Raw genomic sequence first — 72,089 nt, forward strand, 5'->3', positions numbered from 1 at the left:
TCGCATCTGTAGTACGTCATCTTCGTGGTGTTGTAATTTTAATGGCCAGTATTGTAGATATCTGCCTGTTCTGTCTTTACACTGTTTATTTCTATCGTTTCTTGGATAGACCTATTTCTTTTCTATCGGACTGTAGTTGAGGATTTTCTCCCGTTCTTTTCACACGTTGTTTCCTCATGTCTTTGTGGTCAGCTATTTTCTCGTTAATGATAGACACATCCCACTTATTCCGAATATCTGTCTTGTTTATTATCTTTCCGTGCATGCCTTAACAATCCTCAAGAATTACATCCCTACTGTCTGCATTGTGCTATGATCTTTCTTTTTAACTGTTTGGTGTTGTGATCTACAGTCAAGAGACAGGATTGACACAGCTCTTCACGCTACTCTATCCTGTGCGATACTCCCCTGAGTAACTACTGCAAATCTACATTCTTCTGAATTTGCTTACTGTATTCATCTCTTGGTCTCCCTCTAAGATTTTTGTCTTCCACGCTTCCCTCCAGTGCTAAATTGGCGATCCCTTGAAGTTTCAGAACGTGACTTACCAACCTATCCCTCCTTCCAGCCAAGTTGTGCCACAAATTCCTCTCCTCCCCAATTCTACTCCGTACCTCCTCATTAGTTACGAGATCTACCAACCTAATCTTCAGAATTCTTCTGTAGCACAACATTTGGAAACCATCTGTTCTCCTCTTGTGTAAACAATTTTTCGTCCATGTTTCACTTCCATACATGGCTACACTCCATACACAAACTTTCAGAAAAGACTTCCTGACACTTAAATACATACTCGATGTTAACAAACTTCGCTTCTTCAAAAACGCTTGCCTTGCCATAGCCAGACTACATTTTATATCATCCCTACTTTGACACTCATCAGTTACTTTGCTTCCCAAACGGCAAACCTCATTTACTGCTTTAAGTGTCTCACTTCCTAATCTAATTTCCTTAGAATCACCTGATTTAATTTGACTAAAATCCATTATCCTTGTTTTGCCTTTGTTGATGTTCATCTTTTATCTTCCCGTCAAGACACTGTCCATTCAGTTCAGCAGCTCTTCCAGGTCCTTTTCTGTCTCTAAAAGAATTACAATATAACTGGCAAACTTCAAAGTTTTTATTTCTTCTCCATGGATTTCAATTAGTACTCCAAATTTTTCTTTTATTTCCTTTACTGCCTGCTCAACAAACAGATTAAATAACATCAGGGATAGTCTACAACCCTTTTTCACTCCCTTGCCATCCACTGTTTCTCTTTCATGCCCCTCGACTCTTGTAACTGCTATCTGGTTTCTGCACAAATTGTAAATAGCCTTTCGCTCTCTGTATTTTACCCCTGGCACCTTCAGAATTTGAGGGAGAGTATTCCAGTCAACATTGTCAAAAGCATTCTCTAAATCTACCAATGCTAGAAATGTAGGTTTGCCTTTTCTTAGCCTATCTTCTAAGAAAAATCGTAGGGTCAGTACGGCCTTGCGTGTTCCACCATTTCTACGGAATCCAAACTGATCTTCCCCGAGGTCAGCTTCTACCAGTTTTCCATTCGTCTGTAAAGAATAGTGTTAGTATTTTACAACCGCGACTTATTAAACTGATTTTTCACAGCTGTGAGCACTTGTTTTCTTTGGGATTGGAATTATTATATACTTTCAGGAGTCTGAAGATACTTCGCCTGTCTCATATATCTTGCTCACTAGATGGAAGGGTTTTGTCATGGCTGGCTCTCCCAAGGCTATCAGTAGTTCTAATCTGTCAAATTCTTCACGCAATTTCATATCACCCTTGTCATCTTTAATTAGGCCCTCTTCCTATTCCATAACATTGCCTTCAAGTACATTGCCCTTGTAGAGACCCTCTATAAGACCCTCTATAAATTCCCTCCACCTTTCTGCTTTCCCTTCTTTGCTTAGAACTGGTTTTCCTTCTGAACTCTTGATATTCATACAGGCGGTTCTCTTTTCTCCAAAGTTCGTTTTAATTTTGCTGTATGCATTAACTATCTGACCCATAGTGATACATGATACATATATCCTCACATTTCTCCTCTAGCCATGACTGCTTAGCCATTTTGTGATCTCATTTTTGAGACGTTTGTATTCCTATTCTCTTGCCGCATTTGCTACATCTTTATATTTTCTCCTTTCATCAATTAAATTCAGTATCTCTTCCGTTACGCATGGATTTCTACTTGCCCTCGTCTGTCTATCTATTTGATTCTCTGTTGCTTCCATTATATCATCTCTCAAAGCTACCCCTACTTCTTCTACTGTATCTTGTTCTCCTCTTCTTGTCAATCGTTTTCTAATGCTCTCTCTGAAACTCTCTACAGCTTCTGGTTTTTTCAGTTTGTACTGGTCCTATCTCTTTAAATTCTTACCTTTTTGCAGTTTCTTCTGTTTTAGTCTACAGTTCATAACCAATAAATTATAGTCAAAGTCGACATATGCCCCTGGAAATATCTTACAATGTTGAACGTGGTTTCTAAATCTCTGTCTTACCATTATATAATCTATGTGAAACCTTCCAGTGTGTCCAGGCCTCTTCCACGTATACAAACGTCTTTCATGATTCTCAAATCACGTGTCAGCGATGATTAAGTTATGCTCCGAGCAAAATTCTACCAGGCGGCTTCCTCTTTGATTCCTTACCCCCAGTTCATATTCATATACTACTTTTCCTTCTCTTCCAACTATGGAATTCCATTTCCCCATGACTATTAAATTTTCGTCTCCCTTCACTTTCTGAATAATTTCTTTTATAGCATCTTGCATTTCTTCAGTCTCTTCATCATCTGTGGAACTAGTTGAAATATAAACTTTCACTACTGTGGTAGGCGTGGGCTTCGTGTCCATCTTGGCTACAATAATGCGTTCACCATGCTGTTTTCAGTAGCTTATCCATGTTCCTATTTCTTTATTCATTATTAAACCTACTCTTGCATTACTCTTGTTTGATTTTGTATTTATAACCCGTTATTTACCTGACCGGAAATCTGACCCTGTATTCACCAGACCAGAAGTTTTGTTCTTCCTGCCACCGAACTTCATTAGTTCCCACTATAATTAACTTTATCCTATTCATTTCCCTTTTTAAATTTTCTAACCTACCTGCCCAATTAAGGGATCTGGCATTCCACGCTCCGATCCGTAGAACGACAGTTTTGTTTCTCCTGATAACGATGTCCTTCTGAGAAGTCCCCATCCGGAGATCCGAATGGGGGACTATTTTACCTCCGGAGTATTTTACCCAAGAGGACGCAATTATCATTTAACCATACAGTAAAGTTGCATGCCCTCGGGTAAAAGTACGGCTGTAGTTTCACCTTGCTTTCAGCCGTTCGCAGAACCAGCTCAGCAAGGCCGTTTTGGTTGATGTTACAAGACCAATTCAGTCAGTCATCCAAATTGTTGCTCCTGAAAGTACTGAAAAGTCTGCTGTCCCTCTTCAGGAACCACACGTTTGTGTGGCCACTCAAGGGACACCCCTCCATTGTGGTTGCACCGACGGTACTCCTAACTGTATCGCAGAGGCACGCAAGCCTCCCCACCAACGGTAATGCCCATGGTTCATCATCTAACTCGTATTTCCACACAACAGTAAAAGTCTCGCAAAATTTAATTTTTTTGTGTTTTCAGGTTTGGAGGTAAGTGTTGTTTTATATTTCATATATTCTTTGAGGTTTTGCATACATCACTATCATAATTATACCTTTTATCACAACCCAGTTTTTAAAATGTGATACCTGTTCGATTACTTAGTTGTTAATAACTATTTTGGACGGTACCTTGTATTTTCTTTGAAAAGATGGAACACTGGTATTACGTAAGGAAATTATGTGTTCTGTACTTATCTGGTTTAGTCGATGTACTGCTCATTCAACATCCTCTTCAATTTCTTGTCGTACTCCTCCATCATCTGTAAATATTGATGTTCTGAGATTGGTGTGTTTGTCCTACTGAAATCGTAGATATAACCTGATCCCCGAATTTTTAAGGATTACCAATATAAATGCTGAAAAGAGTGAATGAAAGATAGGAGCCCTTTTCCACTGCTTCATTGACTTTTTAATTTGTCCTTTTCTCTTCCGCCTTTATTATTTTCACTTGTGATGTAACTCTTCGGTTACCATTATGAAGTGTGGTACTGGCATGCGTTATCAACCATGAGTTATTTCAACCAACTCGATATAAAAATATGTTCAGATTTATAGCAGAGATGAGAGTTTGACGAATGTATACTTTTGATTTCCTATGTGTCTTTTGTTTGTGGAAATACAGTCAATACAAGAGCGGCACGCTTCATTTAGAGATTCTGGGAGATTGTAGAACTGTTATTCTGTTGTCGTCCTCTTACACAAATTTTTATTATATCGCTTTCTTATCTGCCTGTCAGTTCAGTACAAATATTGCAGTTGATTTTAAAATAAGTTCCCGATGACCTAAAGACTTGAAATCCTAAACATCGCTCAGAACAGGATGCCAGAGCATCGCTTTATTGACGGCCTGTTTGGTATGGTGTGAAAAATATTGGCCATGCATGACTATTGTGTTTTGTGGGTAGCGTTGTATTTCAGAAATTAGTTATTTAAGTAAAATTTTAATACAGCACAGTTTTAAAATAGACTGAAAAGTATAGAATAATTTTTGCAACACTATAACTGCTTCCTACCCAATACAGACAGTCCTGAAAATATGGTGAATTTTTGATAGCTATACAGTAATTGGAAGACTTCTAAGGAAAATTTCGGCACATACATTATGTAATAGTTGGAGGCTTATCACTTGCGCTTTACATGCGCCCCACGTCTTTCTTTATGAATCTTAGTAGTAATATGGTTCTATTAATAACTCAGAAGCATAAACTATCAGGATTATCTGTAACGGTTTAGGAATCTGTATGAGGTTAAGAGAAATTATTTTGTACTTTTTTGTTGGCCTTAATACGTGTTATATTGAACATTTATTTCCATTGACATAAGTATTGAATAGATAGATAATAAATAGTCGTCATATTCCACTAATCTGGGATTTTGCACCTTTATCAGCAGTTACTGGTAAGATGTCAGAGTCTGTGATGAATGGAAGCTCATGCATATTTGATCAATTCTGTATTTCTTCTACCTGTTTCAGCAGCTTTCCTACTTAACTTTTTTGTTGTTATCGTGTGATTCATGCATTTTTATATTCACAATATTTACAAATTCTTATACTGATCAAAGCGGAATTCATTCCCAACACCATTGTACTATAACTCTTGATAGTGTCTGTTCTGTAGAACTCTTATAATTATATTTAGTTGTACTCTGTCAAGTTTTGGAGAATAAATATAGATCGGAATATGACGCTGCTTAGTCACCCAGAATATTTGTATTATAATTTAATGATATGATACTCAAAATTAAAGGATGACACATTAATAATTAGATCTTTCAGCTATTCATGATACTCAGGCATTAACATGAATAATTTACAGTCAACTCTCTGTGGAATGGAAAAGCTGTTTGACGGTCAAGATAGGCGCAATAAATGAAATAGTCCTAAACTCTCATAGTTTCTGAGACACACTAGTAGACTTTTCGCCGACTGGCACTGATAAATTTTAATAAAGGAAAGAGCAAATGGAGCACTGACTGTTAGAGTACTCCAAAGCCTTCTGCTGCTTAAACTTATTTTATATATTTCACAGTCATCGTACCATTTGTTTACTGCTGCTGAAAGTGAGCTGATCCGCAAGTAAAATATAATTTCAACAGTACTACTGCGAGCATTTGTTAAAAAAAATTAGGAACACTATTAATGAGGCTACACAACAATTGTGAAAATCACAGAGGTAATTTGTGTTCAGCGTTGTAAAACGTATGTCTCTCTGCGTCTTGTTATCTTAGATTATGTTCTACGATAAAGAACTTGAAAAATTAGAAATATGATTTTCATCGAAAAATGGTACTCCTGAAAGAAAAAAAATTAATTGATTTTGATATGAAGCTAAACGGATAAGAGCATAAGCTAATGGGGGGGGGGGGGGGGGTCGTCATTTGAAAGAGAGGAAATTGACAGAGAAAATAAGTTGGTAATTGGAAACTAGTAACGACGTTAATGTTTCCAGAATGCAACAATCTATAGTCAACTACAACTGTCTGAATGATATTTCCGTCGTTTGACTGCACAGATTTCTTTATTTTACATTCCTGTCATTATGTCGGTCTCAACTTCAACTCTTTAAGCCAGTTCGTACGTTTGAAGTTAATGGTGAGAGATGGTAAAATAGACTGGATCCAAAAGACGAGCTTATATAGAATTAAAACATAAAAAATAAAAAATAGAGCACTGAAAGCGAAATCCGTGTGGATATTCAGGAGAGAGAAATTAGAAATGCACATTTTTCTTCGGATTTCTGTGAGGTGTAGACGAGTTTAACATGTAACTGAAGGAAATGACTTTGAAAATAATAGCGATTTGATATCATCTCAGCTATGGTACATCATCATTATTTTTCATGTTTCGTAATCGATGGCTGAAGGAAGCATATTGAGATAAAGTAATAAATGTGAATCATAGTGCTCAATGTTGAAGTGTAATCAAAATTCAAAACAACGAGTGGAAAAAAGAAGAACCAGGACCTTATAATTGCCGATGGAGATGAAAGAGGATGTAGATGAAGATGAAATGGGATAAATGATACTGCGTGAAGAATTTGTCAGGGCACTCAAAAACGTAAGTCGAAACAAGGCCGCGGGAGTAGACAACATTCCATTAGAACTTCTGGTAGCCTTATGAGAGCCAGTCATGAAAAAACTCTACTATCTGGTAAGCAAGATGTATGAGATAGGCGAAACACCCTCTGACTTCAAGAAGAATATAATATTTAAAATCCAAAAGACAGCAGGTATTAACAGGTGTGAAAATTACCAAATTATCGGTTTAATAAGCCACGGCTGCAATATACTAACACATATTCTTTACAGACAAATGGAAAATGGTAGAAGCCGACCTCGGGGAAGATCAGTTTGGATTCCGTAGAAATGTTGGAACACTTCAGGCAATACTGACCCTATGACTTGTCGTAGAAGATAGTTTAAGGAAAGACAAACCTACGTTTCCAGCATTTGTAGACTTAGAGAAAGCTTTTCACAATGTTGACTGGAGTACTCTCCTTCAAATCTTGAAGGTGACAGTGGTAAAACACAGGGAGCAAAAGGCTATTTACAATTTGTACAGAAACCAGCTAGCAGTTACAAGAGTCGAAGGGCATGAAAGAGGAACAGTGGTTGGCAAGTGAGTGAAAAAGGGTTGTAGCCTATCCCCGATGTTATTCAATATGTTTATTGAGCAAGCAGTAAAGGAAACAAAAGAAAAATCAGGAGTACTAATTAAAATCCACGGAGAGGAAATAAAAACTTTGAAGTTTGCCGATGATACTGTAATTCATTCAGAGACATCAAAGGACCTGGAAGAGCAGCTGAAAGGAATGGACACTGTCTTGAAAGAAGGATATAAGATGAACATCAACAAAAGCAAAACTAAGGTAATGGAATGTAGTTGAATAACATCAGGTAATGCTGAGGGAATTAGGTTAGGAAATGAGACGCTTAAAGTAGTAGATGATTTTTGCTATTTGAGGAGCTAACTGATGGCTGTCGAAATAGAGAGGATATAAAATGTAGACTGGTTATAGCAAAGAAATCATTCCTGAAGAAGAGCAGTTTGATAACATCGAGTATAAATTTGTCGGTAAGTCTTTTCTGAAAGAATATGTATGGAGTGTAACCGTGGATGGGAGTGAAACATGGACGATAAATAGTTTAGACAAGAAGAGAATAGAAGCTTTCCAAATGTGGTGCTACAGAAGAATGCTGAAGATTAGATGGGTAGATCACGCAAATAATGAGGAGGTACTGAAAAGAACTGGCAGAAGTGGAGTGTGTGGCACAACTTGGTTAGAAGAAGGGATCGGTTGGTAAGACACGCTCTGAAACATTAAGGGATCGGTAATTTGGCACTGGAGGGAAGCGTGGAAGACCAATATCTTAGAGGGAGACCAAGAGATGTACACACAAAGCAGATTCTGGAGTATGTAGATTGCGGTAGTTACTGGGAGATGAAGAAGCTTGCACAGGATAGAGTAGAAGGACAACTGCATCAAACCAGTCTCTGGACTGAAGAGCACAACAGAAATTGTCCACAACCACGGATAGCTAGCTATAGTAAATCGTAGATGAGAATTTAAAACGGAAAGACTCGCATAGGATAAGGGACAGCGTGTTTGACAAACAAGAACAATAAATATTATCGAAAGGAAAAACAACATTATATGCCTATAACAAATAAACCGTATGGATCGGGTAAAGAAAGAAACCATTTTAGAGACAGAACTGTAATGGAATTAAAATAAAAAAGGTTATCGTTTAATGGGAAGAAGTGGTCCTATGTGGCGGAAAATTATGCGCAATAAGAGAAAGAAATAGACTGATGTACAACACGCAGATGGAAGACATATCTTAAGAATAAGAGAGATGATTCATACGAGACGCTTGTCGATAGGCTGTAATAAAGAGGAGTAACTGTCGAACAGCATAGTAAGATAAAGGGAGGAGATCGATGCAGAAAAATTATGTGATAGGAATTTTGTATTAAATACCGGAATGTTCTAAGCAAAGACATATCGAAAAGAAACGCCTGGTAGCTAGTGTGGGAGTAAGGTGGCCGGAAATAAGAGTAAACTAACACATTTCTGTTGTGATAAATTATGCGCCATAGTTAGTCCAAAGACCTAAAGGGAAAGGGACTGGAATTTCAGTCAATTTTTTTTTGTGAATGTCTAGAAATTTTGTTTGAAATTGTGTTTAATTGTAATTTACAGCATCACTAAAAGTATTTTCTTTAATTTTTTAAATACTTGCTTCCACAATAATTTGTCGTTTAGACGTCAGTGTTGCCGAAACCTTAGCTGTCAAACTGGTGGAAACTTTAGTCATCGTAAAAGTCTTCGTATTCTGTATCTACATCTCCATAGATACTCCGCGAGCCACCGAACGACGCGTGGTGGATGATACCCTGTACAACGTCTTGTCATTTCGTTTCCTGTTCCACTCGCAAACAGAGCGAGGAAAAAACGACTGTGTCTTGCCTCGCTATGAGCCCTAATTTCTCGTATCTTATCTTCGTGCTTCTTACGCGGAGTATATGTTGGCGCTGGTAGATATGATCAGCAGTCTTCTTCAAATGCCGGTTCTCTAAATTTTCTCAATAGTGTTTCTCGAAAAGAACGTCGCCTTCGCTCCAGTGATTCACATTTGAAATCCCGAAGCATCTCCGTAACACGTGTTATTCGAACCAGCCGGCAACAAATCTATTGCAGTTATGGACTCAGTAAAGCCACCATGCAAAGACCTGGCAATTGCTGATCTGCTTGAAAAGTGTTAGCGAGTGGTATCGAAGATGAATGTGTGTGGTGTGTTTTGGTGGATGAACTCATATTGAAAAATTAACTGGCAGAAGTAATTAAAAGCGTGACAGGAATCGTCCGCGATATGACGGTTGAATCCGCATGCCTAAATGCTGTTTATTTTAAATGTTAGGCAACTGGAGATTTAGCTCTCAGCAGTTACTGTGAGACAGGTAAACGAGTATTTGCGACGGGTTCCGGACGGAGAAGTGAAACCAACAGAGTGAATTTCAAGAAAAAATATTAATCAATTATTCCGACGATGGGTTATCGAACAACTGCATATTTATGAAAGTGGACTTGTACTGATTGAACGTCACAGCTACACAATGAAGTATCCTACACTTGGTGACGAAAGGGCGAAAGCTGGACAGGGGCAGCTATTTTAAAATTAATAAGCCTTGGTCTGTTCTATTCTTCTCTCTATCTCTGTCTCTCTCTCTCTCTCGCTCTCTCTCTCTCTCTCTCTCTCTCTCTCTCTCTCTCTCTCTCTCTCACACACACACACACACACACACACACACGCACACACTCACTCCAAATCTGTCTCTCACTCACTCACTCCGAATCTCTCTCTCTCTCTTTCTCTGCCTGGTAAACATACGCACCGAAGATCTAACTTCCTGTTGACGAAGCTCTGACTTCCTGTTTGAAACGTAGTGGTTACCGGCAGCATTTGAAATCGTGGGCTAGTGGTAACATAATTGTCATTAAGCAACTAAAGACATCAGCAGCATGATTACACTCGAATTTATACGTCTATTTAGGTTTGGAGATTTGTAACACACTTACAACACATGTTAGAATGACCACAGTGAGATTAATATACTTAATGTTATCCCAGATGGAAAGCTCCTTCACTGTAAGTTTTGCAAAAAGTGAATTACAATCATACCACAAATAAAATGATTATTTTTTTAGTGCTAATCAAAAAAGGATGCAGATACAAATCAATACTTACTCATACGAAAGGTATTATAATTACCTAATTTTGGCATTTTTAAAAGTAATGTACTAGCGCGCGTAATTCTATGACACAAATTTCAGTATCAACTTTCTACAATCCATACCTCCCACAGTTTATCATATGCTCATATGCATTGGCTGTGTGTTTAATATAGTGGTAGTGAAACATAATGACATCTCACTGACGGATAAGTAAGAGTGGAACAGAAATCTCAAAGTAGTGTAGTAAGTTTGATTTTCCGGCATAAGAAGTCACCTCTCATTCTGCCAACGGCCTTGTCAAAGAGGCCGGAGAAGCGGACGGAGGTTCAGGGCAGTCTCTTGTCCCAGGGGAGGGAAACTGCCCCTAAAGGCGGAACAGTGAGCAATGATCAACGACATGAGGATGCAGAAGGCAGTGGAAACCACTGCATTAAAGAGACGTAATGTGTATCTACAGGACATGTGGCCTTTAGTTGAAGAAGTGTCATGATGATCTCTCCACTGGCAAGAGATTCCGGAATAGTTTCCCATTCAGATCTCCGGGAAGGGGACTGCCAAGGGGGAGGTTCGCAAGAGAAAAAGATTGAATAATCAATGAAAGGATAACGTTCCACGAGTCGAGATGTCAAATGTCAGAAGCTTGAAGGTGGTACGGAAACTAGAAACTCTGTAAAGGGAAAAGCAAAGGCTCAAGCTAGATATAGTAATGATCAGTGATGTGAAGTAGAAAGAAGACCAGGATATCTTGTCAGACGGGTATACAGTAATATCAACAGGTGTAGAAAATTGTATAAGAGGAGTAGGATTCGTTATGTATAGGAAAGCAGGGCAGAGAGTGTGCTATTGTGAACTGTTCAGTGACAGGGTTGCTCTTATGAGAGACGACAGCAAACCAACATGGGCGATGATAGTTCGGGTATACATGCCGATGTCACAAGCTGAAGATGAAGAAATAGAGAAAGTGTATAAGGATACTGAAAGGGTAAAACAATAGGTAAATGGAGATGAAAATCTAATAGTGATGGGGCCTGGAATGGAGCTATAGGGGAAGGAGTAGAGGAAAAGGTTACAGGAGAATCTGGGATTGGGGCAAGGAATGAGAGAGGAGAAGGACTTATTGTATTCTTTAACAATTTTCAGCTAATAATAGCAAATATTCTGTTCAAGAATCATAAGAGGAGGTGATATACTCAGAAAAGGCTGGGTGATATGGGTAGATTTCATTTAGATTACATCATGATCAGATAGAGATTTCGAAATCAGATACTTGATTGTAAGGTTTACCCAAGAGCAGACACAGACTCAGATCACAGTATAGTAGTGATGAAGAGTAGGCTGAACTTTAAGACATTAGTCAGGAAGAATCAATACGCAAAGAAGTGGGATACGGAAGTACGAAGTAACGACGAGATACGGTTGAAGATCTCTAAGGCCCCACCATGACTAACCTGATGCGTGCCTACCTACCAAACATGTTTTCAAACGGCTGTAGCACGGGAACGGTACGCTGCCGGACATTGATTCCAGTTCAGAATATTGTCCACTGAGTTCCCTATACAGGTGATACAAGTATGTAAGGGGAATTTTGGAGCATTCTGTATTACAAGCCAAGTGTGTTACGGAGGGAGTATTAGAATGTTCTGTTGTACTTTCGTTCATGAGTCAGAACATCACGATCACTGCCCTCCGCAACATTGATGCAACACGTGACGCGGTGATGAAAGTATGTAAGGGAAACAGAGACCAATGAGAAACCATTCCAGCGACCATACCGTGCGAAAACGGGGCAATACACAGACATAAACGAATTTGAAAAACTACAGATATTTATGGCCCGGCGGCTGGGAACCGACATCCCGGAGACGCGGAGATGGCCAGTTGGTCTCTTATTACTGTAGTGAGCAACGTGGAAAGTGTTGGAGTGAAACCACAAGATGGCGACAGGCGTTGGACGACCACGTTTCATCACAGAACGAGGTGGTCGTAGTCTTTCACGGTCTGTAAAGCGGGATAGGCGGCGATATGTAGCTCATCTGACGATAGCATTCAATACTCTTGCAAGCACACAAAGCCACACTGTTGAACGCGGGTGATTTACGATAACAGTGGGGACGGTATCATCGGGATTGCACAGTGGCTCAATGGAAATACGTCACCTAGTCGGAAGAACATCGTTTCCTGCTACACCAGATCGATAGCCGTGTTCTGATGTGACGCAATCCAGACGGAATGTTGGTATTGGACTACGGGGGGCCTTCTACGTCTACATCTAAATACCTACTCCGCAAGTCATCGCACAGTGCTTGAGTGAGGGTATCCTGTACCACAACCAGTCATTCCTTTTTCTGTTTCACTCGCAAACAGAGCGAGGGAAGAATGACCGTCTGTGTTTCTCAGCATGAGGCCATATTTCTCGTGCCTTATCTTCGTGGTCCTTTCACTGTTTGTCGCAGGCAGCAGAATTGTTCTGCTCTCAGCTTCAATTGCCGGCTCTGTAAATTTTCTCAGTTCTATTTCTCGGAATGAAAGTCGCCTTCCCTCCATGGTTTCAAATTTGAGTCCCGGAAGCGTCTCTGTAACACTTGCGAGCTGTTTGAACCTACCGGTAACGTATCTAGCAGCCTGCCTCTGTATCGCTGAATCTACAGCTACATCTACTGACACAACACTGTATGCCACTGTACGCTGCGTGTCAGAGTATACCATGTACCACAAATAGTCGTTTCATGTCCTGTTCCACTCACAGATAAAGCGAGGGAAAAAAGACTGTCGTATCATATTTTCGTGATTCCTAGGCGAAATGTATGTTGGTGGCAGTAGAATCTTTCCGCAGTCAGCTTCAAAATCCGGTTCTCTAAACTTTCTCAGTACTGCTCTTCGAAGGACATGTCTTCTTTCATCCAGGGATTCCCACTCGAGCTCCAGAAGAATATCAGTAACACATGCATGCTGATCAAATATCCCGACAATAAATCTAGTCGCTCACCTCTGAACTATTTCGATGTCTTCTTTCAGTCCGACCTCGTGCGTATCCCAAACACTCGAGCAGTAATCAAGAATATGTCTCACTAGCATCGTATCTGCGGTTTCCTTTATAGATGAATCAAGCGTCCTAAAATTCTCCCAATAAACCGAAGTCGACCATTCGCCTTTCCTACCACAATCCCCACATGCTCTATCCATTTCATATCGCTTCGCAACGTAATTCCCAGGTATTTAAACGACGTGACTGTGTCAAGCAGGCCACTACTAATGCTTTGTGCATACGTCTTCCTTTAATCCAACTTGCTGTTGTTGTTGTTGTGGTCTTCAGTCCTGAGACTGGTTTGATGCAGCTCTCCATGCTACTCTATCCTGTGCAAGCTTCTTCATCTCCCAGTACCTACTGCAACCTACATCCTTCTGAATCTGCTTAGTGTATTCATCTCTTGGTCTCCCTCTACGATTTTTACCCCCCCACGCTGCCCTCCAATACTAAATTGGTGATCCCCTGATGCCTCAGAACTTGTCCTACCAACCGATCCCTTCTTCTGGTCAAGTTGTGCCACAAACTACTCTTCTCCCCAACCCTATTCAATACTTCCTCATTAGTTATGTGATCTACCCATCTAATCTTCAGCATTCTTCTGCTACGGAACCCAAATATTCGATCGGTACTGAAGAATAGGTCACACCACCGTCTTACATGCAGTCTCCTTTACAGGTGAAACATACTTTTCCAAAATTCACTCAATAAATCGAAGTCGACCATTCGCCTTTCCTACCACAGTTTCCAAGTGTTCGTTCCATTTCACGTCGCTTCGCAACTTTAGGCCCAGATACTCAAACGATGTGTCACTGTCAAGCAGGACACTAATAATGCTGTATCCGAACATAGTGGTTTTTTTCCTACTCAGCCGTATTTACTTACATTTTTGCACATTAGGTGCTAGCTATCATTGGTTACGCGAACTGTAATTTTTTCCTACGTCACCTTGTACCCTCATACAGCCACTCAACTCAAACGCCGTCAGGTACACCACAGTAACCACAGATTGCTGCCCATCTTGTCCACCAGATAGTTTATGCCTTGGGGCAGTCCGGACGATTCCTGATACGTTGTTTCCTTAATCGCACCAGACTTACACACCATATCTTAAATACCATAAAAGTGGAAGCGGGACGAAATCATGGTTGGTAGTCACTATTTATAATTAAGACAGTTTATTGACATTACCTCCTTAAAAAAACTGACAATTACAAATTGTGGACGAGCCACTAGATAAAACTTTGCAAATATAGTTAGAAACCCAACGCACTCAGTACTCTAACAAACAATTCCAAATTTAAAAAATGGCTACTGACAAATCTGAAAACTTCAAACTCCCCAAATCGGACTTCCCTAAACATAGATATAATGAAAACAATTACAGGTAAAGACTGACTTAATAACACTTGAACACTAGCGCCAAGAAAAGATGCCATTACATAACATGATAGGAATATTTAAATAAATAAATACAACTATAACAGAAACAGTGATCTTTAAAAAATAAATGTTCACTTTCTCAGGCCTGTAAATAAGAAATTACTAGAAAAACCGGCACAAGGAACTCAGCAGATGCTATGCAGTTTAAGGTTTAGCCAGTTGCCACTCCCTAATATTTAAGAAAACAAGTTCATATACAGACAGGTTTCATACAGTATATATATATACCAGCTTAACCCGCCTTGACGGAAGGAAGATAAATACTAAACCTTGGAAGGCGACATGTGAACAGCTCCGTTAGTGGCCTGGTTGTGAAACACTGCCAGGCCTAGACCTCGGATGAAATTTCACTCCCCGCCAAGGCGCTGGCACAATCAAAGTTTCTGCCCGAATCACAAAGACATTCCAGTTACTCTGAAACCTAGAAACACTCGGCAGAACCTTTGACCCACTTACACATGGACAACTGTATTAATAGAGTGCAGGCTTTAAAAACGGCAACATAAAATCGTTTAATTGCAAGAGACACAAAGCACTAGTAAAACTCCTGAGAAAATTTACAAATAACGGTCACCATTTAACTAGGCCAATTGAACTATTCCACACCGTCTTAAGGCTCGACTATAAAAGTCTCACCATAATAATAAAGTTTAAAATCTCTGAGTGTGTCGGTGAACAAACAATTACGACGACTTACTCCATATCAGGTACACAATACGACGGAGAGGATTTCACAGCTTCACAGCTTCACCGCTTCCCTTCAAATGTTTTTCCCAGCTGCCCATGTCGATAAAACGCCCAACCAATTTTACACCACAACGTGTAACGGTCATCACGCTCCTTCGGTAGCAGTTGATACTCGTCTCCCCAAATGGGACGAGATATCGAGGGTTACCAGTCGAAGGCTAACAACCGACTCGCTTCGCCTGCCAAGCTGCAAGATAAGACACGAGAAAAGCAAAGATAGCTTACGCAACCACAATCGATCTCAAAAGTACACGAAGAAAATAAGACTGGCGCCAGCTCGCCACTAGTCAATACCCTTGTCTCAGTTGAACACTCGCTGCCGAGAACAGCAAACTGATCTCCATCACTTAAGAAGAATTCGAGCCACTCACATATCCGGGAAACAGTTCCATATGCTCGCACCTTCATAAATAATCTGCAGTGGGGCACCATGCCAAATATGTTTCGGAAATCTAGAAATATGGAATCTGCCCGTTGCCCTTGTTCGCAGTGTACCATGTGGAAAAAGGGCGAGCTGGGTTCGCACGAGAGATGTTTTCTAAAACCTAGCTGAGTCACGGACATCGGTCTCAAGAAAATCTGTTGTTTTCGAACTGAGAAAATGTTCAAGGATTCTGCAGCAGAAGGATGTTAGGGATATTGGTCAGCAATTTCGTGGGTCCAATCTTTTGCCCTTATTTTATACAGTAGTCACATGCGTTGTTTTTTGTTTTTTTTTTTTCAGTCGCGTGGGGCTTTGAACTGCGCAAGAGATTCGCCGTAAATGCAAGCTAGGTAAGAGTCCAGTGCAGTAGAGAACTGTTTGTGAAACCGAAATGGGATTCCATCCTTCACGGGGACTGCCATGGGAACATGACAGCTGTGGACTTAGTGAACATTATTGAGGACGACCTGTATCACTTCATATTGGAGGTATTCCCCTACGACGATAATATTTTCCAGTGTGATAACACTCCTATTCAAAAGTCTAAAACTGTTCTACAGAGGTTCGCGTAGAATGACAGTGAAGAGATATTTCAGCCACCAAGGTCGCCTGATCTGAATCCTGTGGAACACATATGGAACCCAGTCGTGCACCAGTTTCGAGAGCACAGATCGCCAGCCCGTAAGTTATGGAACTTCCGTACCCATCTGTTGCGACATAACTTGAAAGAATTTGTAGAATTCATGCCACGGTGTATTTCTGCTGCACCACATTTCATAAATGAACGAATACGCTCCTAAGGAAGTGGCAATAAGCTTTCAGTCAACAGTATATCCTGTAGTTTTCTCCTTCTCTTTCATTCTTGGAGCGAAAGATAGTCATGACAGTGCTGTTCAACAGGTTTCAACATGCTTTAAATGTAATGAAAGAAGTGACCACATGTTTAGCAGTTTTGACAAAATTTTGGAAATAGTGTCCAATCCAGCTGTAAAACATCTGTTATGAATAGCTTTTTAGTCCCTATTCTTCTTTGCCATATCTTTCGCGATCTGACTGGTGTCAAAATACAAATCATAACGAAAATACTGATACTGGACGAGACCAACCACAATGCGATGGTAATGATGTTTGAATAATTATGTAAGTCCTGTATGGCAGTGAAAACCTGACAGTCCACATAAAAGGTGACCTAACAAAATTATTAAAGGAAGAACGTAAAATGATCAGGAACAAACAAGGGCCAAAGAAAACAGAAGAGGGCTAAGACCACAATCTCTTGAAACAAAACAAAAAATGGCTCTGAGCACTATTGGACTTAACATCTATGGTCATCAGTCCCCTAGAACTTAGAACTACTTAAACCTAACTAACCTAAGGACACCATACAACACCCAGTCATCACGAGGCAGAGAAAATCCCTGACCCCGCCGGGAATCGAACCCGGGAACCCGGGTGCGGGAAGCGAGAACGCTACCGCGCGACCACGAGCTGCGGACAAAGGGACATTCCTGGCCGAGGAAAATCTACCAGTATCAAACACAGGCCTTAATATCAGGACGAAATTTCTGAGAATGGACTTTTAGAGAAAAGCATTGTATGGTAGTGAAACATGGATTGTGGGAAAATTGCAACAGAAGAGAATCCAAGCATCTGAAATATGGTTGCTGCAGAAGAATGTTGCAAAGTAAGTGGACTGATAAGGTAGGGAATGAGGAAAGCTATCCGCAGAACGGCAGGGAAAGGAATTAATGGAAAACTTTATCAACAAGACTGGACGGTATAACAGGAGTTTTGTTAAGACATCAGTGAATGACTTCCGTGGTAGTAGAGGGAGCTGGAAAGGATACAAACTAGACGAAGAGCCGGCTGGGGTGGCCGAGCGTTTCTAGGCGCTGGAACCACGCGACCTCTGCGGTCGCAGGTTCGAATCCTGCCTCGGGCATGGATGTGTGTAAAGTCCTTAGGTTAGTTAGGTTTAAGTAGTTCTATGTTCTAGGTGACTGATGACCTCAGATGTTAAGTCCCATAGTGCTCAGAGCCATTTGAACCATCTAGAGGAGGACAGACACTGGAATACATGCAGCAAATAATTGTAAACATACACTCATCAGCCATAACATTATGACCACCTACCTAATCACCAGTATGTCGACCTTTGTCACTGATAACAATTGCGACGCGTCGTGGCATGGAAGCAATGAGGGCTTGGTAGGTAGCTGGATGGAAACGGCAACACATCCGCACACGCAAGTCACCTCTGACGCCACTCATCCCAGACGTTTTCCACCGGGTTCAGATCTGGCGCGTTTAGGGGGCCAGTGCTTCAACTGGAACTCGCCAATGTGTTCCTTGAACCACTCCATCAAACACCTGGCCTTGTGACGTGATGCACTATCTTACCAAGATATGCCACAACCTTCGGGAAACATGATCATCATGAAGGGGTGTACCTGGTCTACAACAAGTGTCCGATATTCCTTGGCCGTCGTGGTGCCTTGCGCTGTACCCATGGATGCCCCACTTGAATGTTCCCCAGAGCGTAATGGGACCGTCGTCCCCCAGTGCAGGTGTCATGTGGCTGTTACACTGAAATACGACGCACTCACGCCCTCGCATCGGCATGATGAAGAAGCTATCGGGATTTATTAGACCATTTCCATTGTTGTGGTGTTAATATTGGCAAATGCGTGGTTCATCGGCTGCGGAGGCCCATCGTTAGGACTGTTCAGTGCACTGTGTGATCAGACATACTTGTTCTCTGCACAGCACTGAAGCCGAAAGTTAGTTTCGCCACAGTTCGTCACCTGCCCTGTTGTACAATTCTGCCCAACGTACGACGTCCGACACCTGTAATGAGGGGAAGTCACCCAATCCACGACGACTGGACGTGGCTTCACCACGGCTTCGCCACGTGTTGAAAACACTCACCGCTGCACTCCTCCAACACCGTCAAGTCGTCCAGTTTCCGAAGCACTTGTGCAGTGCCTCTGGGGCATCACAATCTGCTCTCGATCAAACTCAGATCAAACTCCTTCCCCATTCTACACACGGACAGCCCACTCACAGATGCTTCATGCACCGTGCGTGTGTGTGACTAGCAGTCATTCGCCGTCAGGTGATGCTGCTATCGTCTGGACGAGTTTGTATCGATAGTACGTTGGTGATCATAGTTCTGGATGGCGTAGGTTGCAACTGCTACTCTGAGATGAGAATGAGAGAGTCAGAGAACTGACGGCTGATAAAAACTATATTAATGTCTTTTCTGTAAGTAGTCTGGCTCAGTTTCAATTGAATTTAAACTTATTTAATACCTATGCTGGCCACTCATTTCAGCCATGTTGGTTAACCTTTCCATGTCTTCCGCCAACGCACAGACGCATTTGATGCGGCCCGCCACGAATTCCTTTCCTGTGCTAACCTCTTCATCTCAGAGTACCACTTGCAACCTACGTCCTCAATTATTTGCTTGACGTATTCCAATCTCTGTCTTCCTCTACAGTTTTTGCCCTCTACAGCTCCCTCTAGTACCATGGAAGTCATTCCCTCATGTCTTAGCAGATGTCCTGTCATCCTGTCCCTTCTCCTTATCAGTGTTTTCCACATATTCCTTTCCCCTCCGATTCTGCGTAGGACCTCCTCATTCCTTACCTTATCAGTCCACCTAATTTTCAACATTCGTTTATAGCACCACATCTCAAATGCTTCGATTCTCTTCTGCTCCGGTTTTCCCACAGTCCATGTTTCACTACCATACAATGCTGTACCCCAGACGTACATCCTCTGAAATTTCTACCTCAAATTAAGACCGGTATTTGATATTACTAGACTTCTGTTGGCCAGAAAGGCCTTTTTTGCCATAGCGAGTCTGCTTTTGATGTCCTCCTTGCTCCGTCCGTCATTGGTTATTTTACTGCCTGGGTAGCAGAATTCCTTACCTTCATTGACTTCGTGACCATCAACCCTGATGTTAAGTTTCTCGCTGTTCTCATTTCTACTACTTCTCATTACCTTCGTCTTTCTCCGATTTACTCTCAAACCATACAGTGTACTCATTAGACTGTTCATTCCGTTCAGCAGATCATTTAATTATTCTTCACTTTCACTCAGAATAGCAATGTCATCAGCGAATCGTATCATTGATATCCTTTCACCTTGTATTTTAATTCCACTCCTGAACCTTTCTTTTATTTCCATCATTGCTTCCTCGATGTACAGATTGAAGAGTAGGGGCGAAAGGCTACAGCCTTGTAATACACCCTTCTTAATACGAGCACTTCGTTCTTGATCGTGCACTCTTATTATTCCCTCTTGGTTGTTGTACATATTGTATATGACCCGTCTCTCCCTATAGCTTACCCCTACTTTTTTCAGAATCTCGAACAGCTTGCACCATTTTATATTGTCGAACGCTTTTTCCAGGTCGACAAATCCTATGAAAGTGTCTTGATTTTTCTTTAGCCTTCCTTCCATTATTAACCGTAACGTCGTAATTGCCTCTCTCGTCCCTTTACTTTTCCTAAAGCCAAACTGATCGTCACCTAGCGCATTCTCAATTTTCTTTTCCATTCTTCTGTATATTATTCTTGTAAGCAGTTTCGATGCATGAGCTCTTAAGCTGATTGGGCGATAATTCTCGCACTTGTCAGCTCTTGCCGTCTTCGGAATTGTGTGGATGATGCTTTTCCGAAAGTCAGATGGTATATCGCTACACTCATATATTCGACACACCAACGTGAATAGTCGTTTTGTTGCCACTTCCCCCACGCGTTATTTACATCAAACATAGCTATATAACTTCAGTGCGAAGACACAAGATATTTATCATGTCAGATCTTAAGGAAATGGTTTCCAGCAGCTGACAGTCGAGGATAATGAAAGCGGCCCTATAAGAAAAACTTATGGGAAACCTAAGTGAGACTCAAAGCTGCAGCAATCCACAGACGACGAAGCGACATTCGCGCGGCCAATCTGAGCTCAACTCAGTAAGGAAGGATGAGCGGGAGGAAGATTAGGATTTAACGTCCGGTGGAGAACGAGGTCATTACAGCCGGAGCAGGACTGTTTTCAGGATGAGGAAGGAAATCGGCCGTGCCTTTCCTTGATTTGCGTCGAGGGATTTAGGGAAATCACGGAAAACCTAAATCCGGATGGACGGACGCCTATTTCAGACGACACTCTTCCGAATGCGAATTCAGTTTGCTGAGCACCCCCAGCGTTTTTAGCTGTTAAGACACCCGAGTAGACCAGCCGCCTGCATCTCACGTCACAGCAACACGCGCGCACATAGCCATATCTGCTTTTTAAAGTTTCTAGTCGTCCTCATAGGGGAGAAACTTTACAAATTGCATGTGTGAAAGGAGTTTTTGCTCAAGAAAAGGTGAGCAATGGAAATTTGATTGCAATGTGGGCATTGTGCTGGATATGATACGTGTTTTCCCCGTAGGGTCAGTACAGTCTATGTCAACACGACGAACCACAGTAATTTGAGAGATGTAGCAGATGTTTCTCCAGACATATTTCTTCACATGATATCTTGCGAACCATGTATGAAGGGTATCAGACGTATCCCACATTCCTTGACTTCCGAAAAGCGTTGGACTCGGTGCCCCACTGCAGACTCCTAACTAAGGTACGAGCATATGGGATTGGTTCCCAAATATGTGAGTGGCTCGAAGACTTCTTGAGTAATAGAACCCAGTACGTTGTCCTCGATGGTGAGTGTACATCGGAGGTGAGGGTATCATCTGGAGTGCCCCAGGGAAGTGTGGTAGGTCCGCTGTTGTTTTCTATCTACATAAATGACCTTTTGGATAGGGTGGATAGCAATGTACGGCTGTTTGCTGATGATACTGTGGTGTAGGGGAAGGTGTCGTCGTTGAGTGACTGTAGGACGATAGAAGATGACTTGGACAGGATTTGTGATTGGTTTAAAGAATGGCAGCTAACTCTAAATATAGATAAATGTAAGATAATGCAGATGAATAGGAAAAAGAATCCAGTAATGTTTGAATACTCCATTAGTAGTGTAGCGCTTGACACAATCACGTCGATTAAATATTTGGGCGTAACATTGCAGAGCGATATGAAGTGGGACAAGCATGTAATGGCAGTTGTGGGGAAGGCGGATAGTCGTCTTTGGTTCATTGGTAGAATTTTGGAAAGATATGGCTCATCAGTAAAGGAGACCGCTTATAAAACACCAATACGACCTATTCTTGAGTACTGCTCGAGTTTTTGGGGTCCCTATAAGGTCGGATTGAGGGAGGACGTAGAAGCAATTCAGAGGCGGGCTGCTAGATTTGTTACTGGTAGGTTTTATCATCACGCGAGTGTTGCGGAAATGCTTCAGGAACTCGGGTGGGAGTCTGTGGAGGAAAGGAGGCGTTCTTTTCGTGAATCGCTACTGAGGAAATTTAGAGAACCAGCATTTGAGGCTGACTGCAGTACAATTTTACTGCCGCCAACTTATATTTCGCGGAAAGACCACAAAGATAAGATAAGAGAGATTAGGGCTCGTACAGAGGCATATAGGCAGTCATTTTTTCCTCGTACTGTTTGGGAGTGGAACAGGGAGAGAAGATGCTAGTTGTGGTACGAGGTACCCTCCGCCACGCACCGTATGGTGGATTGCGGAGTATGCATGTAGATGTAGACACTTGTCGAATCTTTCTGTTGGATGTTAGTTACTAATAACAGCGTTTTCTATCAAATGACTGCAGCACCGCAACTAACTACCTTACATATTCGGCTCTACAGTTGTTAAACATCCTAAAACGTGCATCTATGTATTGTAATAGCGATGTCATCCTATTTGTGCAAGATGAAGGTCGTTTACATGTTCCTTGTTCAAATGAAAGTAGGCGTTTCACGATGTTATCTATTTCCCCAGTGAAAATCCTTTTCGGGTTTTTTTTTTTTAATAGCATCGTTTTATTTTTTGCCTGGCAAGCCTTCAAATTAAAGAAATAGTATTGACAGCACTTGAGAGATGCATAACAAATAATTTAACAAACGACGTAGCTTATCCCTTAGAGTACAAAAATACAGGTTACTAAGCTGTTGCTGAAACAACCTAGGAATTACAGATACAAACAAATTAAATTCTCAAGAACATACAAAAAATATTGAGAAAAAGGCACACAAAAAACTGCGATTCATTGGCCGAACACTTGGAAAACACAACAGATCTGCTAAAGAGACTGCCTACATTACTCTTGTCAGTCCTGTTTTGGAGTACTGCTGCGCGTTATGGGATCCTTCCACCCAAGCTGATAGGGTCTGCTGCTTGGCGATGGATCTTGGAGGACAATCATTGTGTACTGGATTTTAACCACGATGTACGTGTTAACATAGTAATCCTCTTGCAGCTCGTTTTCTATCATCGAGAAATAGGGGAGAAAATGTCAAGAACATGATACGAGATTTGGTGTGGAAATCAAAAAAACAAAATGGTTTTTCGTTGCGTCGGGATCTTCTCAGAAAATTCAATCACCAACTTATTTCTTTCAATACGAAAATATTTTGTTGACGCCTTACTACATAAGGAGAAGTGATCATCATAATAAAATAAACGAAATCAAAGCTCGTTCTGAAAGTTGTAGGTGTTCTTTCCTTCCGCGCGGAGAGTGTAATCCGGCCGAGGTGGCCGCGCGGTTCTAGGCGCTACGGTCTGGAACCGCGCGACCGCTACGGTCGCAGGTTCGAATCCTGCCTCGGGCATGGATGTGTGTGATGTCCTTAGGTTTAAGTAGTTCTAAGTTCTAGGGGACTGATGACCTTAGAAGTTAAGTCCCATAGTGCTCAGAGCCATTTGAACCATTTGGAGAGTGTAATAACAGAGGATTAGTGTCAGGGCGGCCTCCTGCGAGGGACCTAAGCGGTTATTTTGAAATTTAACTGTAATTTAAGGCATAGCTATAATAATTTTCAAATCGTAATTTTGGCTTAAATAATTTGTCTACTTTAAAGTGTTAGTGGTTGCAGTTGACAAACTTGGAAACAAAACAGTCATTGTAGAAACGTAACACATCAGAAAAACCACACCATGTGGTAAAAAGGCATGAATTCATAATTTTATATGTTTCTTCAAATATCGCTAATTACGATTTAAAAACAAACATTTACATGTATACAAACAGTAAAGAACATTCTCTACCGTCAACAGCTATAAAATAAAAGACCACTGTAGATGCTGCAACTACAATGAAACAAGTTTGGTTTAAAAAAAACTGTGTTTTGCTACAGGCGGGCCCTATCCTAAAACATATGTATTGTTAAAGCAAACACGGCTAACCTCAAGCTGATAGGGTTTGCTTGGCGCTGGATCTGGGATGGATAATCATTGTGTAGCGGATTTTAACCACGATGTAGGTGTTAACTTAGTAAGTCTCTGGGGCCCAATCTAAATTTCTCATAAGTTTTTCTTGTAGGGCCACTTTCATTATCTTTGCCTTGACTGTCAGCTGCTGGAAACCATTTACTGAGGATCTGATATGATAAATATTTTGTGTCTTCGCACTGTATTTGGATAGCTATGTTTGATGCAAGTAACGCGTTTCCAACGATAGGACAGCCAATTTGATTTTACTTCAAATAGTGCCGCTGTTTCTTTGATATTGTTGGACCAAGGTCTGAGCTGCAGTCACAGCGTCATTGGCTGTTATGATGCTCATATCGTTCTTTTAAGTGTGCACCACTGTTTCTTTGCTGATTAAATTGATAGCGTGTGAGCTACAGTGAAATTTTTCAACTACAGGATCGTATAAAGTGGAAGACAGAGGACATTCCTCTTTGAAGGCCCAAAGAATTGAAATATAAACCGTTAAATTATTACCAGTTTGTATCGTGGTTCAAGGCCTTGGAAACAAGATTTTGTAGTATCTATAAATATAGTGTCGAATGCAGATTCAGTCACTCAGTCAAAAGGTATACGTTCTCTATTCTAACACAGTTTATTTCTCCATCTGAAAAGATTATAGGAAGAGATTTTTTTAGCAGAATAAGTTGTGTGAGTATGGAACTAAACTTCTCTCGTAGCACGTCCGGGTACAACAGTCGACTCATAGGGACCTTGCATAGATATTATTACTGTCTTGATACGTGCATTGTGGGTCGCTTGCTTGAAATAAGAATATGTTGTCGAGAAACGCTGTCGGAGGAGCCCTACCATTTGTTTCGGTATATTCATTTGTATAGACTGACGGTCTTTCTCACTTCATCTCGGTGTCATGTCGGACACCACATTTGTGTAGGAAGGTATATAGTTAGTTATATGTTCCATAGATCGTCTGAACATTTTCTTTTTATCTAAGTGATGTGGAACGAGTCAGTTTACCGGATACGTGTACATGATTAGTGATAACATTAACGAACACTTAATTGTTTTTAATCCAACTCACGCAACTACGTTTAAATATCTCTTATCTTTCTTTTTTAATAAATGTTGCCTCATCGTGCATGTCCATCTCTACAACTCATTGGTCAGCGTCTCTTGTCATGTCGATGACCTGGGCTCGACTCCCAATACTACCAAGCATTTTTCCTCGGCGGCCATTTTTCCTCTGAGGTCAAGAAAGTCAACAACATGCAGGAAAGCGGTGTGCTGACCCGTACCTCATCCAGTGAAGCTATAGAAGATGACAGGGCTGTCAGTCGGTCACGATTGGTCCATCTGGATCAGAACGCAGATCTTTGCTAGCTTTGCTCATCGTGAGTATCTCGCTCACTATGTGATGTACTGAAGTCGTTTTTTCCACTGAAATTCTAAAAATGTTGCACCCGAATTATCTGCCATGCACAGACCTTTGTTTTCATTTACTTTTTCCGTAGTCACTCTTCTGACTGGTTTGATGATGCCCGCCATGAATTCCTCTCCTGTACCTACCTCTTCATTTCAGAATAGAACTTGCAACCTGCGTCCTCAGTGATTTGTTGGCTGTATTCCAGTTTATTCCACTACATTTTTTCCAGTACAGCTTCGTCTTGTACCACTGAGGTTACTGCAGTGTTTCCTAACACTTCCTAACATTCGGTCCCTTTTTGTCACTGTTTTCGATATGCTCCTTTCTTCACCGATTCTGCAGAGAACCTCCTCGTTTCTTATCGTACCAGTCCACGTGATTTTCAATTTCCATGATAAACACCACATCTCAGATGCTTCGATTCTCCTCTATTCCGGTGTTCAAAAATGGTTCAAATGGCTCTGAGCACTATGGGACTCAACTGCTGTGGTCATAAGTCCCCTAGAACTTAGAACTACTTAAACCTAACTAACCTAAGGACATCACACACATCCATGCCCGAGGCAGGATTCGAACCTGCGACCGTAGCGGTCGTGCGGTTCCAGACTGTAGAGCCTTTAACCGCTCGGCTATTCCGGTGTATCCGCTGTCAATAATTCACTACTACAAATACTGTGCTTATAAATTTCTGCCTACTTTGGTTAGTGATTTTAGCCTTGATTCGTTGTATAAACAAAAATTTTGAAGAAAGTGCATGGGGTTCCCTACTCACTGAAAGATCTTTTCTTTCATATGCGGAATTAATTTTGGTTTGGAATGTATAAACGGAAATTTCTTTCTGTTCGCTTACTTTTTTGCGAAATAATCGTCTTTGCAACGCCTGTGCGAGTTCTCTTTCTGGTATTGAGTCATGGGGTACGGCGCAATTCAGTTTCCACTTGCTACTCTCTGTATATCCTCAGCGGTGTATGCTTGGATGCTGAGCCGAAAAGAAAACGCGCCGCGTCTCATGTTTGCACGATAACGCGGAGAATCCGTTCAGCGTTGGTCCTGTTTATTTTGCTTGCTGATGAAGCACTCGCGTGGCTGTTGAGGTGTATGAGTTCCCTGGTGTACGTTAGTGGCAATGAAATAGTTGAAGTTTGCAGTTCCTTGCCATTATTTAGTTCCTTGCCGGGTGAACTGAGGTCTGCACGCAATAAAATCGAAATATGGAGAAACGTTAGAAGCACATACATCGGTCCAGCCTAAAATTGCCGTCTCCTAATATTTCGGCTGTGTATGCTGAAGTTGCGTAAATATTAATTGGTTGGACTTTTCTAAATTTCACAAATCTCCCTCACCACAGAGCAGGGTATGCTGCGGTGCGCACTGCATTTCAATTTCATGTAATTTTTAGGTACCCGCCTCTTGTCCTCTGTTTATGACGGCTTTATGGTCTGAAACGTTTGCCAAACGAGCCAAAACAACCCCTAGCAAAATTATCACATCAAAGCCTGCCTCATAAATATGACGCTGAAAATTTATTATTTTTTGTATGTGAAGCTAAATGGTTTACATTAATGGTGGCTGCTTTATGAGTTTGTCTCGTACTAACAGGCTACAAAAGCTATCTATATCACCTGTACAGTCTATGCGCTTTTAACCTGCGGATGTTGTGATATCCATGAATTCCATCTTTTTATATAATTTTATTTTGTGTTTGACCGGCAGCTACCTTGGGTGGGTTTGTTCCTCGTTGCCATTATCGACCTTATTGTTTGTTCTTTCAGCTTTGCGCGTTCCTTGTTATTTCTTCTCTCATTGTATGTCTCAACCTCCTCGTTAGTTCAAACGTGTGTTTGGGCACCCTTGTCCGACCAATGGTAAATCTGTTGTATGGGGAAGATCAAAAGACTGAATACGCAAAGGGATAGCTCCTGAACCGTCAGTGAGCATGAGGATGGGGTGAGGAAAGTGTTAGGGTTAGTATAGACAAGCAACGCGTTTTAAAAAATTAATAATAATGAGAAGATTTTACAACTTGCACCGAGAGTCACCTTACAGTAATCAAAAAGTCGCAAGTTAACAGACCAAAGTAATTAAGCACATAATGATTATTCAATTAATCTTGCTCACGACAAGTAGAGGCATGTATCACCCACATCCACTAAATTCAATACAAAGAATTTAAGCTTCAGTAACACAAGCTTCAACTATATACTCAAAATTCTTTAATATACATTGGATTCGACCATAAGTCCTGGCGTTTTTCGTGAAACGAAGATTTTGAGAGAAAAATACATTTTTTGGCATGCGTTTTATACTATTCGATAGGAAATTATGTTCTCTTTCGAAACGGTGTGTAGAGCCTGTTTTTCTTTTCAGGCCAATAAAATAGAGTTGTCGAGTCGACACAAAAGAGAATTTTCGACACCTTTTTCTTTTTGCATGTAATCGGTATGCCAGAGACACAGAAGCAAGTGGAGGGATTTGTGTGGGTGTGACAAAGAAGCGATCTCTCTTACAACGGCTCAAAATTGATTTAAGCGATTCAAAGACGGCAATTTCGACCTCGAAGACTTGTATGTTGCGGCACAAACTGCTTCATCGAAATCAAACAGTGAATGCGGATGTCCAACAAAGGCAACGGGTCAACAACGCTAGATAGCGAAAACGATCTCAGCAGTGACATGGCGTTCTTCTGCAACACAACACCTTAGATAGTCAAGGGAGCCAGTGAAACGCTTGACAGGAAAAAAAGACACTCCGTCTTCAGGCCACAAGTGGCCCATCGGGACCATCCGACCGCCATGTCATGCTCATTTGAGGATGCGGATAGGATGGGCGTGTGGTGAGCACCTCTCTCTCCCGGTCGTTTTGATGGTTTTCTATGACTGGAGCCGCTACTATTCGGTCGAGTAGCTCCCCAATTGTCATCACGAAGCTGAGTGCACCCCGAAAAATGGCAACATCACATGGCGGCTGGATGGTCACCCACCCAAGTGCTAGCCACGCCCGACAACACTTAACTTCGATGATCTCACGGGAACCGGTGTATCCACTGCAGCAAGGCCGTTTCCCCTTGATATCAAAGTGCTGTCGTATTCTTCCGACGTGTCGCCTTCGGATTTCCACCTGTTCCAATCCTTCTCGACTGCAATGCGTGGGGCTCTGCTCAGTAATGACGTTTAACTGAAATCTTGGCTGGACGATTTCTTCTACTGGAAATTAAGTGATTCCTATCGTTGAGGGAACGTTGGGAAGTAGATGTAAACAACAACAGACAATTGATTTCTTGTTCATTCCTTTTGTTCGTTTTTGTGGAAACCTGAAGGCCAGGAAAGAAAAATCATAACTAATGTGTCAACATTAGACATAAATCAAACTTGTTTTCTTAAACAACATGAATACAGGGAGAAAATTTCAACTGGAATAACACGCAGAGTCAAATGTGCTTCAAATGCTTTCACAGAATATTTATATGTGGCCACCTTTAATCGGTATGCACGCGGCAGTACAGGGCAAAGTATGAATATTACGCACTTTCTCCTATATAGACAAATGGAGCAAATGGAGCAAACCGGTTGGCTCTTTTTGCATTTGACGTTATCTAAGGTGGGCTTGGTAGTACCGGGTGATCAAAATGTCAGTATAAATTTGTAAACTGAATAAGTCACGGAATAATGTAGACAGAGAGGTACAAATTGACACACATGCTTGGAATGACATGGGATTTTATTAGAACCAAAAAACTACAAACGTTCAAAAAATGTCCAACAGATGGCGCTTCATCTGATCAGAATAGCAATAATTAGAACAACAAAGTAAGACAAAGCAAAGATGATGTTCTTTACAGGAAATGCTCAATATGTCCACCATCATTCGTCAACAATAGCTGTAGTCGAGGAATAATGTTGTGAACAGCACTGTAAAGCATGTCCGGAGTTATGGTGAGGCATTGGCGTCAGATGTTGTCTTTCAGCATCCCCAGAGATGTCGGTCGATCACGATACACTTGCGACTTCAGGTAATCCCAAAGCTAATAATCACACGGACTGAGGTCTGGGGACCTGGGAGGCCAAGCATGACGAAAGTGGCGGCTGAGCACACGATCATCACCAAACGACGCGTGCAAGATATCTTTCACGCGTCTAGCAATATGGGGTGTTTTTTTTTGTTCTAATAAAACCCCATGTCATTCCAAGCATGTGTGTCAATTTTTACCTCTCTATCTACATTATTCCGTGGTTTATTAAGTTTTCAAATTTATACTGACTTTTTGATCACCCGGTATATACGGAAGTACCGTTATTCCATGGGCGGTTCCTCGTAAAACTGCAAAGAAAGGCTCTAAGATGTCTACGCTCATAAAATGGCTGTAATTTTTACGACATGTTTCTAAGATTCTGATCCTGAATAAGCTTGAAATTTTTCTTGACATTTTGTTCCGTTTTCAAGATAGAGAGGTTCAAAGTTACCTTACTACTACAGGTGAAACCCGGTATTAGACGAAATCTAAATAATAAATTAGCACAAGAAATTGCTCAAATTTTAACGATTTATTCTCTAGGAATTTATTTAGAAGAGCCATTTCCCATTTTCAAAAATCTTTATCCGTTATCGGGAAACACCCCACAAAATTCTTCTCTAGGTACCAAAATCCTGCTTCAGATTCTGAAGGGGCTATGAACAGCAAATGACTGTAAAATTTACTATGTACTCCTAAGATCCCGGTCTCGGACGAACTTGAAAATTTTTTTCATATCTTTGTCCGTTTTCCGATACAGTGAGTTTCAAATTTTTCCAACTTGTCCACATAAATTACGTACGTCAAATGCCGTGTGAGACAAAAACGTAGCACAGAGAAATATGCTTTAAAGTGTGTCCATTATTATCTGGTAGTTCCATTTTGTAGTTCTGTTTGAAACACAAACAAAATGTTTTTGCAAGTAAAACCCCGGTCTGAGGTATAAAATTAATTTTTCTTTATTTCAGTTTTACGTAAGTTAACCATCTAAATTTTACTGACGAATACATTTCGTTTTATATGAGTTACATGCCCTGCTGCAGCAGTGACAAGAAGGGAACCAACGGAACAATGATCGTATCGGAGCACAAAAAAAGTGAATATGTACCTGTTTATTTAGAAGGCTCTGATTGAAAAGTTGGGTACCAGCCGCCTCATTCCACCTTTCTCAGCACCTTAAAATTGTTCTCAAAAATTTTAGCATCCGAACATGTTCATACCTTTTTATGTCGAGGGCATGGATGTGTGTGATGTCCTTAGGTTAGTTAGGTTTAAGTAGTTCTAAGTTCTAGGGGACTGATGGCCTCAGTAGTTAAGTCCCATAGTGCTCAGAGCCATTTGAACCATATTTGAGATACTTACTGCGACAGATAAGTGGGAGCTCGTGGGAGGCTGAGGTAAGTTGCGTGTTAAAAAAAGTGGGAATATGTTCGAAAGCCAAAATTTTGGGGAAAATTTTTAAATGTGCTGAGAAAGGCAGAATGAGGCAACAGCTACACCACTTTACAGTCAGAATCTTTTAAATAAAAAGGAAGGGCAAAACAATCCACTAGATCAAAATACACTATGTGATGAAGCGTATCCGGACACTTGGCTGAAAATGACTTACAAGCTCGTGGCCGCCTCCATCGGTAATGCTGAAATTCAGTATGTTGTTGGCCCACCCTTAGCCTTCATGACAGCTTCCTTTCTCGCAGGCATACGTTCAATCATGTGTTGGTATCTTTCTTGGGGAATGGCAGCCGATTCTTCACGGAGTGCTGCACTGAGGAGAAGTATCGATGATAGTTGGTGAGGTCTGACACAAAGTCGGCGTTCCGAAACATCCCAAAAGATTTCTATGGGATACAGGTCAGGACTCTGTGCAGGCCAGTCCAATACAGGTCTGTTATTGTCTTGTAACCACTCCCCCACAGGCTGTGCATAATGGACAAGTGCTCGATCGTGTTGACCGGTGCAATCGCCATCGTCGAACTGCTCTTCAACAGTGAGAAGCATGAAGGTGCTTAAAGCATCAATCTAGGCCTGTGCTATGATACTGCCAGGCAAAACAACAAGGGCTGCAAGCCCCCTCCATGAAAAACACAACCACACCATAACAACACAGCCTCCGAATTTTACTGTGTAAGTAGGCTGTTTAGGTTTTCTTATTGGTAACACCACGTAGGGCTCTGTATGAAAATCACTGGCTGTGCTGTGTTCAGTCTGTGGCTAGTTTGCATTGTTGTCTGCCATTGTAGTGTTGGGCAGCTGGATGTTAACAGCACGTAGTGTTGCGCAGTTGGAGGTGAGCCGCCAGCAATGGAGGATGTGGGGAGAGAAATGGCGGAATTCTGAGAGCGGACGATCTGGATGTGTGTCCTTCAGAAAGAGTAAATTTGTCATATTGGATATCATGAACTGCTATATATATATATATATTATGATTTTTGAACACTATGAAGGTAAATACATTGCTTGTTCTCTATCAAAATCTTTCATTTGCTAAGTATGCCTATCAGTAGTTAGTGCCTTCAGTAGTTTGAATCTTTTGTTTAGCTGGCAGTAGTGGCGTTCGCTATATTGCAGTAGTTCGAGTAACGAAGATTTTTGTGAGGCAAGTGATTTGTGAAAGTTATAGGTTAATGTTAGTCAGGGCCATTCTTTTGTAGGGTTTATTGAAAGTCAGATTGTGTTGTGCTAAAAAAATTGTGTGTCAGTTTATGCACAGTCATGTATAATTTTTCTAAGGGGACGTTTCATATGGCGACCCTGCCAGGATGTGAACCTGGCCCTCTCGACAAGGTGGATTTGTAGATGTTAGGTCTCGTAATCCTAATAACGACGAGTGCCAACAAAGAGACAGGCAATGACTCGCACCACAGGCAGCCACGTGCGCCGGCTGGCTCAGAGAAAAATTACATAGACGCTAACCTTGAGAAAAATTCCAGTATTCCTTACTGACATACACTGCATGATAATTGCGTTCAAGCTGAAACTCTGAGTACTATGAAGAGTAAAGGATTGCACCACATTTCACATGTAAAACCGTTTATTGACAGATTATCTGCTTTTTAACTTAGTCTTTGCTATAAAATTTTTCACTTTACATTACTACTATGCTTTGTCAGACTTAGAATCTGTTAACATGCAACAATGTTTGAAGTCAAATATCCACTCAAGAACCAAGAGGACTTATTTAATCAGAAATTACGAATGAATTGTTATAGTGAACAGACGACACAGTGTTATTGTGTGTGTACATTCTTGCTTGTTAGTTCCATGATTACGTAATGACCATAAGGCTGACATACTTAGAACATGTACCGGTACTGCTAATGAGATTTTAATGCAACATTTTGGTTTACTTCAAAAAACATTCTGGATTTAAAGTTCTTTCTGAGAGATATCAGATGACACAGTGGTTAGTTTATGTGACAGCTACACGATTTTATCGTGACACTACTAATGAGTGACAATTTAAAATGTTGCTTTTGTGCTGTACCTGTTTTATATCTGCACAGTTTTTCTGTATAATTCTCAAGAGTAAAACATGTTTTAGTAGTAACTTTTGTGGTGTAATTACAATGAGACAGCTTTTTTTGTAGCACAACAACACATTACAATGTAGTACTTTCTTGATCACAGTAATGTACGTAATAGCTACGATATCTATACACGTAGCATTTCACTTTTGTTTATGATGAGGTAAGTACATTGACTTCTGCAGAACTTAGATTTCGGAGGACGATAACTACGACACTTCCACAGAATTATCTTACAGCAAGACGCACATTTAGCGCTAAAGGACACGTCTTTGAGTGATTAATTTAGTACTTAAAACATTTATTTTAAAGATTTTTGAATTACAATGATACAAAGGTTTTCCCTGATACATTTCATTCCATTGCTTTAATCTGTAACACCTGAGGGTATAATTACATTAATCCTCAGGGGGGTACACGCTTACTTTGTGTACCATGTGTTTGGCAAACACATGAAGGCCTAGCTAATACAGTATTTGCTTATACAACTTTACACATCAGTACCATATTTCTCTAACACATAAATTACACAGCTATCTGATTATTTAACAGAGAAACAAACATTTTTTTACTACATCAGTGACACATGTTTACGCAATTACACAGTTGGATAACTTCACACTTATGAATTTGTATTCTGTCTGTACCTTGTGAACTGTTCATATATTTTTTCAGAACCATTGTGATACTATGAGAGCTTTGAATGATGTGTTTGGTATGGGACCATGATATTTAAAGTACGTTTGAGGTAGATGACACTATTTAAATGAGCAGAGAATTTTTTTTAGGTTTTGAAATTATTGCAGAAAGCTACGACGTTTTTGAGATTTGACTGAGGTGTTATGATGTTATTATCACGACGACGATGTGTATTATGCTGTTGAGGTATGTTTATGATCAATAAGCTGATGCTATATGAGGACTCTGAATATGCTACATATTTATTATGATGAAATATTGAAGTGTCAACGCAAGATTGACGTGTCGACAAATATGTATATGTGTAATAAGGTAAGGAATAATGAGAAGTGGTTAGGGACTCAGATTTGTGGAAAAGGATGTTGGAAACCAACAATGGTACTTTAAGAATTATGAAATGTGTGTACATGTGTGAATATATTACAATGCTGTCGAAAATTTTTTGGACACTTATATTTATAGGATTTTGTTTCTACAGATTTATAACGCAAATTCTTGACACGTGAAATTTTTTTTTATATGAGACTGTCACTGTAGCGGAAACTGCTGTCGTAAATATTTCGGTAAGAAAGGTAAGTGACCTTGACGTAATGAGTTTTGGGCGCCCAGCTGAGAGATAGTCGTCTGACAAAAGAAAGCCATTAGTGTGTGCCTTTCAGAGGCACAGGTGGAAAAAAAAGAGGCCATTATCCTCACTATTGACATTCCTTCGTAGAAAGCATCGCAAATACGACACGCTCAAACCTGAAAACGTATGATTACACTGTGGAGCTCTTAATTTGTGATATTTACTAAAATGCCTAATGAAATGATGAGAAACATTTTATATCTATTGTCTTTCTAGTTGAGAGATTTTTTACTGCCTTTGGAGACGCCATTTGCCTAGTGAATGACGTTTCACATCTTGCCTTATGTATTTATTTGCTCATTTTGTTTAATATATAGTTTCTAGCTGCACTGCAGCACTGGTTAAAATAAAATTTTATAGATGTACTAATATAGATATTTTATGCCTACAGATCCAGTAAATATTTATGATCTACTTAAAATAACGAGGGAGCACAAATAGACATTTCCCTTCACGGGAATTGCATACATAATTTTTGTCAATGACTGGGTAACTTGTTTCGTTGATAAATCAAGGTGATGGATCACTCTAGTGTTAAGATGTGACATAGGTATTAGACATGGCCATCTTTACTGTAATATTATTTCTGCTTGAGCTTTGTCATGTTTAGGTATAAGTTATTGCATTTGCTGCTGCTGTTTGCCTGCATAGTTCTACTGAATTTTACATTGTATTAAGCTAGTTTTACTACTGATTTATTTTTCTTGTTGCTGCTCATTGCCTCATATTAGTTGTATTTGCTTTGCTAATTTCTATAATGCTGCTTGCTTTGCCAATTTGCATTTTTTTTGTCATTGCTGTTGGTGTTAATTGTTTTGTACTGCTGCATTGCCTCGTCCCTTAGTATATATATCTGAGCTCAGTAGATTTAAGTTAGCTTAAGATGTGGCAGGCTATATATGAGAACGAGTTGTGATGAATTGGATGAAATGCATTGAGAAGCTATAAGAAAATGGTTTGGCCAAAAAAGGATTTTGAAAGAGGTAATGAACAAAAATTAGGGTTTAGAGACAACTAGTTTAGGTAGGATTTTCTTGGAAATAAATGATGAGGTAAGATAATGGGAAATAAATAATGAGGTAAGAAATATGTGAACATATAAATACAGATCTCATGCTTTGATAGGATTTTTTTTGTGATAAGAAATTTTGAAATAAGACGAAAGATCTATGGAATGAAGTTTTGGGTTGGACTGCAGTACCAAATGTTACTGCACTATCCTCTTGTGTTATTCTGCTATATGTTTGTGTACTGTTGGGTATTTGTGTTTTGCCTGTCTTTATGTGTTTAGCTGATGAGAGTTATGTTGTAGAATTTTTCTAGTACTATGTCATTTACTTTGTAAAGATGTTTCGACATTATTTATCTGTTCTGTTTTGTTGCTCATGTGTAGTTGATGTTTCAAATGTTATTCTGATCTTTTATGTATGTACTTACGTCATAATTCTTGTAACACTGATGTATATGTTTATTTCTATTCTTTTGTAAAGCCCCTATTACTACAAATGTTATCTGTATTGTTATGTTCTTTAATTATGTATTTTGTACCTTTGTTATTGTATTCCTATGTTATAAAATTGTAATAGAAACCAGTTCTTCAAATTAAGTGTCATTTCACTGCACATGTTTCTGTTGGTCATAAAATGTGCACAGTATGTGAGAAGTTGGGACTGTTAGTGTTTGGACGTGTGTTAATAATTCAGCAAGGGATTGATTAACAGCATTGCTGGTTCTAAGGACAATCCCAAAAACTTTGTGAGTGGTTTATGGACTTGCTATATTCTCCGCAAGACTCTTCGAAGGTGATTGTGCACCTGCACAGTCGCAACAGATGGCTGCTGGCCATCTCTACAAGGACTACAGTGGGTCTTCGTCTTTGATGGCCCACCAATACCATTATTTCTACAAGGACTGCAGTGGGTCTGCACCTCTGGTGGCCCACCAATACCATAATCACTACCAGGACTACAATGGGTCAGGTCTGTGATGACCTACCTACCAATATTCTTCAACTTTGACTGACTCTGCTGTGGGTTTGCTCTGTTGTGGCCCATTAGCTGTCAGCATGTCAAGATTCAGCACTGTCTTTCCGTTGGAAGGACAACACTACTTCTTCAAGACTGCATGGAAATCCACTACTTCCATGTGCATTCTCTTTTATCGCTCAGACTTTGAGAAAAAAAAAACTGCAATTTTACTGTGATGAATGAGCAGGACTGTCTTAATGGACTGTAAGAAAATTTTAGCTTTTGACCAACATTGTATCAATAAATGTCTGTATTTGATTTCTTTGTTATTGTAATTGTGAAAATTTTTTAACAAATATGTATTGGCCTGCGCCCAAAACAATTTGTAAAATTTTTTGTGGGGAACATGGGGGCAATGTAAGTAGGCTATTAGGTTTTCTTACTGGTAACGCCACGTAGCGCTCTATATGAAAATACTGGCTGTGCTGTGTGCAGTATGTGGCTAGTTTGCATTCTTGTCTGCCACTGTAGTGTTGGGCAGTTGGATGTTAACAGCACGTAGTGTTGCACAGTTGGAGGTGAGCCGCCAGCAGTGGAGGATGTGGGGAGAGAAATGGCGGAATTCTGAGAGCGGACGATCTGGACGTGTGTCCATCAGAAAGAGTAAATTTGTAATATTGGATATCATGAACTGCTATATGTATTGCCGGCCGCGGTGGTCTAGCGGTTCTAGGCGCGCAGTCTGGAATCGCGCGACTGCTATGGTCGCAGGTTCGAATCCTGCCTCGGGCATGGATGTGTGTGAAGTCCTTAGGTTAGTTAGGTTTAAGTAGTTCTAAGTTCTAGGGGACTGATGACCACAGTAGTTAAGTCCCATAGTGCTCAGAGCCATTTGAACATTTTTTTTGCTATATATATTATGATTTTTGAACGCTATTAAGGTAAATACATTGCTTGTTCTCTATCAAAATCTTTCATTTGCTAACCATGCCTATCAGTAGTTAGTGCCTTCAGTAGTTTGAATCTTTTATGTAGCTGGCAGTAGTGGCGCTCGCTGTATTGCAGTAGTTCGAGTAACGAAAATTTTTGTAAGTGATTTGTGATGGGTATAGGTTAATGTTAGTCAGGGCCATCCTTTGTGGGGGTTATTGAAAGTCAGATTGCTTTGCGCTAAAAAATATTGTGTGTCAGTTTAAGCACAGTCATGTATAATTTTTCTAAGGGGACGTTACAACTGTTGGCATTACACACTCTCGCAGATGAGGTTCACCGTGCATTCGCCACTTCTACACCCTGTCATCGGATCGCCACATCGTGTACCGCGATTCGTTACTCCACACTGTTCAATCGTCCAATGTTTATGCTCCTTACACCAAGCGAGGCGTCGTTTGACATTTACCGGCGTGAAGTGTGGCTTAGGAGCAGCCACTCGACCATGAAATCCCAGTTTTCTCACCTCCTGGGTGTCATAGTACTTGCAGTGGATCCTGATGCAGTTTGGATCTCCTGTGTGATTGATAGGTGTCTGCCTGCTACACATTGTCCCCCTTCAATTGTCGACGCTCTGTGTCAGTCAACAGACGAGGTCAGCCTGTACGTTTTTGTGCTGTACGTTTCCCTTTATGCTTCCACTTCACTATCACATCGGAAACAGTGGACCTATGGATGACAGGTGTGTGGAAATCTCTCGTACAGACGTATGACACAAGTGACACCCAATCACCTTACCACGTTCGAAGTCCGTGAGTTCCGCGGAGCGCCCCATTCTGGTCTTTCACGATGTCTATTGAGTACTGAGGTCGCTGATATGGAGTACCTGGCAGTAGGTGCCAGCAGAATTCACCTAATATGAAAAACATATTACACTAAAATAAACTGAAGGGCCAAAGAATCTAGTGTAGGCATGGGTATTCAGATACAGAGCATCTCCGAGGTAGCGATAAAGTGGGGATTTTACTAGACGACCAATCACGATTGTACCGTGAATATCAAGAATACGGTAAAACATCAAATCACCGACTTCGCTGTGGCCGGAGAAAAATTCTTCAAGAACGGGACCAACGACAACTGAAGAGAATCTAGCAACGTGACAGAAATGCAAATTGCTGCATATTTCAGTGCTGGGCCATCAACAAGTGTCGCATGCGAACCATTGAACGTAATATCATCGATACGGGCTTTCGGAGTCGAAGGCTAACTCGTGCATCTTTCATGATTGCACGACACAATGCTTTACGCCTCGGCTGGGCTCGCCAGTAACTACATTGAACTGTTGATGACTGGAAACATGTTGCCTGGTTGGACGAGTTTCGTATCAAATTGTACCGAACGGTTGGACGTGTAGGTGTATGGAGACAACATCATGAATTCGTGGACTGTGCATGTCAGCAGAGGACTGTTCAAGCTGATGGAGGCTCTATGTAATGGTGTGGGACGTGTGCAGTTGGAGTGATATTGGACCGCTGATACGCCTATATACACTCCTGGAAATTGAAATAAGAACACCGTGAATTCATTGTCCCAGGAAGGGGAAACTTTATTGACACATTCCTGGGGTCAGATACACCACATGATCACACTGACAGAACCACAGGCACATAGACACAGGCAACAGAGCATGCACAATGTCGGCACTAGTACAGTGCATATCCACCTTTCGCAGCAATGCAGGCTGCTATTCTCCCATGGAGACGATCGTAGAGATGCTGGATGTAGTCCTGTGGAACGGCTTGCCATGCCATTTCCACCTGGCGCCTCAGTTGGACCAGCGTTCGTGCTGGACGTGCAGACCGCGTGAGACGACGCTTCATCCTGTCCCAAACATGCTCAATGGGGGACAGATCCGGAGATCTTGCTGGCCAGGGTAGTTGACTTACACCTTCTAGAGCACGTTGGGTGGCACGGGATACATGCGGACGTGCATTGTCCTGTTGGAACAGCAAGTTCCCTTGCCGGTCTAGGAATGGTAGAACGATGGGTTCGATGACGGTTTGGATGTACCGTGCACTATTCAGTGTCCCCTCGACGATCACCAGTGGTGTACGGCCAGTGTAGGAGATCGCTCCCCACACCATGATGCCGGGTGTTGGCCCTGTGTGCCTCGGTCGTATGCAGTCCTGATTGTGGCGCTCACCTGCACGGCGCCAAACACGCATACGACCATCATTGGCACCAAGGCAGAAGCGACTCTCATCGCTGAAGACGACACGTCTCCATTCGTCCCTCCATTCACGCCTGTCGCGACACCACTGGAGGCGGGCTGCACGATGTTGGGGCGTGAGCGGAAGACGGCCTAACGGTGTGCGAGACCGTAGCCCAGCTTCATGGAGACGGTTGCGAATGGTCCTCACCGATACCCCAGGAGCAACAGTGTCCCTAATTTGCTGGGAAGTGGCGGTGCGGTCCCCTACGGCACTGCGTAGGATCCTACGGTCTTGGCGTGCATCCGTGCGTCGCTGCGGTCCGGTCCCAGGTCGACGGGCACGTGCACCTTCCGCCGACCACTGGCGACCACATCGATGTACTGTGGAGACCTCACGCCCCACGTGTTGAGCAATTCGGCGGTACGTCCACCCGGCCTCCCGCATGCCCACTATACGCCCTCGCTCAAAGTCCGTCAACTGCACATACGGTTCACGTCCACGCTGTCGCGGCATGCCACCAGTGTTGAAGACTGCGATGGAGCTCCGTATGCCACGGCAAACTGGCTGACACTGACGGCGGCGGTGCACAAATGCTGCGCAGCTAGCGCCATTCGACGGCCAACACCGCGGTTCCTGGTGTGTCCGCTGTACCGTGCATGTGATCATTGCTTGTACAGCCCTCTCGCAGTGTCCGGAGCAAGTATGGTGGGTCTGACACGCCGGTGTCAATGTGTTCTTTTTTCCATATCCAGGAGTGTACATTGAACTGTTGATGACTGGAAACATGTTGCCTGGTTGGACGAGTTTCGTATCAGATTGTAGCGAGCGGATGGACGTGTACGGGTATGGAGACAACATCATGAATTCGTGGACTGTGCATGTCAGCAGGGGACTGTTCAAGCTGGTGGAAGCTCTGTAATTGCGAGGGGCGTGTGCAGTTGGAGTGATATTGGACCGCTGATACGCCTATATATGTCCCTGACAGGTGACACGTACGTAAGCATGACCATTGTGCATTCCGACGGACTTGCGCAATTCCGGCAGGAGAATGAGACACCCCACAATTGCTACACAGTGGCTACAGGAACACTCTTCGGAGCTTAAACACTTCCGCTGGCCACCAAACTCCCCAGACATGAACATTATTGAGCATATTTGAGATGCCTTGCAACTTGCTGTTCAGAAGAGATCTCCCCCCCCCCCCCCTCGTACTGTTATGGATTTATGGACAGCCCAGCAGGACTCATGGTGTCAGTTGCCTCCAGCATTACTTCAGACATTAGTCAAGTCCATGCCACGTCGTGTTGCGACACTTCTGTGTGACTGTGTGATAGTGGCGACCCAACACGATGTTAGGCAAATGGCTCGGAGCACTATGGGACTTAACATCTGTGGTCATCAGTCCCCTAGAACTTAAAACTACTTAAACCTAACTAACCTAAGGACATAACAAACATCCATGCCCGAGGCAGGATTCGAACCTGCGACTGTAGCAGTCGCGTGGTTCCGGACTGAGCGCCTGGAACAGCTCGGCCACCTCGGCCGGCTTCGATATTAGACACGTCTATCAGTTTCTTTGACTCTTCAGTATATATACAGTATCAACATACACATCCAGTTAAATTAACGTCTTACCACTACATTGAAAACTGCTAAAACGGTGCAGAACCTATTACTCTTAGACAACCAGAGAATCACTCACGTACCAGACATAAATGCTACATCCAGAACTGGTAGGAACACAATATTCTGTTCTAGAACGCAGCCTACCACCATATGACTCAAGTAATGTAGGCTGGAGCCGCACCAAAGAAAATTAATGTTGGATGCAAACCAAAATATCTGCAAAACAGTTCTGTGCACACCTTGGCAAAATGGTATGCGTCTTAAATGGTCTTTACCGAGACATGGTGCCACAGAGCCCTTCAGTAGCAAGAGGCTCTACGTCGGCCTTGCTAGCGGCTATGTCGCTGCATCCAATCCCCACCCCCTCCCCCCCACCAACGGGTAACCATCACTTCCATATGCATTTTTGGAATTCACGCATTTAAAGCCAGCTTGGTGTCCTCGATACTCAGCCACTGGTAGAGTGAGAGGGGACGGCCGTTAGCTGGTGTTTTACACTAGGCACTACGAACTGCTCGTCGCCCGCTCCGTAGTGTTGCTTCCTTGTTGGGCACCCGCTGACTGCTCATTCTAGCTCGGTGTGCTCTCTTCACTTAGCCGTTGCCCTGGTCGATCCCATGGCAAACATTGAGGCCTTTCTGTATCGACAGCTGCAGCCGTTGCAGTAACAGCTCAGTTTAATGTGCAGATTCAGCTAACCTGCTGTTGGTTCCTTTTAGCACTGGGTGATACCTGTTCGAGCTCGGGCTCCGATATGTCTGCCTTAGTGGTGGGAGGCATCTTTTCGGTGTGTCCCGTGAAAGCAAAGTGCTTGACTCGGTACTTCCACTCACTGCCGTTTATTTTATTAGTCAAGGTGAATGTTTGAGTATGTGTCAAAATTGCAAATGTATGATCTACTTCAGTATGTGGCACTGTCTTTTTGGACTGCATGCGGCCCCTCAACTTCCATTGCGTGACCTGAATAGCCCACGGGCAACGTCGTATGTTCGCACGTTGTCGAGGAGGACATATTTGGTTTTAACAGAGACATGTGGCTGGTCAGAGGTTAACCATCACTATTAATGATCACTTCGTGTTCATCTCTTTGTATTCAGTAACTTGTAATATCTCTGTAACTGCGTCACTACGCGTGTTGAAAGATGACAAGTTGATATGAAAGAAAAGATGGGGAAGGAAAGGGAAAGGATTAGTGGCAAACTCGTGACTTCCAATCGCGCAAGGCAGTGTGGTAATACCACGGCGAGAGCTGAAAATTTCTTCCGGACCAGGACTCGTACCCTGATGCTCAGCTTCTCTGGAACGGTTGCCTTAACTGCTCTTTTTACCTCATTTTTTTCTCTACTGTTCGTTGCATTTGTTCGGGGCAGATGTCCCATGACGCCCGTTCAAGTTCATCGATGATCCGTTCACTCTGTCTTTTTTTGTTTTGTTTAATATTACGAATGGCAGCTAATCCTCTGACGGAACACGCAGAGCTACTGTGCCGCTGAAGCTTCGGCAATCCGGAGACACTTCACGCCCTACCCAAATTCTCAACTTATCTCACACTAAAGTGCAGTCTCCCTAGTCCATCAATCTCCTACTCGCAAATTTTGATTCCCGCAGTGTCGTCACGGTCCGTGCGGCTGCCCCCGTAGGAGGTTCTAGCCCTCCCTCGGGCATGAGTGTCTATGTTGTCCATAGCGTAAGTTAGTTTAAGTGAGATTAAGCAGTGTGTAAGCTTAGGATCCGATGACCTAAGCAGTTTGGCACTATAAAATCTTACCACAAAAATTAATTCCCGCAGGAGTTCGGACTTTATTAGTGTCTCCGCACGGAAACAGACGTCAAAGAGATGTCACACATAAACATGAATTGGTGTGATTATTGCGAGTATTAAGTATGAATGTAAAGAGTTAAAGTGTGCCCCAGTGTGTGGCAGAGTGTAACTCGTTCTGGGATAAGGTGTGACAAGCATGAAAAACGACATTCATATTGGCAAAACATCTATAATTAGGATACTTCGGAATACAGCAACATAGAAATGATAGAAATATTAACATTTAGAATCTTTGAAAGCAATTTCATTAAATAAAATTTTGAGACTGATGTCAAATTTCAAGCATCCATGCTCACTTGCATCATTGTCTGGGACTTCTAGAACATTATGTTCACATCTGTGCCCGACATTAAACTGTTGCACTGTGTCCCGTAGTACAACTTTATATAAATTCCTAAGTCAAGAAAAAGAAGATGCTGGACTCACGTCAAACACAGAGCACTGGCGCTGTACCTTCGCTTGAGCGACTCTAGCTTTCACCAAAGGACATCCTTCAAATGGTTCGAATGGCTCTGAGCACTATGGGACTTAACTTCTGAGATCATCAGTCCCCTAGAACTTAGAACTACTTAAACCTAACTAACCTAAGGATACCACAAACATCCGTGCGCGAGGCGGGATTCGAGCCTGCGACCGTAGCGGTCGCGCGGTTCCAGACTGTAGCGCCTAGAACCGCGCGGCTACCCCGACCGGCAACAGACATTCTTCCTGGCATCCTGTTAGCAGAGGCGTGGCCCCACACACACTGTGCCCACCGTTAGGTGTTGGACATTTATAGCCCTCGCCATCACATATTGCGACGTTTTACGTGGAACATAGCTATATGTTGGGAGTTATTCCGGAGACACGGAATCCGACACCAAAGACTTTTTATGGTGTTCTCCAACGCTGGAATCCGGCTAATCACATTTTACGACGCCACCCAACGCTCTACTGGACGCGACTGTTCATCATATATTAATAATGATTTACGTCTTGTCAAATCTCGAAATGAAGAACTAAATAGTGAGCGGGAGGAAATTTCGAAAAAAAAAATAAATCTTTCAACAAACCTTGTCGCTCTGTTGTACATCAAAGGCCGGCCGGTGTGGCCGTGCGGTTCTAGGCGCTACAGTCTGGAACCGAGCGACCGCTACGGTCGCAGGTTCGAATCCTGCCTCGGGCATGGCTGTGTGTGATGTCCTTAGGTTAGTTAGGTTTAATTAGTTCCAAGTTCTAGGCGACTGATGACCTCAGAAGTGAAGTCGCATAGTGCTCAGAGCCATTTTTTTGTACATTAAAGACCATAGAACTTTTATTTGTAGACTTTTTACTTTTATTTTATTTATTTTTTTAAAAAAAATCTGTTGCCGTTTCAACAATTCTTATTCAGAAACATCAAAAAAGTTTTTCAAGCGGGTGTGTCTCCCCCTTAACTACCGGCATGTATGAAAGGTATGTGTGTCTTATTTTGCTCCACACTGCAGCATATCCAAAGCTGATCAAAATCGAAGTGTATGCCTCTGGAATGTTTACGTGTCTGTGGCTCCTGCGCGGTCGCTTTCAGCGCGGCCGAACCCGCAGCTGCCTGCCGGGCCATGGCGGAGGACGAATTGCGGCGACCGTGGGGGACAGGAAGGAAGAAGGCTGTGTCTGCAGACACAACAGGAAGCGCAGCCCCGGGCCGGCTATATTTACGCTCTTCCGCGGCGCTCGCAAGCAAGTGCGGTGGTCGGCCACAACTCTGGCAGACCTGGCGACATTGCCGCAGGCCGTGAATATGCGACCTCGCACCTCAGCGCAGGAAACGGGGCTTCTGGAGTTGAGCTCGCACGCGATAAAACTGACGCCCGCTGCGGCACGCGCGGAATATTGCAGTCCTCACGCGACGTGCCGAGGAAATACGGCACTTAAGGTGACACCGAATGAACAGCGGAAACGTTTCCGCAAGTTAGCTGCACCGCATATTTCGCATTTTCCGTGTTCTTGTTTGTGCACCACGCTGAGTATGAGTTACTGTCTCGTGTAAGTTAACTGGCTGTTTATTCCTTGTGCTGAGTTGGCAGTACTACGTTGTATAACTTTATTAGAATCTCCCTTGTCGCCCGGTTCTCCTAAGCTGGACGATATACTTTAGTAGACAAGTGTAATGCGCTGCGAATACATAGAAAGAAAGATCCCTTTCGAAAAAGACGGTCGTGTGAAACCCAGGTCGCACTATTCGTCCACGAGACTCAGAGGGCCATAGACACGGGTTCACAGGTAGATGCCGTGTTTCTTGACTTCCGCAAGGCGTTCGATACAGTTCCCCACAGTCGTTTAATGAACAAAGTAAGAGCATATAGACTATCAGACCAATTTGTGATTGGATTGAAGAGTTCCTAGATAACAGAACGCAGCATGTCATTCTCAATGGAGAGATGTCTTCCGAAGAAAGAGTGAATACAGGTGTGCCGCAGGGGAGTGTCGTAGGACCGTTGCTATTCACAATAAACATAAATGACCTTGTGGATGACATCGGAAGTTCTCTGAGGCTTTTTGCAGATGATACTGTGGTTTATCGAGAGGTTGTAACAATGGAAAATTGTACTGAAATGCAGGAGGATCTGCAGCGAATTGACGCATGGTGCAGGGAATGGCACTTGAATCTCAATGTAGACAAGTGTAATGTGCTGCGAATACATAGAAAGATAGATCCCTTATCATTTAGCTACAAAATAGCAGGTCAGCAACTGGAAGCAGTTAATTCCATAAATTATCTGGTAGTACGCATTAGGAGTGATTTAAAATGGAATGATCATATAAAGTTGATCGTCGGTAAAGCAGATTGGAAGAATCCTAAGGAAATGCAATCCGAAAACAATGGAAGAAGGTTACAGTACGCTTGTTCGCCCACTGCTTGAATACTGCTCAGCAGTGTGGGATCCGTACCAGATAGGGTTGATAGAAGAGATAGAGAAGATCCAACGGAGAGCAGCGCGCTTCGTTACAGGATCATTTAGTAATCGCGAAAGCGTTACGGAGATGATAGATAAACTCCAGTGGAAGACTCTGCAGGAGAGACGCTCAGTAGCTCGGTACGGGCTTTTGTTGAAGATTCGAGAACATAACTTCACCGAAGAGTCAAGCAGTATATTGCTCCCTCCTACGTATATCTCGCGAAGAGACCATGAGGATAAACTCAGAGAGATTAGAGCCCACACAGAGGCATACCGACAACCCTTCTTTCCACGAACAATACGACACTGGAATAGAAGGGAGAAGATGTACTCAAGGCACCCTCCGCCACACACCGTCAGGTGGCTTGCGGAGTATGATGTAGATGTAGATGTAGATGTCTTGCTTAACGTTATCTACAAAGTACCTTAAATCTAAACGGACGAATCACAGCCAGAATAAAAATATGTTCTACGTAATCTTAACTGATTTTTCATCGTTTGCATATACAAAATATAGTAATAAAAGCAAAGATTATGATCATTGCCTAACGCGAAGCTGTATGGCAGCTGCTAGCGTTGCGCGCACGTGAAGCGGTAACAAAAGTATGCAGGTGGAGCAGACACGGATGCGGATCACCTTAGCGATGATATGGGCTGCAAATGGCGTAATCATATGAGATAAGCGACTTTGACAAATATATATTGGCCATGACATCTTGATAATGATTGTTGCAGTGTCTGTGTGTTTATGGGTTGCATTTTTTCATATGACGTGTCAAGCCAATGGCAGCACGGTATCTCTTGCCGGAATTGTCACGAGTGTATCTGGCGGCTAAGGCAGGAGCAGTGGCAGCATTGCGAAGGTTTTTCTGCCTTAATCTGTCTAACAAGCCTTCATCAGGCTTCGACACTCCATATGATATATCATCACGCCACTCTGGTCTCGTGCTACCCCATGCCTCCCATCTGTTTGTGTCGATTCCAAAGCTCTCCATACCTCGTTTACAGGAATCCTTGAACCTCAATACAGGACGTCCTACAGGTCTTTTGGCTATAGAGATCTCTCCATGCATCACCTAACGTGGTAATCTGTCAGGATCCTTACGGTGGACGTGTCCCAGCCAGCGGAGGCGTCTCTGCTTCAAGATAGCTGAAATACTGTTGCAGTTAGTTTTAGATAGCACTACTTCGTTGGTCACTCGGTCCTTCCACGATACTCCGAGGATGGATCTCAGGCACCGCATGTGGAAAGCATTAAGGCGACGTTCTTCTTTGGCATAGGTAGTCCATGTTTCCGATGCATACAAAAGGATGCCTAGGACGCAAGTTTGATATATAAGAATTTTGGTGGTCAAAGAGAGTTTGTTGTTTCTCCAAGCACGTCTAGAGAGTTAACCAAAAGTTGTGGCAGCTCTTCCAATGCGAGCATCAATTTCTTTGTCAACAGGCATGTTTGATTCTATAGTAGATCCAAGATAGCAGAAGTTATCTACGACTTGCAGAGTAGTGCCATCTAGTGTGATATTCGGATTTGTGTTAGCACCCTGAACCATAATTACGGTCATACTGCTGTTTACACTCATCGAGAATAGGTGGCATGCGTGACTAAATCTTGATACTAGCTCTTGCAGCTCTTCTGCAGAGTTCGCAACAATTGCAGCATCATCAGCATACAGGGGTTTACGAGCGACTATCTTGTAGCGCTTTGTCTTACTCCTCAGAAGACTGACATTGAAAAGCCTTCCATCTTTCCTAGTATGCAGATGTACTCCAACATTGCAATGTTGACAAAGAGCAAGTTATTATTACGCAGACCCTGTAAACGAGGTGAAATGCCTGGGCTTGAAGGACAGAGCGGATTAGGTTGTGGAAAGGGGCCAAAATAAATTGCTGTCAGTTGCACTCAACATACAAACTTTATTTATCAACACACAATATTACAACAAGGATGCAAAACACTCAAAAGTTTAATCGACCTCCTCTGATTAACTTTAGATCGGCCGAAGGCCACACTCAAATTCCAAGACACAAGGCCTAAGCAATAAATTGAAATTCAAGGTTCTTCTGGAGGTTTCACCCAAAAATATTTTCTAAATCTACAATCTAAACAGGCTGAAGATCTTGGCAATTCAGTTTTAAAGGAACTTGTCTGGAGGCCGCATATTAAGCAATAATAGAAGTTTCAATCGAAAGGCAGAAGGCCTTATCTTAAAACATTTAATGCAAAATTCGGCTGAAGGCTCCATACAAACGCATAACAATCTTATGCCTTAAGGGCAAGATAAGAACATTAATTTAAGAGATATTAAAACTCGTCTGAAGGCCGCACATCAGCAAATAATTTAACGGCTTAAGCCCTAGAAAGAAGAGTTTCAATTTTAGAACGCAGAAGGCCGTATCTTAAAACATTTCATATAAAATCTCATACTTTAAGGGCAAGAGAAGAACATTAATTTAAGAGATATTAATACTAGGCTGAAGGCCACATACCAACAAAATATGTTTAACGGCTTAAAGTCTAGAAAAAGAGTTTCAATTTAAAAGGCAGAACGCCTTATCTTAAAACATCTCATGTAAAATTTGGCTGAAGGCCCCATATAAATGAATAACAATCTCATGCCTTATGGGCAAGACAAGAACATTAATTTAAGAGATATTGATACTCGGCTGAAGGCCACACATCAGCCAAATAACTAAAACGAAAACAGGGAAATTACTATGTAACACACAACGAAAGGCGCTCGGAAGTTTCCAACGGTCAGTCTGAGATTGTAACACTAACGCCCTTTAGGTGAGACAGGCAGCCTGTCCAATGACTTCTTAATCTCAAGGCAGCCCAACCGACAGACAGCCGACCGACCAATCAACAAAATTAGTTCCACTCCACGCAACCAATAAAACGACCACAAGATTTCAATACAACGACACACAGAATATTGGGGCCCACAACAACCAACAACATCTCAGCTGTCGAACTATACGCCGCGCTGGACAGCAACAATACGACGAGGAAAATACACTGCCGAAAATTACGTCAGCGACCAGGGCAGGTAACCAGAACGTCAACGGTCACAAGGCAGAAGATACCGCTGGTCAACTTCAATAACAGGGAATAAATTTAGTTAAACTCCACAGGAAGGCGGCTGGAATCTTAGACGACTTGAATACACACGCGTTGTTGCTCGCGGGAATGTGCCAAAGCGACAACCAGTGTCAAACGAAGAAATGCGAACAGTTAAGGCTCGATAGTAGGTTAAGTGAGGATTCAACTTTCATGTCCAAGATCGGTGGACAACGAACTTCGTAGCACCCGCAAGCAGCATCTCACTATCCAACCGCGCGTGCAAACTGCCAGCAGCCCTGGCCAGAGCACAGCCGTCGGAGACTTCCTTGCTGATTCTCGCCAGCCGACCGACTCCCATGTATGGAAACGTTGAAAGTACCAAATATGCGTCGGCCGATGAGACGACCGACCGAACGACCAACCAACGGTCATTCCCGCTCCAATCTCCTTCCTTCGGACAGTTCATGTGTGTCGCCAGTGGTCGGCGAGCACTGGCTGTCCGCGCCTCACCGGCGCGCCGTCCCGACTTCACTGCTGCTTCGTCCCGACTGCACTGCTGGTCCGTCTCCAACTCACCGCCAGACACACGGCGACCCAGAAATACTATCGGTCGCTCCAGAGATGGTACGACAGTCACTTATCGATACACACTGCTGCTGCCGCTCATGGGCAAGTAAGGCAGGCAGTCAGCGACGCCAGTAAATGGAATAAGAAAACGACGGGGCAGTACCGTAATAGAAGATGGCAAACAATAAATGGCATGAACACCAGCCATGCACGGCTCACGAGTATCTCAAAAACAACGAAGCTGGTCGAAAATTAACGTGCCACTGTCGTGAGCATCTACGGAAAGAGATGTAACTACCACTAGGCGTGAAATGGTTGGACGTCCACGACTCTTCACAACACGTGGAGTTCGGAGGCTTGTATGCTTTGAAAATTGCGATAGATGGTGATGTGTGGCATCTCTCCCGTAAGAGCGCAACGATGTTGCATGCGCAAGTGTTTCGGAACACAGCGTTCATCGTACATTTTCGAACATGGACCTCCGCAGCAAGTTATCCCTAAATGATCATATTTTGATCCAAAGACATCGTCAATTACGAATGCACTGGGCTCTGGACTATCAGGATTCGACCGTTGATCAACGGAAACGGTTCGGCTCTTTGGGTGAGTCGTATTTTTGATACGCTAGGTCGATGGGGTCTCCACAAACGCCGTCGTGGCGGTGAACGGAGGCTCGAAACGTGCAGCGCGCCAAGGACACAGGCTGTTGGGAGTATATTATGCTAAGGGAGACATTCTTCTGCACTTGCATGGGACCTTTGGTAGTAATCTAAGACACGCTGACAGGTGCAAACCATCTGCATCCCTTCAAGTTTGTTGTCTTTCCCGACGGCTATGCTATCTTTCAACAGTGCAATTATTGTCTCGGAGCCAGAACAGTGCTACAGTGGTATGAGCTGCATTGTAGTGAACTCACGTAGATGTCTCTGCGACCAAATTCGCGAGATATAAATCCAGTAGAACCGGTGTAGTTCGCTATCGGGCTCCATTACCGCGCACGCAGATCAGCGGCCCGTTATTACACGGATTATATGACCTGTGCGTGGACAGCTAATATCACACACCCCCACCAACCTACCAATAAACTGTCGGATCGCTGATAAGGAGAATCAGTGATGTATTTTGTTCCAGAGACGAACAAAAAAGCTTTTAAGCAATGGGTCACAATGTTTTGGCTCATCATTGTAGCTCTTGTAGAATAAAAATGGGATGACTAACGCAGGGAATTAGTTCCTGCTCCGTTACGTAAGTTTTGCTAACTCATTTGTTACGTTTCTGCCAAAACATGTGAGACAAGGCAGTTTGCAGGCTTCACGGTGTTCCTTTTTTGAATGTCTGCCCAAATGATGGCATTATGCTCCTTACCAAATGTTGTAATCTCGAATATTTCAACGAATGTGGCACAGTGGTTCAGAACAGTTGTTGTTGTTGTTGTTGTTCTTGTGGTCTGCACTCCGACGACCGGTCTGAAGCAGCTCTTCACGCTACTCTATGCTGTGCAAGTCTCTTCATCTCCGAATAGCGCTGCAACCCGCACCCATTTCAAACCGATTATTGTACTCGTGCCTTGGCCTCCCTATCCAATTTACTTCGAACACATTTCACTTGTATACTAAATTGACGATTCCCTGATGCCTCAAAATGTAACCTATCGGCGATTGCTTTGTTTTTAGTCAAGTTATGGTACAAATTTTCTCGCCAATTCTATTAGTGACTCAGTCTACGCAACTTATCTTCAGCTTTGTACTGTGGCACCACATTTCAAAAGGTTCTGTTCTTTCAGTGTCTACACTGCCTATCATCGATGTTTCACTTCCGCACAAGACCATGCACTATATGTTAACAAATTTAACTCCCTTAGAAACACTTATCCTGCCATTGTTATTTTACTTTTCGTATGCTCTGTCATCGTAAAACGCACCTATTCTTCTAGTGTCTCACTTCCTAATCTTAATTCTACAGCATCGCCTGATTTAATTCGACTGTATTCCACATCTTTTGTTTTACTTTTGTGACTGTTCATCTTACGTCCTTGTTTCAAAACTCTATCCATTCCATTCAGCTGTACTTCTTTGCCGTCTCCGGCAAAATTACAATGTCATCGGCCAACCACAAAGCTTTTATTTCGTTTCTCTCAAAATTTATTCATTTTCCAAATTCCTTCTTGCTTTCCTTCACAGCTTACTGGATGTTCAGATGCAATAACACTGGCGATAGACTACAACCGCGTTTAATCCTCTCCTCGTCCACTGCTTATCATTGATACCCATCGACTCACAACTGTCTTGTAATTCCTGTACAAGTTGTAAATGACTTTTCGCTCCTTTGATTTTACGCCTGCTTTTTTGTATCATCGGTCTTCTGACTGGTTTGAAACGGCCCGCCACGAATCCCTCTCCTGCGCCAACCTTTTCATCTCGTAGCACTTCCAGCCTACGTCCGCAGTTACTTGCTGCATGTATTACAATCTCTGTCTTCCTCTAAAATTTTTACTCTCTACGTCCTACGGCTCCCTCTAGCAACCCGCCATGCAAGTTTTTCCCTGATGTCTCAACATATGTCCCGTGATGCTGTCCCTTCTTCTTGTCAGTAGTTTCCATATATTCCTTTCATCGCCGATTCTGTGGAGAGCCCCTTATTCCTTACCTTATCAGTCCACCTAATTTTCAACATTCTTCTGTGGCACTACATCTTAAGTACTTCTGTTCTCTTCTGCTCCGCTTTCTCCACACTCATGTTTCACTGACATACAGTGCTGTGCTCTAAACGTAAATTCTCAGAAATGTCGTCCTCAAATTAAGACCTATGCTTAATATAGTAGACTTCTGTTGACCGCTGCTAACATTCAGAAATTTAAATGGTGTATTCCAGGCAACATGGTCATTTATCCAAATCTTAAAATGCTACCAAATGTATGTTTTCCTTTTCCTAAGCTATTTCTACGATAGGTCGTAGGGTATATATTGCTTCGCTGCTCGAACAATTCTCCGGAATCAAAACTAACTTTCCCCGAGGGTGACTTCTATCAGTTTTTCCATTCTCAAGACCAGTAACGGCGACATTAATTTGAAGTGTTATAAATATCACTGTTACTGAGGATTGTCTAATAAGTAAATAATACATTCAACAACACAAAAGGGATCACCATTAAGCAAGTTCTTATACTGCAATGATAAAACCATTCAGATTTTATTAGAATGCTTCTTTTCTTGCACTAAGATTTCTTTGTTTCCAAAAAGAACAATATCATTGGGGCCTTGTCAGTGTACAAGGTAGCCGCTGAGCTCTGCCTGGTTGTCTTTTAGGCACAGATTATTACCGCGTGCTTTCAGTGTGTTACCCGCGCTGATGCGACATCTTCGCTCCTTCGTGAAGTCCGTCGCTGTCGTTCGGTATTGCTGCTGTTACTAATTGATAACACAGGCAAGGCACTTACCCGTGGTGTAGGGGTAGCGTCTTTGATTCATAATCAAAGCGTCTTCGGTCCCGGGTTCAATCCCCGCCACTTCCTAAATTTTGATAAATGATCAGCATTGGCGGCCGAAGACTTTCGGCATAAGAAGTCAGCCTCGATCTGCCAACAGCCTTGTCAAAGAGGGCGGAGGAGCGGATACAGGTTCAGGGCACTCTCTTGTACTAGGGGTGGGAAATTGCCCCTAAAGGCGGAAGAATCAGCAATGATCAACGACATGAGGATGCAGAAGGCAATGGAAACCACTGCATTAAAGACACGTAACGTGTATCCACAGGACATGTGGCCTGTAATTGAAGAAGTGTCATGATGATCTCTCCATTGGCAAAAGATTACGGAATAGTCCCCCATTCGGATCTCCGGGAGGGGACTGCCAAGGGGGAGGTTACCATGAGAAAAAGATTGAATAATCAACGAAAGGATAACGTTCCACGAGTCGGGGCGTGGAATGTCAGAAGCTTGAACGTGGTAGGGAAACTAGAAAATCTGAAAAGGGAAATGCAAAGGCTCAATCTAGATATACTAGGGGTCAGTGAAGTGAAGTGGAAGGAAGACAAGGATTTCTGGTCAGATGAGTATCGGGTAATATCAAGAGCGGCAGAAAATGGTATAACAGGTGTAGGATTCGTTATGAATAGGAAGGTAGGGCAGAGGGTGTGTTACTGTGAACAGTTCAGTGACCGGGTTGTTCTAATCAGAATCGACACCAGACCAACACCGACAACGATAGTTCAGGTATACATGCCGACGTCGCAAGCTGAAGATGATCAGATAGAGTGAGTGTATGAGGATATTGAAAGGGTAATGCAGTATGTAAAGGGGGACGAAAATCTAATAGTCATGGGCGACTGGAGTGCAGTTGTGGGGGAAGGAGTAGAAGAAAAGGTTACAGGAGAATATAGGCTTGGGACAAGGAATGAAAGAGGAGAAAGACTAATTGAGTTCTGTAACAAGTTTCAGCTAGTAATAGCGAATACCCTGTTCAAGAATCACAAGAGGAGGAGGTATACTTGGAAAAGGCCGGGAGGTACGGGAAGATTTCAATCAGATTACATCAGGGTCAGACAGAGATTCCGAAATCAGATACTGGATTGTAAGGCGTACCCAGGAGCAGATATAGACTCCGATCACAATATATTAGTGATGAAGAGTAGGCTGAAGTTCAAGACGTTAGTCAGTAGGAATCAATACGCAAAGAAGTCGGATACGGAAGTACTAAGGAATGACGAGATACGTTTGAAGTTCTCTAACGCTATAGATACAGCAGTAAGGAATAGCGCAGTAGGCAGTACAGTTGAAGAGGAATGGACATCTCTAAAAAGGGCCATCACAGAAGTTGGGAAGGAAAACACAAGTACAAAGAAGGTAGCTGCGAAGAAACCATGGGTAACAGAAGAAATACTTCAGTTGATTGATGAAAGGAGGAAGTACAAACATGTTCCGGGAAAATCAGGAATACAGAAGTCCAAGTCGCTGAGGAATGAAATAAATAGGAAATGCAGGGAAGCAAAGAAGAAATGGCTGCAGGTAAAATGTGAAGCCATCGAAAAAGATATGATTGTCGGAAGGACAGACTCAGCATACAGGAAAGTCAAAACAACCTTTGGTGACATTAAAAGCAACGGTGGTAACATTGAGAGTACAACGGGAATTCCACTGTTAAATACAGAGGAGAGAGCAGATAGGTGGAAAAAAATACAGTGAAAGCCTCTATGAGGGTGAAGATTTGTCTGATGTGATAGAAGAAGAAACAGGAGTCGATTTAGAAGAGATAGGGGATCCAGTATTAGAACCGGAATTTAAAAGAGCTTTGGTGGACTTACGGTCAAATAAGGCAGAAGGGATAGATAACATTCCATCAGAATTTCTAAAATCATTGGGGGAAGTGGCAACAAAATGACTATTCACGTTGGTGTGTAGAATATATGAGTCTGGCGACATACCATCTGACTTTCGGAAAAGCATCATCCACACAATTCCGAAGACGGCAAGAGCTGACAAGTGCGAGAATTATCGCACTATCAGCTTAACAGCTCATGCATCGAAGCTGCTTACAAGAATAATATACAGAAGAATGGAAAAGAAAATTGAGAATGCGCTAGGTGACGATCAGTTTGGCTTTAGGAAAAGTAAAGGGACAAGAGAGGCAATTCTGACTGACGTTACGGCTAATGATGGAAGCAAGGCTGAACAAAAATCAAGACACTTTCATAGGATTTGTCGACCTGGAAAAAGTGTTCGACAATATAAAATGGTGCAAGCTGTTCGAGATTTTGAAAAAAGTAGGGGTAAGCTATAGGGAGAGACGGGTCATATACAATATGTACAACAACCAAGAGGGAATAATAAGAGTGGACGATCAAGAACGAAGTGCTCGTATTAAGAAGGGTGTAAGACAAGGCTGTAGCCTTTCGCCCCTACTCTTCAATATGTTCATCGAGGAAGCAATGATGGAAATAAAAGAAAGGTTCAGGAGTGGAATTAAAATACAAGGTGAAAGGATATCAATGATACGATTCGCTAATGACATTGCTATTCTGAGTGAAAGTGAAGAAGAATTAATTGATCTGCTGAATGGAATGAATAGTCTAATGAGTACACAGCATGGTTTGAGAGTAAATCGGAGAAAGACGAAGGTAATGAGAAGTAGTAAAAATGAGAACAGCGAGAAACGTAACATCAGGATTGATGGTCACGAAGTCAATGAAGTTAAGGAATTCTGCTACCTAGGCAGTAAAATAACCAATGACGGACGGAGCAAGGAGGACATCAAAAGTACACTCGCTATGGCAAAAAAGGCATTTCTGGCCAAGAGAAGTCTACTAATATCAAATACCGGCCTTAATTTGAGGAAGAAACTTCTGAGGATGTACGTCTGGAGTACAGCATTGTATGGTAGTGAAACATGGACTGTGGGAAAACCGGAACAGAAGAGAATCGAAGCATTTGATATGTGGTGCTATAGACGAATGTTGAAAATTAGGTGGACTGATAAGGTAAGGAATGAGGAGGTTCTACGCAGAATCGGATAGGAAATGATATGTGGAAAACACTGATAAGGAGAAGGGACAGGATGATAGGACATCTGCTAAGACATGAGGGAATGACTTCCGTAGTACTAGAGGGAGCTGTAGAGGGGAAAAACTGTAGAGGAAGACAGAGATTGGAATACGTCAAGCAAATAATTGAGGACGTAGTGCTACTCAAAAAAAAAAAAAAAAAAAAAAACAACAACACACAGCCAGAGAGTTGCTAGCGGTATGGGCTTAACTCTTTCCTTCGGTAATACACTGAAGCGCCAAAGAAACTGGTACAGGCATGTTTATTCAAATAAAGAGATATGTAAAGAGGCAGTATACTGTGCTGCTGTCGGCAACGCCTATATAAGACAACAAGTGTCTGGCGCAGTTGTTCGATCGGTTACTGTTATCAAGATTTAAGTGAGTTTGAACGTGGTGTTATATTCGGCGCACGAGCGATGGGACACAGCATCTCCACGGTAGCGATGATGTGGGGATTTTACCGTACGACCATTTCACGGGTGTACCGTGAATATCAGGAATCCGGTAAAACATCAAATCTCTGACATCGCTTCGGCCGGAAAAAAGATCCTACAACAATGGGACCAACGACGACTGAACAGAATCCTTCATCGTGACAAAAGTACAACCCTTCCGCCAATTGCTGTAGATTTCAGTGCTTGGCCACGTCGAGTGTCAGCGTGCGATCCATTCAACGAAACATTATCGATATGGCCTTTCGGAGCCGAAGGCCCACTCTTGTACCCTTGATGACTGCACGACACAAAGCTTTACCCTCACCTGGGTCCATCAGCACAGACATTGAACTGTTGATGAGTGGGAATGTGTTGCCTGGTCGGACGAGTCTCGTTTCACATTGTATAGAGCGGATGGACGCGTACGGTATGGAGACAACCTCATGAATCCCTAGGCCCTGCATGCCAGCAGGGGACTGCTCAAGCTGGTGCAGGCTCTGAAATGGTCTGCGGCGGGTGCAGTTGTAGTGATTCATCTAGATACGACTCTGACAGGTGGCATGTACGCAAGCATCCTGTCTGATCACCTACAGCCATTCATGTCCGTTGTGCATTCCGGCAGACTTGGGAAATTCCAGCAGGACAATGCCACACCCCACGTCTAGAATTTCTAGAGAGTGGCTCCAGGAACACTCTTCTGACTTAACACCAAATTCCCCATACATGAACATTATTGAGCACATCTGGGATGCATTGCAACGTTCTGTTCAGAAGAGAACTCCACCCCCTCGTACTCTTATGCATTTTTGGACTGTCCTACGGGATTCATGGTACCAGTTCCATCCAGCACTACTTCAGACAATAGTCGAGTCCACGCAACGCCGTGTTGCGGCACTTCCGCGTGCTCGCTGGGGAGCAGCACGATATTAGGCTAGTGTACCAGTTCATGTGGCTGTTCAGTGTAGTTAACAGGGGCGCGTAGCCGATCTACTCGGCAAGCAGTGCAGTGTCAAAGCGGAATCGTGACTTTTTTTACAGCTCTAAGAGTGTCGTACGCTTTTGGCTGCGCTTATGCACTCGCATATTATGCAAACTCCATATACTCTAATAAAATAAAATTTATAAACATTTAACTCTTTTTTGTTCGTAGATTCGTGTCGTTGTCATCAATCAATAGGAGACAGGAATAAAATTATTTGTATAAGCATTTATCTGTAATAGGGGAGAAAAAACTGCGCAGTGCTTTATTTGTGCCCAAACATTATGTTCCAGTACAACTGCGAATAACCTGAAAAAAATCTGGAACGAAGGCATCCAACTATATGTTTATGAATTTACAGATGAAGTTTTATAGTAATGCTGTTTCTCTGTTTCTCTGGCTTGAGTGTATTTTACGGCCTGTCTACAACCTATCATACGACTTCTTTCCTGTACGTGTTGACTGGTTGTCACTGTAACGTTGTTACCTATTACTCGTAATTAACAAAAGAGCCCATCACTGGTTATGACACTTGACTTGCGGCCTACAATCATATTCTACAAGTTATCATCTACACATTCTAATAGCTGAATGAAAGTTGCTGGGTTATTGCGATGGGACACGGCAATATTCTTCTCCAATCCTGCCGAAACAGTCCTCTTGCTGCATTCCTAACGAATTTGCTTTAGGCAGGTATTCGTTCATCTTCGGACCCCATCTTCCGACTGAGAGACTGATACATGCCTCTCCAGGGTGCTATAATTTTAAACCTCATTCCGTGTGTACGTTGTATACAGTGTGTTTCAAACCTTTTGGATTAAACTAAAAAGACGTTATCTTTCCACAAACGATTATATTGAGATAGTGAACAAATCGTCGCAAATGCATATGCATTGAGTGATGGTCATACACAGCATACAACAACGTAAGTCTTGCCGGCCGTAGTGGCCGAGCGGTTCTAGGCGCTACAGTCTGGAGCTGCGCGACCGCTACGGTCGCAGGTTCGAATCCTGCCTCGGACATGGATGTGTGTGGTGTCCTTAGGTTAGTTAGGTTTAAGTAGTTCTAAGTTCTAGGGGACTGATGATCTCACAAGTTAAGTCCCATAGTGTTCAGAGCCATTTGAAGCATTTGAACGTAAGTGTTAGTAATTATTCAAGCAACTGGTGTACGCTAGTTCTGCCATATAGTGTGCCCCTTGCCGATCGCCAAATGATGTGGTTTCAACAAGAAGGTGCACCACCTCATTTCTATTTTAAGGTCCACGATCACTTGCAAAACAGTTACCCTCATTGTGTGATTAGAAAGGCGGGGACGCTCCTGTTCGATGCCCAATGCCATCGCTGGATCTCACAACTGTGGACTTTTTACTCTGGGGTTACGCCAAGACGGTAGTGTGTATAACCCCCGTTGAAACAGACGAAGATCTGTTTGCTAGGGTCAAGGCTGCCTTTTTTGATACGATGGACAAGCTGTGTATGCCACAACTTTGAAATATACAAAAGTCTTGATCGCACAAGCTGTGAATGACCACAACACAATAAATATGCATTTCCGACCATTTGTTCCCTATCTCGTTGTAATCGGTTGTGGACCCACTATTATCTGTTCCAGTACGACCCAATAATTTTGAAACACGCTGTATGTTAGGGTCATCAAACGGAGCTTTCATCAAAACCTCATGAGACAAATCCTATCTGCTTTAAAGTTTTCTTCTATGCCATTCTTGAAAATCTACCAGTTTTTCAATCAATCGTTAAAGTAATTGCGATTATGAATCAGACAAGTCCTCCGGAACGAAAAAGTAATTTATAACAACAAAAGTGTTAGCTAACTTCTGATCAGGAAATTTGTCACAGCACTTCCAATGATTTTTTCTCTTTTTTTTTTGCGTCATCAGTCTGACTGGTTTGATGCGGCCCACCAAGAATTCCTCTCCTATGCCGACCTCTTCATCTCAGAGTAGCACTTGCAACCTACGTCCTCAATTATTTGCTGGATCTATTCCAAACAGTCTTCCTCTACAGTTTTTACCCTCTTCAGCTCCCTGTAGTGCCGTGGAAGTTATTCCGTAATGTGTTAACAAATGAGAGATGTCTTACCGACCTGTCCCTTCTTCTTACGAGTATCGGTGTTTCCCATGTACTCTTTACCCAGCCGATTCGGAGAACCACCTCATTCCATACCTTATTGTTCCACCTAATGTCCAACATTCTTCTATAGCACCACATCTCAAATCCTTCTATAATCTCCTGTTCCGTTTTCCCACAGTCCAGTCTCAGAATTTTCTGCCTTAAATTGAGGCCTATGTTTGATACCAGCAGCATCCTATTAGCCAGGAATGTCCTTTTCGCCAGTGACAGTCTCTGTTTTATGTCCTTCTTGCTCCGTACGTCATGGGTTAATTTTCTGCAGAGGTAGCAGAATTCCTTAACTTCATATACTTTGTGATCGTCAGTTCTGATGTTAATTTCCTGCCAGTTCTCATTTCTACTACTTCTTCTTATTTTCATCGTTCGTCGATTTTCTCTGAATCCACATTCTGTATTCATTAGACTGTTCATTTCATTCAACAGATGCCGCAATTCTTTTTACGTTCACCGAGTATAGCATTGCCATCAGTGAATCTCATCATTGATATCCTTTGACATGAATTTTAATTCCACTTTAGAATCCTTTTATTTCCAACATTGCTTCTTCGATGTATAGATCGAACAGTAGGGGCGAACGGCTACATCCCTCTCTAACACCCGATTTAATCCGAGCACATCGTTCTTGGTCTTCCTGTCTTATTATTCCCTTTTGGCTCTTGTACATGTTGTATACATCTTACACCATTCGCCATTGTCGAAAGCTTTTTGCAGGTCGTCAAATCCTATGAACGCTTCTTGATTTTTCTTTGGTCTTGCTTCCGTTACCAACCACAACGTAAGAATTGCCTTCCTGGTGCCTTCACCTTTCCTAAAGGCAGACTGGTCGTCATCTATCAGAGCTTTAATTGTTTTTTCCATTCTTCTGTATATGATTCTTATCAGCAACATGGATGCATGACTTTTTACGCATTATCGCACAGCTGAATGCGCGATGATTCTGGCACTTGTCGTCTCTTGCTGTCTTCGGAATTATATGGATGCTGTTTTTCCGAAAGTTAGATGGAATATCGCCACCGACGTGAATAGTCGTTTTGTCGTCACTCCCTTCAATGATATTAGGAATGTTACCTATCCCTTCTGCCTTATTCGATCTCAAGTCCTCCAAAGATCTTTTAAATTCTGATTCTACTACTGGATCCCCTGTATCTCCAAAGGGTGAATGAACGTTCGCGCACTGGGCTTCGCAGCGTCATTCCCCACATCCTAGCAAAACAAAAAGCCCTGTCACAGAATTTCTTCCTGTCGGCAGTAAATGGACGTTAAAATTTGGCAATGTGGCAGCACTGTAATCACATTAACGGCAACTAACTCTGTCAGCAGTAGTGCTGTACAATTGGTACAATTGCTTCTCCAAAAACTGATGAAAGAAGACGAGTGTACTTCCAGTTCTCTTTCCCCGGTAGGTAAGTTCAAACGTTTTGTAGAGGACACACTGTAATCGCCGCATCAATACTAAGAGGCCAGATACCATACCACGCAGACTACATTCAGCAAATAAAAACAAGTACGCCTCGACCAGAAACGAACCCTCCAACTCCTGCATACTAACCCTAAACGCTACCCACAGTACAGCACCCCACGTGCAGCCTGACGGATGGTAATTACTGTACAGTCGTGGACAAAACGAGCGAGACCCCTCGCCTTTTCGTTATGCTGATCCGCACAGCTTTAAAATCTGCTACACAGCATAACAGGCAAGGCGACGAAGTGTTACCAACATACTATGCACAGGCGTAAAATTGAAAAACTATCCGAAATTTGTCAGACTGTTTTCAATCATGTGTAAGACTATATTAAAGATGATTAGTGTGTTAACCACAACACCTAAATATAAGATATAAATGAAAGAAGAGAAGCTAATTAGCATGAACTGCACTAATAAAAATTAATTTCAACTTATCAAAATAACATAACTGTTTTAGTAGGACAAAGTACCCCAGATCGTTACGAATTAGCAAAATATTATGCGCATTCGGCCGCGAAATGGTCTGTGTCAACGTTCGGACCAGTCATACTGGATTGCCGTTGCTGACCTACCATGAAAGTGTGCAAATTTAGCAATGCGTGAAGATTCATAACGATATTCAGTTAAAAATCATTCAGTGCCCCACCTAAATCGATTCAATTATTGACAGAAGCGGAGAAGTAGACACTAACAAGTACGAAATTCTACGAGAGTTTCATACCGACATCCACAAGGCGCCGGTACAGAATAGAGGTAGCAATAAAACGTATTGGGCGCCCGAGAATTTCTTAAAATTCTTTTACTGATAGTCTACCTGCATCCATCGAGATTACAACCGAAAACAAACCAGACCTCCCTTGCAGTAGCAAACACCTTTCACTACGCTTGCAGACAATTAAGGCAAACAGCCCTCTATTATTACCCCAGACATGAATAAGCCGGCAATTTCGCAATGAAAATGGCAAAATTATCTGCAGTTTCTGTTGCATAGAGCTTTCTGGACTCATAAACATGAATTGTCTACCTTTATGTCACCATTTATGTGACAATCATTCGGGATGTTTATCGAAATAACAAAAAACTTTTATTAGCGAGTAAATTTAGTAGGATAATTCTGCACCACCGCAGGAAATAAACGGCGACGTAGCTGCCAAACGTATTCTACAACCTTTCGAATTCTCCATTAGACGTGCCACAGCGAGAAAACGTTCATTAACCGAAGTGTTCCTTAAGCTAGCTAGCAATGGGAATGCTTGCACATCTAAAACGCGGTGGCATTCATAGTGGGATCTGAATTACCACGTGTATGGGCAAATGGATTTTATTTGCATTCCTGTAAACGTGATTTTGATCGAAAGCTTAGCTACGATTAATACGCTGATGTATCGATTACAACTGGAACATTTCGAATAAAGAGTAGGGGAAATAATTATGCGGTTCTCATCTTCAGTAATTATTTTCGTTGTTAGGATTTCGTCACATAAATCTGTAGAAATGGAACCCTAATAGTCTCGCTTTCTTGACCGACTATCTGTCTACCCAACCCTTAAAACCCGTTTACCTCGAATACGGTTGGGCATAATAAGTGGAAATGTATCGCACTTTCTGAGGTATACGGTCCCTTGGTGGTGTAAAAAAGTGAGCTATGCCAACGCAATCTAAAGATACGGCCGTTTATGTAAAGAAAATTTACGCGAAAGGTCAAAAAATGGCTCTAAGAACTATGCCACCAAACTGCTTACGTCATCAGTCCCCTATATCTAGAACTACTTCAACCTACCTAACCTAACACACATCCATGCCCGGGGAAGGATTCAAACTGACGGCACAAGCAGCCGCTCGGTCCGCCATACGACGCCGCTGAACGCGCCCTCAAGCTGTTAATATCATTTGGTGTTACTAAAAAGTTATTCACTTCCAGTGAATGATTTTCTGGGCAGTTCATTCGAGATAGAATAACTAAAATATATTTGATGTTGCGGAAGAGGAAAAAGGCCTAGTTCATTTCCCCTTGTCTTTATTCATTACATTAGATTCGCAATCTGAGCATATGTACTATCCATAACCACACTTTAGATCCAAGTCATAGTCACAGATATGTGAGAATACAACACATTGGCTTATACTTGAGGTATTTCGTTTCCCACGAAGTGGTGGCAGACGATGCTGTGGCGTCTTCGAAGCGGGAGTTTCGCCAGTGGCCAGCTATCTCAGCACATCAGCTGAGCGAACTTGCATAGTATGTTGGTAACACTTCGTCGCCTTGCCTGTTATGCTGTGTAGCAGACTTTTAAGCTGTGCGGATCAGCATAACGAAAAGGCGAGGAGTCTCGCTCCTTTTGTCCACGACTGTACATGCTATAACAGTGTTGCCACAGTATGAATCTGTAAAGTCCGTTTACTTCGGAATTACGCGCTGAACGAAATGTTAGACACTTTTGTATTGCTAGAGTGTAGGGAATAGCGCTGCGAAGTTCGAGCTCATGAATTTTTGTTCTCCCCTTACATCGGCTCCTATTTCTCTTTCTATCACATCATAAGAAAAACGTTCAATGTGTGTGAATTCTTAAGGGGCCAAACAGCTGAGGTCATCGATCCCTAGACATACACAGTATTTAAACTAACCTGTGCTAAGAACAAACACACACACCCATGCCCGAGGGAGGACTCGAACCTCCGGCGGGAGGGGCAGCGCAGTCCGTGACATGGCGCCCCCAACAACGCGGTCACTCCAGTGCTATCACATCATCGGACAAGTCTCCCACGTCATAGAGGTCTTCAGTGTACGCTCTCCACTCAGGTGCACTCTTCTCTTCATTTAACAGCGGAGTTGTCATTATACTCCTAATGTTAGCGCCTTGCTTTTAATTTCAACGAAGGTTGTTTCGACATCACTAAATGTTGAATCAGTCCTTCCGACAAATATTTCTTTTTCAATTTTGTCACGTTTTTCAAGCAGCCATTTCGCCTTAGCTTTCCTAGTTCCTTCTTTCATCAATCACCTGAACTATTTCTTCTGTTAGCCATGGATTCTTCGCATTTACTTTGCACGTGTCATGATTTTTTTCAAATTCTGTGACTATCCTTTTGAGCGAATCCATCCCTCTTCAACTGAACTGCCGAACTAACTAGTCCTTATCGCAGTATCTATAGTACCAGAGAACGTCAAGCGTGTCTCCTCATTATTTAGTACTTCCATGTACTACTTTCTTGGGCACTGATTTTTCCTAGCCTCAGAGAACTTCAAGCGTACCTCCTCATTCCTTATAACTTCCATATACCACTTCTTTGCGCATTGATTCTTCCTGACCAATCTCTTAATCTTCAACCCACGCTTCATCTCAACTAAATTGTGATAAAAGTCTATATCCGAGTTGGGAACGCCTTACGATCGATTATGTAGTATAACTGAAATCTTTCCTTATCTCCCAGCGAATTATACCTACTCCTCTGCGGATCGTGAACAGATTATTTACAATTACTAACTGAAATTTATTGCATAAGTCAATTACTTTTTCTTCCTCTCATTCATAGTACCAAGCCCATATTCTCCCACAATCCTTTCTTCTACTCCTTCCCCTACAACGGCATTCCTATACACCATAACTATTAGTTTTTCATCTTCCTATACGTGCTGAATCATTATTCTCATACACTCTATCTCTTAATCCTTGGCTTGCGATATCGGCATGTAAATACAGCTGTCGGTGTTGTATTGCTGTCGACTCTGAACTATTAAAAGTAACTCACTTTCTGCCCACCTTCCTATTCGTAACGAATCTTATTCTCGTTACACCATTTTCTGCTGCTCTTGATATTATTCTGTACTCATCTCACCAAAATCTTGTCTCCTTTCCATTTCACTTCACTGCTCCCCACTATGTCTAGATTAAATCTTAGCATTTCCCTTTCCAAACTTTCTAACTTCCCTACCACGTTTCAAAGTTCTGACATTCCACCCCGAATTCTTTGAACGTTACCCTATCTTTGGTTGTTCAGTCTTCGTCTCATAATCGCCTCCCCATTGACAGTCCCATCCCAGATATCCGGAAGGGATCGAATCCAAATCTTTTGCCAATGGGCATTTTTTTTCAATTACAGGCCACATGTCATTTATCTTTAATACACTGGCTTCCATTGCCATCTGCATATTCGTGGCGTTGATCATTGCCTATACTTCCGCCTTTAGGTCAGTTTTCACCCCAAGGGCAATAGAGTGTCCTAAATCTATGTCCGCTCCTCCGCCCTAATCGACAAGGCCATTTGGTGATTGAGTGGGGCCGGCTGACGTGGCCGAGTGGTTCTAGGGGCTTCAGTCTGGAACCGCGCGACCGCTATTGTCGCAGGTTCGAATCCTGCCTCGGACATGGATGTGTGTGATGTCCTAAGTTAGGTTTAAGTAGTTCTAAGTTCTAGGGGACTGATAGCCTCAGATGTTAAGTCCCACAGTGCTCAGAGCCATTTGAACCATTTTTGATTGAGTGGGACTTCTTATGCCAGTAGTCTTTGCCGCTGGTGATATTTATTCCAAATTTAAGCTGGGAGGGGCTGGAATCCGGGACTGCCGACGTCTTGAGCACTAATGAAGGACACTACCTCATTGTCACGGCTAGACGGCGTAAGTAGGCTGTTGAGGTTTTTATATTGGTAACGCCACGTAGCGCTCTGAATGAAAATCACTGGCTGTGCTGTGTGCAGTCTGTGTCTGGTTTGCATTGTTGAAAAATTCTCTATTGTAGTGGGCAGTTAGATGTGAACAGCGCGTAGCGCAGTTAAAGGTGAGCCGCCAGAAATGGTGGATGTGGGGAGAGAGATGGCGGAGTTTTGAGAGCGGATGATCTGGACGTGTGTCCATCAGAGACAGTAAATTTGTAAGACCGGATGTCATGAACTGCTATATATATACATTATGACTTTTGAACACTATTAAGGTAAATACATTGTTTGTTCTCTATCAAAATCTTTCATTTGCTAACTATGCCTATCAGTAGTTAGTGCCTTCAGTAGTTTGAATCTTTTATTTAGCTGGCCGTAGTGGCGCTCGCTGTATTGCAATAGTTCGAGTAACAAAGATTTTTGTGAGGTAACTGATTTGTGAAAGTTATAGGTTAACGTTAGTCAGGGCCATTCTTTTGTATGGATTATTGAAAGTCAGACTGCGTTGCGCAAAATATATTGTGTGTCAGTTTAGTGATGATTAGAATAGGTAAAGAGCAAAATGTCTGAGTACGTTCAGTTCTGCTTAGCTGTTTGAAAATCAAATAATGTAAGAGGTTAATCAGCACAATAATTAATTAATTTTTCTAAGGGGACGTTTCAACCTCTTCCAACATACTGAAGTGATAGTGCAGCTCTTTTCTGTTTGCAGTACAAAAAATGAGCATTTATTAGTCCCAGTGATGACGGAAGCTACCTTTATGTTCCTTGACTGTATTTATTTTATTCTTCATGCTATCGTTCGATATACATAGCACATAAAACTAACATTAATAAATTTAACTGTAAGAGATGTAAAACAAGTTATCTTTCGCCGGTAATAAACAGCGGACCTCCCTGTGTCATCCCCCTTCACGGAAGAAAGAACATTCGCACTGATGGTTGCTATACAGTTCCTTGATACCTCATCCACTCCCAGACCAGAATGCCTCACAATATTCTCCACACTTCCACATTCGAGCTCAGATGAAGAAGTTCAATGCCTTGCCACATTTTGATCAAACGACCGCCCGATGCCAGAGTATGCATTCGTTCGTACACAGTACCTCTTCTCCAGTGCCAATGTGTCTGTCCTCTCCCCTCCTCTACGAACAGTCAAATGTACGAGTTGTCTGTAGCAACGGCTCTTAATCTTTTCGGAAATTGAAATCCTATTTACTGTTCGGTTTATTGTTTTAATTCAGAAATTGGTGTACGCACTATTTCAACAAATATGACAGTTCTTTCGGAATAATATTTATTTACCTCAAAAAGCAATTTCAGAATTGATCTAAGAGTTATCGAACTCACTTAACTTTAGACTTCTGAATAGTTTCTTATTTTGACACATATGCGGGCTACTGAAAAACAGGTAGAGCTGAATACTCAACACAGGTTCATCACCCAGTCTGTTCCGGTATTTATTTTTCGTCGACTCCTAAGCCGAGAATCCGCTTTCGGGCATACATATATGTAGTTGTAAATGATTCAATTTCCAACTCAGTGTTTTGTGGCAGCTGAAAATATTCATCTGCACCAGATTTCCACCATCGACATGAATTTAAATTAGATATTGCAGTGACTGTGTTTTTCAAAACTGCGATGCAACTTTCCTTCCGAAGGACCTTTGTATCATACTTCTCATACTTCTGAACAACATGAGCGCAGCAATATCTTATTTATCTGCCGCCACCGAGCAAGCGACTTTTAAAATGTCTTCCCCATACGGGAATATACATAATGGATGCACTGGTGCAGGCTGACGACATATGTTTGTTTGATTCTGGCTGTGAAGTGTGTTCGGATAGTCTGATGATAAAGAGATCACTCACGGTAAGCGAGAAATCCCAGTGCCAGCTCCAGGCCGGTACAAATTTTCACTGTCGTCATTCCATTATACATACAGGTGATGGATATTAGCTACTTTGAATGCATTTGGTGTATTTCATAAAGGCTGTAGTCGCCGCAGTGCCTCTTTCTTCGCACATACATGCGTGTTCTGAGGAATATTGCATCGCACTTCTGAACAACAAAGCCATTGCAAAATCGTATTTATCCGCAAACACAGTGAATGTGACCTCTCAATTAATGCGGCTCCCCAGTACGGGAACATGCTAAATGGATGTGAGCGCTCAGTCTGTAGGAAAATGGTTGATGGGATATGGAATTTTGGGTCCGGCCGTGAAACATGTTCGGATAACCGAATGGAAAGGTCACTATTCGCGATAAGGATGAAATCCGGCACAAATTTTCACTGTCGTCATTCCATTACACAGCTGATGATTGTCCATATTCGCAACTTTGAAAACAATTCACTTATTTCATAATGGCTGATGAATGTCCATATTCGCAACTTTGAAAACAATTCACTTATTTCATAATGGCTGTAGCTACTGCAGTAGCTGTTTCGTGGGACATGCATGTATGTCTGAATGACCATTGCAGCACACTGCTGTACAACACAAACACTGCGATATCATATTCATCCCCGAAACAGGGAAAGCAACTTTTCATTCGAAATGTCTCCCATGTACAGAAATATACATTTAAACTTTCTGGCAGATTAAAACTGTGTGCCGGACCGGGACTCGAACTCGGGACCTTTCCCTTTCGCGGGCAAGTGCCCGTGATGCTGCATCTCGACTCCAGTGACAAAAGAATGCCTTCTGCCTCAAAATCCAGATGTATACTCATGTTCAGAAATACACTCATGTTCAGAAAAACAGAACACCTCGGACGACTAGAAAAAGGACATTGATATTCACAGGACATTTACATTAGCATGTTATGCAAAAATAATTAGCAATTGAACCATCACAACACTAACCATTTCTGTATAACATACTAATGTACATGTTCCGTGCTTATGAACGTCCTGTCTCTAGAAGTTCAAGGTGTTCTCTCTGAACGTGAGTGTATTTATATCGCTTCAAAGCGCATTTGTTTCTCCAAAATCTGGTGTGGTGACATCGACCAACGTGCTATGGTCATTACCACTGCGGAGTGCAGCTTTCTGCTGAGGTTAGTTTTGTCTCAAAGTCCCACTTGCGTGCATGTTATTCTGATCGACATGTTACTATACTTGTAGCTATGGCCCCTCGACCATTTATACAGTGCTTCACGGTGCCTTCCACATTACCTCATTATTTTAGCTAAAAACTGGGTGGCAAAGTTACACATTAAATGGCTAAAATGGTAACCACGTCGCATGCAACAGTTGCATTTTGCCTACTAAGCAGCTTGTGGTGACAAAAAGAAATTGATTGTCAGTATGTCATAAATATTGACCAAAAATGTAAACGATGTCATAGTCTACTGATTTAATTACCTAATCTCATGTTGGAGGTTTAACACAATAAGTCAAGCGTAATGTTGGAAACTATACACATATGTCTTGAGGTAGCACAAATCACGGCATGCAAATTTCCCAGATTATATAATCCAAAATTTGATAATGTGAGCACTTAGTGGCCAGCAACGAACTTTATACTTATTCCAACACCGTTTGTAAACGTTTTATAACTAACACCCAAGACAAATAAAGGAAAAAAATTATCAGTTACTACATTTTCGCTGGTAATGCAGTAAAACTTCAGCATAGAGCATGACATTTAAATTTATTACTTCACTACTACTCTCTCTGTTCGCGACAGATTTTAGAGAAATTCTCCACGAATACAACTGAACAGGAAAGATCTGAATCGACTAATGAGGAGCTGCTCGTAATAAAACTCATATGGTTAAACTTTTGTGTCATCTCCCACAAAGGTTTTATAGCCTCAAGGTCGAATATTCAGCACTGCAGTGGATTTGAAGGGTAGTCTGAGGTTTGTAGCTATTTTATACAAGGTGTTTCCGAAGTGATGGTCAATAATTCGCACATGGAAAGTGCAAGCCAAAAGAGGCTAAATAGCTCTAATAAACATATATCCGCAAACCAATCGTTGCCGAGGTATCGCATTAATTCTAGTTGTGGAGGAACTGTAATCGCCCCTACTATTTACGTTGTTACCTCGTCTGGGATACCTGTTTGTTTAAGCACGCGCAACTACTTCTCTTTCCCGCTCCGTACACTGTGCCGTACCGGTCTCACAATCTGTTACAAACGTGAAGGCACCATGGACAGAGGCTACGCCAATGAAGAGTACGCTGACATACACTTCATGTATGGCAAAGCAAACGGCAGTGTCCTTGCGGCTGTATAATTGTACGAAGAAACTTTTCTTTTCCGCATGCAGCCCAACAGACGTACAGTCGTGCTCAAAAGTATCCGAACGACATGAATTGCATTTCGCCTGATTCGAATGCAACCCACATAGCGCATCTGTCTAGCAGGTCCTCTAATCGACCTTCGTTACAGTCGTTTGACTATTGAAAATGGTTCCAACAAGTCACCACCAGAAAACACTGCTCTGTATCGCAATAACTCAAGATGAAAAGTAATATCAAGGTACTACAAATATCAGGGAACATCTTATCACAGATAATACGGTTCTTCAGGCTTGTAAGTTCACATTTATTACAATAAATGACATACATGAAATGTTACCACTCTCGTTATTACGGTAGAAATAGTTGGCTATTATTGACTACATCACCGGCATTCCATTGCCGTCTTCTCTTTCGTTTGTGTGTTGCGCATGGTGCAAGAAATATTTGTGTTTTTCTTGCTTCTGTGACGGGTTTCAGCCCACTGAATGCGAGCAAGCTCACGAATAGACTGTCAATAATTGGAATTACGCAATAATATACTCAAAATGTGTATTTTTGCATTATGTATCCCGATGAAAATAATTGTAAATAGATTATATGCCTACTTGCTTATTACTCGCGCTTCTCGATGCTTTCCTCAGAAAATAAAAAGAAAAACAAAGAGAGGGACAGAGACAGAGAGAGAAAACAGAAATGTGTTTCATATATCATCTCGGTGACGCCATGTTCGACTCGTGATGTAAAGCAAGGATAGTTGATAGGTAGTATCTCGTTGTACTAACGATATGTATGGCAACAGGGGTCTTTCATTTCTCTATGCAAACAACCAGAAAAGAATTCAGTAACAAAGAGGTAAGAAGACCTATGCAGTGCAACAATTAAACACTCAGTCTTCCTTGGTTATTTTGTTAATCCTTAACAATCGTCTGTAATACAGTAAAAATCTATGATTACTGATTTTTTATCACTGCCATTTTCATTGTTATTCGTCACCTCGCATCAGATTTCCTATCACTCACTGCTGTCGATGCACGTTACGAATGGATCAGGATGAATGGAATGTGGGATGTTTCGTCACGGAGAATATACACATTTCTCTCGGCGTCTTATGTTCAGGGTAATTTGAAAATCTCAGTAAGAGCAGACGACAACGGGATGCCGGTGATACAGGCAATAATATCCAATTATTTCTGTCGACTTAACACCGTGACGACAGACAAATTGGCGTGTCGGTGTATTTTGATTATAATTCGTTAGCCTTCTTGCGACCTCGTTCTAATACCTCGTGGGAGCAGGCATAATATTTTGCTTTTTGTACACCGAGCAGTAACACAGAAAAATAGTTGATGGAAGGATACAAAGAAACAATGAAACTCATGGATGTGGATCCAGTTCATCATTAGAAGACTAAACAAGAGGGAAACATTACGAAAGCAATGAGTACGCTGGTTAGTATACGTTATTTGTATTGATCGGAAGATGAAAAAGCGCAGATCTGCACTTTACTTTCTGTCTTAATGGGCATGATTTTTAGTTTCTTCTCTTCTGAATTTTCAAATGAATTGATTATTACATGGCACAGACTACTTAGTTAACTGTGTTTCTTACAGCTTCCATTCGCACCAACATTTTTCTACATTCTCGGTCAATTCAATAAATTCCACCTGTATGATCACAAGACTGCACATAGACGCAATCGATTTCGAGGTGCATAGTGTTTGTTATCTTACTTTTTGTGAAAGGTGGGCAAGGTTTATTTCCAAAAACTTTTTATTGTACTGAAATAATCTTTTGTCACAAAGTAACAAGGTAAGTGTTTTATTTGTATATATTTTGCGGGAAACTGTAATCGTTATAGAAGATTATACACCTGAAT

This window comes from Schistocerca piceifrons, chromosome 6, assembly GCF_021461385.2.
Source record: "Schistocerca piceifrons isolate TAMUIC-IGC-003096 chromosome 6, iqSchPice1.1, whole genome shotgun sequence".
NCBI lineage: Eukaryota > Metazoa > Arthropoda > Insecta > Orthoptera > Acrididae > Schistocerca > Schistocerca piceifrons.